Here is a 72,089-nt window from a genome sequence, read left to right as displayed (position 1 = left end):
CAACAATAAAAAAAAATTAAAAAAATAAAAACCTAATCCTAAGAAAGATCATTGTAGTTGACCTCTTAAAGGGCAAAGTCACAAACAATAACAAGAAGTTAAAAGAGAAACAATAGAAGAGAAATGATACCTCAGAGAACTCTTAGCTGTCAGGGATTCAACCTTGAAAAGGAAGCAAAAAGCCTACTTGAACAACTTTCAACTCCTGTATAAAATTAGGATTTCAAATTTTTAAGTTAGGAAAGCAAAATAAATCAAACAAATGAGCAATAAAATACAATCAGATAAGAAAATAAGAATGTGTTTGGATTTCATCTTTTTAAAATAGGGGTTCATCTTTTTCTTTTTCTTTTTCTTTTTCTTTTCTTTTCTTTTCTTTTTTCTTTTTTCTTTTTTCTTTTTTCTTTTTTCTTTTTTCTTTTTTCTTTTTTCTTTTTTACAGTGAAGATACAAGTATATTGATCATTAAAACAAAAAAAAAATAGTGAAGATACAAGTATATTGATCATATAAAATTTAAATTAAAAAAAAAAAAAAAAAACAAACAAACAAACAAACAAAACAAGGAATAAAATAGGGCAAATACAAATCACACTCAAAGCACACTAAAATAATGAATCAAACTAACTATAATGTTTGTCTGTAAAGAGTATACACGAAAATAAACACAAAGCACACTCAGAAAAGTGATAACTTAAGTCTTCGAAAAATGATAACACAAAGAAACATACTCAAATTAGGGGTTCCATCTTTGACAAGTGATAAATCAAGTCTTTGAATAACAAATCAAATAAAATAAAATAAAAATTAGGATTTCATCTTTGAATCCAATCTCTTGGTTAGTGTTGGTCCCTAATCTTTAAGTCTTAAATCATTTGAACAAGATCGCTTAAGTTGCTTCTCATTTGATTCTTATTACTTATCAAAAAAACATTTGAACAAAATGATAAACCCATATCACAAATACAAAATACAGAAAAAGAGGGATGAAAAAGGAAGAAACTTTAACTTATCTGAGACTAGGAAGCCGAGTCTGAGAGGCTGAGAAGACCCATGGTGGAAAGTGGAAACAAAGTGAGGCGGCGGCGGCGTCAAGTGGGGTGTGAGGCGGCGGCAACAACAACCAGCAACTCAGGGGAGTGAAGAAACTAGAAAAATTTTGATGTAAAGGAGTAATGGGCTTTGTTTGTTTCAAAATTAAAAAGAGATATATTGAAATCACTAGAAAGACTAGAGAGCAGAGAGAATGAAGAACACTCAGAAAAGACCTATAAGAGAGAGAGAGAGAGAGAGAGAGATGAGGGTTGAGAGTGTTTCAACCTTGAGTCTGAGCCGAGTAAGGAGGAGTATGGAAAATCTGATTTTGATTTTGATAAGTGTAGCCGAGTAGAGTCTTGAAACCCTAAACCATGATTCATGACCAGAGGCATGGGAAAGTGAAAATCTAAGTTTGATTTGAAGGGTAGTTGACTAGCTATCGTGGTGGGTAGAGAGAGAGAGAGAGTGAAGACTGTAGAGAGGTGTTCTAAATCTTCAGATGAAGATTTTCTTTTGCGTGGAAGTTGTGAAATTTCAGTCATTTTAGCCTTTTAGTCCCATCCCTCTTGTAGTCTTGCGTGTAGCACTAAACAATTTAGCTTTTAGTCCAATTAGGAGTACTCCTCTCTTCAGACTTCACGTGATCTACAGATAACCCCCCCCCCCCACACACACACACACATATATTATCTTAAACCATCGGTCAGGTCGAGTTCTACAGGTTTTTAACCCATTAACCAGCTACCCGAACCAACTATTCGGGTTTTATGAGAGAAGGACCTGAATCCGACCCACCAAGGACTTTGGGTCCACCCGTTGGGCCTCGGGTTGGTCGGACCCGGTCGGTTTGTTCGGGTCTTTTACCCACTAGACAGCCCTAATCTCTGAAAATCTCGTATTGCGATTATGATTGAAAAGAATCGCTACTTTTTTTTTCTTTTTCTTTTTTGCTAAATAGAATCGCTAGTTCATTAACCTCTACATTTGGAATTGGAATTATGGATAAAGAGGGTTTTTTTTTTTTTTGGTGTTGATTTTGAAAGAAAAAATAGCTCGGATTTTAAGGAACTTTGCAGATAAATAGTGATTTGGCTCCATTCTAAATCGTGCCAATCAGGTGATAGATTATTTTTTTCCCTTGTGCAATAGCTCAAATATATCTATAGAAATATCAATAACTCTAGGGCCACAAAATTTTTGTTGAGAAACTATAAATAAATTGATAGACAAAGGAATTTGAGTAGGAAAGGTTACCAAAACCTACCTCAGTTATTAACGCGTAGCAGCTGAAAGAACGAAGCTTTAAAAGTTCAACTAGACTTTCAACAAAAATAAGTTCAACTCAACTATCAACAGCTCATGCAATTTACTATGTTTCTAAGTTCTCACTTCTCACAGCAACCTAACGAAAGCCAGGAAAGTATATATGAAAAAGACTACAACTGTATTCTCATAATTATTACGTCACTATTTCTCATTGGCATTACGTCATATATTTTCTTGTCACAATAATAATTTGTACGTAGATAAACTTCATGGAACACGTTTTGGGTTAAGAAGGTGGAAAGGAATGCAATAAAAAATCTGAGATACTTTTCTTCCGTTGGTTCTGACAGCTTTTGTTTTTATTTTTTTATTTTTGAAGGTTTAACAGCCAGCTGGCATTCACGTTTGTATTATTAGTGGCGGGCCATTTGTTTTTGCATGAAAGGCGCAACGGCCAGATGTCTCTGAAGTGTTAAAAATATCTGTCCAAAGACAAATAGTACAAGACAACGAAAACATTCATTGCCTGAATTTATAGACAAAAAATAATGATTTGCTCGGCCCTACGAAGGGACTCTACTAAAACACAATGTTCTCTCTGAGCTCACAAAGACACACTCATTTCTCTCTCTCTCTCTCTCTCTCTCTCTCTCTCTTCGATTCAAAGTTTCCAACACTAACGCTTTGCAATCACACACTCTCGGAGTATCGGTTCAGAGCTTCAATGGAGTCCGCACAACGTCACTGTAAGTTCAAACCTCATCTTGTGAGCAGCTTTCTCGCAGCTCGTATTGCAGTTTTCGCGTCTCTTTGTTGGTTCAATCAGTTCCAATTGTGGTGTTGTCTTCTCTATCTTGAGCTTTTCGGTTACATGTGTGAGATTCTGAGGAAAATTTAAGGCTCTTATTTCTGTTTGGTTGCCCTGAAAATGGAGGAAAAGGAAAGGAATTGAATTTGAGTATTATGTATTTTGTTTTTCGTTTTTCGTTTTTCGTTTTTGTTTATTAGAAAATGAAACTTATAGTTTTTCCAGGCTTAGTTACACTTTTTGAAAGAGAAGAATGTTGTGTTGGTGGTTTTTCCGGTTCTGAATGTGGTAAAGTTTAGCATTATATTATTTATTTGGCTTTTTGAGGTTCTTTCTCTATGGTATACAATCATTGAATAACCAAATGGAGAAGATGGGTTATTATTTTAGATTTGTTCTGGTGCATACATTTCATATTGGCTTTTGCTTCTGGGTGTAAATTAAACCTGTATTATAAGTGATAGGAAAAATTTTATATAACTGTGAATAAATTTCAACAAGTCCAAAGAAAATGAGATAAAATCTGAATAATTTTATTATATTAAATAGAGATTATAATATTTAAAGATACGACTTAAACAAAGAAAAACTTTATTTTTATTTTCACTCACTGCTCTTTTTTTTACTGTGTATTTTCTCTCCCTCTCTCTATTTTTCTCTTCTCTTTTGGCTTGCTCTTACTCACGTACCAGTCCTCACACTTTGAAACTTCAGTCTTTTTCCCACTACTTCACTGGCCGAATGGCCTTCCTATTTATTTGTTTCACCTTTTCTTCATTTCTTCCTTTCACACTCTTCTCTTCAAATCACAATAAATGCAAGCCACTTCCTTTGACTTTATTTCAACTAAAAGCTCTTTTCTTCCAGTCATAACAGAATCTTTTCTTGCTTTTGCTTCTTTCTTTCTTTTGTCTTCAGCGTGTCCAATACACTTTGGCTCACTTCTCATTAAGAGAAGTCAGACTTCTCACAAGTTATGGAGTGCCATGCTCATTAAATGAGCTCTTGAAAAAAAAAAACATGTGGGCTGGACCCATGGTGCAGTGCACCAACAATCTCCCCTTCCAGCCCACTACGGAGGAGATCTTCAATCTAACTCTTCAGTTAAAATTCATTCCAGCCAAGCTAACACCAGACTCAACCCTCTTCATTATTTTTACTAACACTGAGCAAATTTCATCAAAATTAATACCTTTCTTTCTCAATGAATTTATATCACTTTGGAAATCCTTAATCCAATTTCTTGGCTCCCCCTGCTCAAGACCTTCATGATCTTTCACTTCATCATTCTTCTTAGCATCATGATATTTTTCATCAAATATTACTTTCTCATTTAAATCACTTTCAGGTAGAGAGAATTTTACTCTCTTGGCTGCAACACCATTACTATCAACTCTCAATTGTGGAGTTTTCTCAAAAACTTTGACTACATTGGACTTTTTCTTACAAGCCCTCACATGAGTTCTGTACATGCCACAACAAGCACGCCCTCTAGCAATAACTAATAATCCTTTACAAAGTTTTCATCTTTCATTACCAAGATGGTTACTATAACCCGCTTGATCTAAAGCCAAAGTAGACAACACATTTATCCTTAAATTTGGAACATATCGCACATCCTTCAATATCAACTTGCAACCAACATTGGTCTTGATGCACACATCACCGATTCTCACAATTTTTGAATACTAGAGTTACCCATCTTCACAACACCAAAGTCACCTGTTTTGTATGTGGTGAACAACCTTTTTGTGGGGATAACATGGTGGGAAGCTGCTAAATCAACAACCCACTCAACACCATTCTTAGCATAATGCTTACACTTTTGCTCTTCAAGAAAGAGCATCAGAACATCCTCATAAAACACAACTGCTGCAATATTCTTCTTATCATCATTCTTTTCATCTTTCTCTTCATTTTGTTCTTTATTCCAATGCCAACAATTTTTTTTTACGTGACCCTTTTTCCCACAATGGAAACATTCTTTCATCTTTTTAAACTGAGATCTACCTTTTGACTGTGACCTGTCATTGGATTTGACTCGATCATCAAGCCCTCTGCTTCTATTTCTGCCCCTGTTCTCCATAACAAGAGCTTGATCTTGTGCATTGTTTATACCAGCATCTCTTCTGCGAACCTCCTCACTTAGAATTAAATCTCGAATATCATCATATTTGAGTTTGCTTTTTCCTGCAGAATTGCTCACTGCCATTCTCATGGCCTCCCAAGTGTTTGGCAAAGAAGCTAAAACAATTAATGCACGGATCTCATCGTCAAAATCAATCTCCACGAAGGACAATTGATTTGTGATGGTGTTGAACTCATTCAAATGCTGAGCCATGGGAGTACCTTCCATGATCTTTAGATTGAACAACTTCTTTATCAGATGCACCTTATTGTTTGCTGAAGGTTTTTCATACATACTAGACAAAGCCTTCATCAAATCCACTGTGGTCTTTTCCTTCATAATGTTGTGTGCAACTGATCTTGTCAGAATTAATTGTATAAATCCTAGCACCTATCTATCAAGAAGACTCCATTCTTCTTCTTCCATACTATCTAGTTTCCTTCCCAAAAGAGGAAGATGTAATTTCTTCCCATACAGATAATCTTCGATCTGCATCTTCTAATAGCCAAAGTCTATGTCGTCAAACTTCTCGATTCTTGACGTCTTTCCTTCTTCTCTAGCCATTGCTCCCAATCGAACCTATGCTCTAATACCACTTGTTGGGAAAAATTCTATATAACTGTGAATAAATTTCAACAAGCACAGTGGAAGTACAACCACATAATAACACAAAGATTTACATGGAAACTCTTTCTCCTTGAAAGAAAAAAATTACGGAACAAACTCCAAATAATTTCACTATATTAAATAGAGATTACAACACTTAGAGATACAACTTAAGCAAAGAAAAACTCTCTTTTTCTTTTCACTCACTGCTCTCTTCCTCACTGTGTATTTTCTCTCACTCTCTCTATTTTTCTCTTCTCTTTTTGCTTGCTCTTACTCACGCACCAGTCCTCACACTTTGGGACTTCAGTCTTTTTCCCACTACTTCACTAGCCGAATGGCCTTCCTATTTATTTGTTTCACCTTTTCTTCTTTTCTTCCTTTCACACTCTTCTCTTCAAATCACAATAAATGCAAACCACTTACTTTGACTTTGCTTCAACCAAAAGCTCTTTTCTTCCTGCCATAGCCGAATCTTTTCTTGCTTTTGCTTCTTTCTTTTCTTTTGTCTTCAGCATGTCCAACACTCTTTGGATCACTTCTCATTAAGAGAAGTCAGACTTCTCACAAGTCATGGAGTGCCATGCTCATTAAATGAGCTCTTGAAAAAAAACATGTGGGCTGGACCCATGGTGCAGTGCACCCAACACGTAGGTGTTGTGGGTCTTCTTTGAGGTTGTATACTTTTGTCTTGGAGATGAGAGTCTAGGCTTGCCATGGGCTCAGCCTTAGACTTTCGGTGTGGTTAGTTTAATTTAGATGGACAATGGAAATCTGACGGTTTGTTTATACAGGGTAGTCTTTAACAATGAAATCATGAATATATGTGGGAACTTTAATGTAGAGGAGTTTGCATCTCCAAGCATGGATGACAATTCCATGAGACATTAGAGGTAGTATTTTTGTTGTACAAGTTAGTAATTGAATCAATTATGGTGGGCTTAGGTTATGTTGGAGTGGTCTTGAGAAACTGCAGGAATTTTGAGTAGGCATGGATTGATTCAATTACTAATTAACTTGTAATGTAAGTTTCATTTACTTTATGTATGAATATGCTTGTTTCTGCTAGATAGGATTTTGGTTACTTACTTATTGAGTTACATCAAACTCATCCCCTATTTCCCCTCCAATTTTAGATTACAAAGAATAGTGAGTTTTGGGACTTTTGCTTATGTGATGTGTGCATGAAAGGAGCTTAGTGATTTTGGAATGAGATGGTCTTGTAATAGTCATATTTCTTTTGGCTTATTAGCATTATTGAACATGAGGTTTGGGCTCTGATTCCTATTTATACAGTGGAAATGAATTGAATTATTGGGAATATTTTTTATATTTATTTGATGAAATTTTCTTTGAAGATATATGGTTGTCTCTTGGAAGGCCTTGCACATTTGTAGGATGAAAACTTTATAAGCGTGTAACCATTGTCACGTGCCTAGCTTTTACTTTGGTTGAGGAAAAAATACACCGTGTATTAGATACATGAGTCCTCTCTCTCAAACACTTGTGGGATTCACCCCATGTGAGAGGGAGGACTTATGCACCTGATGCATGGTATACCACCTCCTAGTTGAGGGTGTGACACAAAGGATTGGTACTTTTTTTTCCTTTTCCTTTTTTCCGTTATTTTTCAACAAACAAGGAATTGATATATGCTTTTATCATTTGTTTTCTTTATGACCAATACTTTACTATTATTGCTTTTTTATATATAAAAACAGTTGAATAAGGCAAGGGATTCATGCTTCATGCTCGTAGGAGAAACTCTTATCCAAGCAAGATAGGCATCTAGAAGATCTCAAAACCTGTATGAAGGAAGATGTTAACTACAGGTATGTTACTATAATTTAAAAATAAAAAATAAAAAAATAACATAAGTAATCATATACTTAGCTTAATTTAGAAAAACTTCTTGTACCAAAATTTCATATCAATTAATTTTCATATTTGGTTACCTTGACTAGTCCTATGCTAACTAAATTTTAGTTCGTGGCTTGTCAAAATATAATAACATGCATGTTTTGGTTTAAATCCTGGTAAAGTTTTGAACAGTTGGATTTTCTTGGAGACAAGAAAGCATTTTGAAGTGGTTCCAGAGTCTATGTAGAGATTATGGAATGGGAGATATAAATGCTGGTCCTTGTCAATCTCGCCATGCAACTATTTCCCTTTTTTTCTTTTCATTGGTGACATATTTTGTAAAATGTAGTAAAATTTTTAATATCATTGACATCACTCAATATATAGTGTAGTTAGTTGACATTGTTGTGTGTGTTTTATTTTTAATTTAGCATCTTTATAATTATATCAAAGAGACATGCTAGACATAAATCATTAATATGAACAACAATCGTAATAACAAATTAGTCTTTTAGATTAGCATTTTTTTTTTTTTGTTTATTTGTGATTTTTCCTTACATTTTTTTTTATTACTTTCGATTTTTTATTATTTCGTGTATTCTTTTTACCTAGTAATAATAATTAGTAATAAAAATTAGTATTTTTGTTTGAAGATTATTGGATATATAATGTCGTCAAAACTAAGTTTCGCAATAAAATGGATTTTTTTTTTTTTTTGACCAACTCTTTGATTTTATACATTGAAAGGGAAATTGTCACAACATATAATATGAAAACAATCATAAATGATTTCCAAGATTTAAAAAGTGATCAAGTTCTCTTTTGATACTTGCATTGCAATATATGAAGAAACAGTTTTTTTGTGGCTTTTCATTTGTTGATAATTTGTGAATATTAAATTGACGCTAATTTGAATTTTCATCAATATTTTTTACTTGTTCATACTTTGGCCCCCTCACTCGAACTCTTGGATCTGTCCTTGTTCCAGAGTCTGTGCAAAATTTATGGAATAATTGGGAGATACGAGTTCTGGTCCTTATTAGTCTCACCTTGCAACTCTCTCTTTTTCACTTTGGAAGACAAAGAAGATATAATGTTAAAACGTGGATCCATATCTTCCTCTGGCTTTGCTACCTTGTGGCTGATTCAGTGGCAACTGTTGCGCTGGATGTCATCTCCAGTAAACAAAGAAACTCTGGCAATGATTCTAAAGTCCATAATGTGCTCATGACATTCTGGGCACCATTTATGTTGTTGCACCTTGGTGGCCAGGACACAATCACAGCTTATGCAATGCAAGACAACGAATTGTGGTTAAGGCATTTGCTTGGACTAATTGTTCAATCTAGTGTGGCATTTTACATATTTATCACTTCTTTGAAGGACTCTTTGAAGGACCATTGGCTTTCGCTTCTTACTATTCCCATGCTTGTTGCTGGGTTCATTAAGTATGCAGAAAGGATATTTGTCATGCGATTGGCAAATGACACTGCAGAAAGTACGAATTTTGATTCATACACAACGTATGCAAATCCGACATTTGATGGATTTGATGTATATAGTACCTTTGTAAAAAAATTTCCAAAATTCAGACCTCTCTTTCAAAATCAGAAGATGATGCGTTACGCAGGCGAAGGTAAAGCTTTAAAAAAACTTGATTTTCAAAAGGTATTCAAAACGATTGAGATTTATCTTGGACTTGCATATGATGATTTCTACACAAAGGCACCTTTGTTTTCTAAGGCTTGGGTTTGCATCTTCCGCTGCATCACTTTTTCTTCCACTGTTTTCGTGTTTGTGTTCTTTCATTTCTTTGTCATAAATGAGAGGCACAAACACCTGCAAACCGATTTGATCATTACTTACATACTACTGAGCGGAGCTCTAGTTATAGAGATATATGCTGTGGTTTTACTGATTGCCTCTGATATGGCACATTGGTGGCTATATACGAATGTAAAATTTTTGCGACCAAAAATGACCAGTGATCAATTTTTTGCACAAAAGTGGTCAAACACAATGGGTCAATTCAATATGCTTAGCTTTGGCTCCAAAAATCCTGGAATAGCCCCAAAAATCTTTACTAACTTAAGAGTGTGGTTCTTCATTCGCATATTGGCAAAACTAGAAACAGAGCTAGAGATGCTGTTCTATAAGACCAACAAGCAGATTTCTGATGACCTGAAAAGATTGGTTTGGGACACAATTGTAGAAAAAGCAGACTATGATGAACCAGGGTTTTCTGAAGACTATAACCAGTACTTAACTTTGGATAAAAGCGTAAACGTGGATATTGATGAAAGCATAATCATCTGGCACCTTGCAACGGAAATTTGCTTTCACATTGATAAAGATATCAATCCAGGATCGGATGATAAACGACCTGTGATTAAGGAGATATCACATTATATGATGTACATACTTGCTTTGTGTCCTTCCATGTTTCCAGTGGGAAGTGCAAAGGTCACCTTTCAGAAATCATGTAGCGTCATTCAGACTGATCTCCTAGGTTGGAGTGTCCTCGGATCACCAATGCCCAATGTTGTCGAAACATTAATGTCAAACCTGTCTCACAATGGTGAGCTTGTCATAGACAAAAAGCATTTAATGGGTTTCAGTTTCCTACCATGTGCTTATGCAGTTGCACAAAAGTTAAGAGAAAAGCAAGGGCAAAAGTGGGAGATCTTGATTAAGTTTTGGGTTGAGAACCTAGCTCGTGTGGCAACACTTTGTCAAGGAAATAACCACGCTCAACATCTCCGAAAAGGTGGGGAGTTTCTTTCGCACGTTTGGCTTTTGATAGAGCATATGGACCTCAAAGAAAAATTTCGAGTGCCACTACCAGTTCCACAACAGGGAGAACAGACTCTACCATAGAGGACTCGGGATCTATATACTTTTTGCATTGTAAGTTATTGGCTGATGTAGGGACATCTAACAAGGACGATGCATTCTGCAGTAGCAAACTTGGCGATTTGGCACTTAACGAGAACTAAGGGATTGATGGCATTCCACGGCTGGAATTGGGGAGAAATAATAGGAGGTCAACATATCCAGAAGATTACCTTCCTTATTTAAGGTTAATATGCCAGTCATGCACAAGGATGATGTCTATCTTCAAAAGAAGTTCAAACATAGAAGTTGGAAAGCAGGAAATTTCCAATTTAGTTATTTCCCTTATTAGTCTTTCAGTTGACATGGGAGTCTTATTTGTATTTGAATTTGAATTAGGATTTATATTTATTTGCTTTCCTAGTACTAGTTTATCTTTATCTTTATCTTTATCTTGTTTCCTAGTTTGATTATCATAATGAAACCTGTATGTTTTCTTTAAGAGTTGCTGTAGCACTCTTTAATCTCTTCTCTTCGTCTTAATCATGGCTTGAAAAACCATAGATCGGAGTAAAATTGTATAGCTTTTCTTATTTCCCGTATATTTCCATTGTTTGGTTCCACAGAAGTTGTGGATCTGACCTTTCCCGCATCATTGTCAACTTATAACCACATATTTAAGTTGGCATGCCCTTACAATACAATAACTTCTTTCGTTTTCTTGTTCTCCCCTCTCTAAATCAATGCAAATGAAATAAATTGTAATGGAAGTTAAATTTAATTTATAAGAAATTATTTTCTATTTCTATAATGGATGTTTTAGTGCTTCTTTGCCCCAAAGCTTTAGGATTTTGTTTGCTCTAAGCCAAGGTTTTCTTACTTCGAAAAAAAAAAAAAAAAAAGGGTTTCCTTATCCTTATGTCAGCATCGAACTTTTTTTTTGTTATAATTTTTTTCGATTGTACATAACGAAAAAAAATATATCCATTCTTTTCTTATCTAAAAATGATATTTGATTAATAGAAGGATAAGATAAGATTATAGATACAAACTGTAAAACGGATAAAAGTCATACAGGATAATTGATTAATTATCATGCAAAACTTATTAATTTTCTTATTAAGGGTCTGTTTGAAATCTGCTTATTTTACTAAAACTGAAAACTTTTTACTGAAAGTGTTGTAGCTAAAGGGAAAAGTTAGTTGAAATAGTATAGTAAAACTCATGAATAGTACCAAAAAGTGCAATGAGGCCCATAAATAGTAGCAAAAATAAGCTAAATAGTAAAATAAGTTGGCAAAAAATAAGTTGTCCAAACGCAACCTAAGTGATCCTTAATTATTGTCATAAAAAGATCCAAAGCATATGTATATATTGCACCTCTCGACTATAAAATAATAAAAAATAAAGGAAGAAAAATATGACCTTTATAGTCCTTTGTAAGACTTTTTCTACCATAACTAAATTGATTAACGGAAATTGAGGAAGAAATTGGATTGAATAAACTTTAAAGTTTAGGATTGAATTGAATGAAAGTGAAAGTAGATATTGAATTAAATTTTAGGCAAAATTAAAAAGTACATTTGTAATTGAGCACTTTTTTTCTTTCTTTTTCCTAGTTTCTACTGCTCATTGGTAAAAAAAAAAAAAAAAAAATCCATTACAACTATAAAGTATCCCTAAATTAGCTTATCACCTTAGTTGTTAGGCTATATATGGAACATGTTATGAACATATGTCATTTAGAATTGGCTAATCCTTTGACAAAACGCACTTTACTTGTAATTGGGTAGATCTAAGATATGTTTAATACTTCAAGGAACAAGAGTTCAAGTTTAAGTATTGAATCCATGCAAATCTGTCTCAGAATCAAGTAAAGAAGTTTTGTTAACTAAAGTTCGACAGATATCTTGATAGATGTATCTATCGAGGTTTAATTCTTCGAAACTCGACAAATAGCTCGATAGTTGTATCTATCGAAAATTACAAAATTCAAATTTTCAAATCTGTTTTTCACGCATATCCATGCTATGTATTTAGGTTTTCTTTTCCTTACAACCCTAAACATATATACGGATTATTTTAAGGGTGGTCTTAGTTGATGAAACTTGATGCAAAAGTTTTATGCAAGCATATTATGACTAGAGACATATGCCCTAATTCATTTTTATCTTGAAAAAGCTGTTGCGTTTGTATACCGTAAGGTTTTGTGACCAAGAAGCTTCTTGGTCTTCATCGTGTGAATGAACTAAAGAACTTTGCAGCCAACATCCTTCTAAAGTTGGTGTGTTAGTCATGTATTAGGATCCGTACATCAATTGATTAGTCACGTACTTGGAGTCGTGCATTGAAAAGAGCCATGTATTAAATTGGGTATTAGGGTAAGGGTTCAACTGTAGGTTGGTATAAAGTACTGGGATTTCTTTACTTATAACCGCTTGTTTTGATAATAGTGAATTCTCAGGAATTGTGACTTTAAATTCACCTGGTGGGGTCTTACTTCAGTAATTTTCCCCATTCGAAAACAAATCACCTATGTCAAATTTATTTTCCGCTGCATTTAACTTAGTTAGTAATTTGTTTGTGCTACCATATTTATTGCATGTAATTAAATCTAATTAATTAACTTCGCTAATTAATTGATTAATTTACTAAATGGGTCAATACATTCTTGGCTTATCATTAGTTATCAAAACGACATGTAGTTTCTGGTTGTAAAGCAATGAAGCTACAAGTCGTATATGTTGCTCTTAATTAATTTGCAAAACTATAATATTGGTCCCTCAAGTTTATCCTACACAATTAATCCTTCAAGTTTGAAGCGAGCACAATTGGTCCCTCAAGTTTTAAAATTGAGTTGTATTAGTCCTTTTACTAACTACCATTAGAAGCAAGCACAATTGGTCCTTCAAGTTTAAAGCGAGTACAATTAGTCCTTTAAGTTTGAAGCGAGTACAATTAGTCCCTTAAGTTTTAAAATTGAGTTGTATTAATCATTTTACTAACTACCATTAGTAGTGTTATTTACGTGACTAACGGAACAATAACTTAACATTTTTTTAATGATGTGACATCTTTTTTAATTAAAAATCACAAACTAAATTTCTCTAAACGCATGTGCAAGTGTAAGATTTAGTCGGCACAAAAAAAAAAATGTAGAAGATACAAAACCCCCTCTCAACATTCTATGTTTGTTTCTTCATAGCCAAAACCCAAAAGAATCCACCTCTCTCTGCTTGACCTGCTTGCTTCTCTTCTCTTAGATTTGTCCTCTTTCACACCTCTCTCTCTCTCTCTCTCTCTCTCTCTCTAAAAAAAATAAAGGTTTTTTTTTTAGGGACTTAAAAATATAAAGGTTGAATTGGACAACCACACAAGGATAACGTTACATCACAGCCGCACCACCACTTCCACAATGACCACAACCACCACTTCCACTTCCACTTCCATGTCCTGTCTTTGCCTCTTCCACATTTTCCCCTTCTTTCATTGTCGTCCTCTGCTAATGAAATCACACAAGAAACCTAGAAAATCACCCACAAAATCTCACTGCAAGACTCATAAAAATCATAGCCATGAAACCTCAAATCACACAAATTACAACCACAAAATCACAGGCCATAGCAATCGCAACCCATACCCACAACAACTCCTCTATAAACCCATTCTCGCAACAACCCAAACCACCGCACCAAATGCAACCCCCGACCTACGACAGGACCCACTAACCCAACCACCGTAACCCACAACCTAGAGAGAGGCTAAGATAAGAGAGATGGAATAACATATATATATATATATATATATTATAAAGCAAGTAGCAACTTGCTACGTACAACGTACAATGGACTATTGGTAACAGTTCACTGCAGCAAGTTGTCACTTTTTTTTTTCCAAATATGACAGCTCCACAACTACACCCGCAGCTTCTCTTATATGGCGAGAGAATCTGCACACCTACTTCCCCATAGTTATCTCTAATAATCCACACCTTTGTTTGGCATGAATTCTCTAACAAAGAGCCATCAGTAACTTAATTACTGTTCAAATACACTTTAACTCAGACGCTAGCTGTTAAAAGAAAAACAATGTGTATACGCTCTTCTCCTCTCTTGAGTAGGACATACATCATCACTAAGAAAAATAAGTTGAATATTCTTAATAAAGGATTTTAGAAAGACTTTGGTTTACAATTCTGCTCTAAATAGAGCCTACCAAAACTTGGGTTTCCCTTGAATCATTCCGACAATGAATCAGATCCATAGCAGTACACACTTTTCTTTTTTTCTTTTTTCTTTTTTTTTGAGTAAATAGCAGTACACACTAGTAAAATATCATGAACAAATAAAAGACACAGAAAATTAGAGACAAAAAAGAAACCTCCACACCAATCTTATAGAGTCGAACACAAAAGCTCACAAATAAAACACAAACTAATTACAATCTTCGATGATATCAATATGGAACCAACACCCACCCCCACCCCCCTCCAAAAAAAAATCCCAACAGCATTGGTGTGTGTGTCCGACACGTGCCGACAGGCGTTATACACTACAGAAATGGATTGAGCCAAAGGAATGTAGCCATTAGAAGGATCGCATTTCATCACTACTTATGGATCTCCAAAATATTTACAGCCTATATTGGACACCCCCTTCAAAATATCACTGTTTTATTTTATTTTTCATCCCAACGCACTAAACCCACCACCTTTCATCATTTGCTTAAACTCCTTATAATTAACCATACCATCTCCATCCACATCCACCTTCATTATCATCTTCTTGCAATCCTCTACAGTCCTCCCTTGTTTAAGACCAAGAGATGCCAAAACCGATCTTAATTCATTAACAGTGATGAACCCATCACCATTTTGATCAAACACGTTAAATGCCTCCTTCATGTCCTCCTCCTCGTCACGCTCGTCCATTATCGACTGGTATAACTCCCCGAATTCATCAATATCCACGCAACCATCTCCGTTAATGTCAATCTTTTCAATCATTTGGATTAGCTCTTTATCCGGGATAAAGATACCCAAATTCTCCAGTGAATCATTCAATTCTTTCTTCGTAATACGCCCATCCCCATTTCGATCAAACAATTGGAACACGCGCTTTAACTCCATGGGGTCCATTCTTTTTCGGGCACGAGACAATTATGACAATGGTAGCGGTGGTGGTGGTGGTGATGGTGATGGGAGGAAGAGGATTAGGATTATGGAGACTGAACCAAAGGAAGGAGGTTGTATTGTAAACAAGGAAAATTGTTAACAAAAATAGTTGGCATATATGGAAAGAGTGAGTGAGTGAGTGAGTGAGAGAGAGAGAGAGATTGTGTGGCCGGTGTTGTTTGCATAATATTGTTGAGAAAAACTTGGAGAGAAAATTGGCTACTTAAATAGAAGAACTAAGGTGAGCATTGGATCCACCATGATAGAGAGAGTTGATGAAGGTGGTGAAAGCTTTTAAGAGCTGTCATAGTGACACTTTTACGCGGTATTAGATGACACAAATTATTATCATTTACAATTTTCAAATACAAAGACGCGTTGCTATAATTTTCTCAACAAAAAAAAAAAAAGACGCGTTGCTATAATTGTTGTTGTTTAGTGTGTGTGACCGACCTAAACAATTATAGAAAGTTGTTGTCGTGGCTTTGAAAATTTTTAAATGGTGTAAATGAAAGGGAGAGAAATGTGACCGTTGATAACGGATCTGAAATTAAAGAGACAAAGAGACGTTGGGGACTGGTACGCGCTAAATAATAAAGGCAGGCCGGCAGATTTTTGACCGTTGGATGTACTTCAATGGCTACTTGTGCTTGATTGGTGGGGGTGGTGACACGTGGCAGTAGTAGGAGAGGTATTAGTTTTTTTTTTTTTTTTTTTTTAACAGAGAAGTAAGGATTAGCCACTATAGTGCCAATATAGTAAGAAAAATGTTAGTGACACAAAAAGTTTCACAACTCATAACGTGGTAAATATTAGTAAATCCATAGATAACTTAGCATATGATTATAACAAAAATTGTAAGACTTTTTGTGGTACTAGCATTTCTCATAAAGTAATAATAATGGTTTCTCAGTCAAAAAAAAATAATGGGTTTCTTTTTTAGGTGAGGTTTGGTAATTGATGTGGATATTGGACTGGCTTGAAAATGACCAATGTTCCAAAGAATTAGAATACCTTGAAATTGAATTAGGGTTGTTTGTATATAATGAGTTTTATTTAGCCTTTTAGGTGAATTGTAGTTGCATAGGTATAGCCGTACAATCAGAGCAACCTATTATTGTCTTCCCATAATTAAGGTAGTTCATCTAATAATAAAAAATTTAAGAGTCTTTTTTTCATACGCTTCGGTCAATGTATATCCTTAGGACATACATTAATCATTCATTTTAAAAAACTTTTTGTGAAAAGTTGAAAAAGCTGATAAAATTTTTTATCACTTTTTCATTTTCTCATAAAAATTTTTCTAAAATGATTTACTAATATATGCCATAAGGGTACATGTTAGTAAAACCCTTTGATATTAGGAAAACTGTTCTTCTTTGGCCACAAATTTTGCTACAATTTGATGAATTGGTCGATTATGATTGGTAGATAATCATTTTTTCATAAACCTTATACTTTTTTCTTACCACTTACAATCGACCATTTTAAAGTTATGTAAAAGTTACGGTAAAAAATTGTGTTTATATTTTTTTTGTTAAGTAAATGCATTTTTGCTTACATGAAATCAGTTGATGTACTTGTGTATTACACATTCTTTTATACAAAGGTAGATCTCATATATGTGTCTCGCACATTAGACTTATATTTTCTACAATTACAGGAAGTGACAAGTTGTAATTGATGAAAAATAAAAGTAGTGTTAATGGTAAATCCATGTAAAAGTAATTGTACAATACTCTTATAGTCTGTCACGTCAACCTATTATGTTAAAAGTTGTGGAAAAAATTGTGTGCCTCCAAATTTAGTTGATAGGGAGGGACTTTAAAGTGCAAAATTGTGTGTGTTTAGCTTACTAGCATCATATTCATATATTGGTAACTATAATTAGTATGAATAAATTAAAAGAAGTGACAAATCCTTTAAGATAATTCTTTTTTCTTTTTTGAGAAACCCTTTGAGATAATTCTTGGCTTCTTTGTTTGTCACAATCTCAGGATTGCACCTCAACTCACGCTAACATATATAATCTGCATTTGTTATTATAGGATAAATAGACCCCGCATATAAATACATGGTTTTCGGTTTAACCTTTTAACCTATTAGAATGAGGAACATCATAGTGAGCGAGTGATTATTCACAATACATGAACCCTACTAAGCAAATAGGTCCAGTGCAAAAGTAAAAGTTGAGGGGCTGCACTATAGAGTATAGAGACTATAGTCCACTCGACAAGATTGCCAGTTGGCTTACAAATTAAGATTTCAAGCATCTAAGTGCCTCCAGCTACGCTTCTTTTGAAGTTTTAGTTCACTTTGTACAATCCTTTTCCTGGTCAAGAGTCAAGACTCTAAACTATACCCCAATCTTCATGGATTTTCGATAATTAATTTGGTTTGTTGATTGTGACCAAGTTCATTGATTTTGGAACTTTAGCAACAGAACCTAATTTGATTTTCTTATTTATGTATTAATTATTAGAATTCTATCTAAAATATATATATATATATATATATTAGAAAGTCTCACTTAGGTGTAACAGAACCTAATTTGATTTTCTTATTTATGTATTAATTATTAGAATTCTATCTAAAAATATATATATATATATATATATTAGAAAGTCTCACTTAGGTGGAGCCAACGGATAATTAATCCCTAACTAACAATGGCCTCATGCGATGCATGGATAATGCTGTAAACTGTTATGCGAAAAACTTATATAGAATGTTCAAAAAAATTTTAAGTAATAATATGAAGTAATGTTGCGATGATATGAAGATGTTTTTGTTAAATTAATGATGTAATGCAAAATTAAGTGGATAAAGAATTTAGGCTATAGAGAAAATGTTACATAAGTTAGAAATTAATTATTATGTGGTGTAATATCTTCTTAAAACAAATGTGGTGTAATAAGTTGATTGTTTGTTTAATAATTTTTTTTCTAAAATTTTTAACCATAATTTTTGTTTCTTCATTGGCTTGGAGTAAGCATAAAAAATTTGTAATTTCATGTTAATGTTTAGTTGGCTTATGTAAATATCATCCAAAATTTATAATGTCACGTTTATGTTATTGAAGTATTAATTTATGATAGTAGTAGGTTAAACACTCAGTAAAAATAGTAATATTCTATTAATATAATTTTATCATAATCCAAAATATGTAAAGAAGTTGAGGTGGAAAACTAAATGAAAAGTTATCCAAACAAAATGCCACATGACAAAACCGCGTGTTCTCCCACGTGAGGTTTTTATTTTTACTTTCTTAAGGTATATTTGCTCCATTGACACGTTTAATAAACTAAAAGTTTTACATAAATGCAAATTTTGATAATGTGGAAATGAGAGAGTCTCAAGGGATGTGCCACTTAATAGAATCTCATGATTTCCCACATGAAGTCTTTGCTTTTATATATATATATATATATTGATTGATTAGCTGTAAATATCTTATGCATCTTCTCCATGAAGCATGCCACTCACAATTTGTGGACCTTATAAGTAAATGGGATCCACAGTTAGTTGTGAGTGGCTTGTTCCATGGAGTGGGTTAGTGCTGACTTGATAAAGTTTGAGGCCTAAAGCTAAAGCAACGTTTTTAAGTAAAGTATTCTCTTATATTTAGATATTCAATAAATAATGTTTATTTAAATTTATATATTATAATTATTTACTCAACATTCATTACTTTCAAATTTTTTTAGATGCAAAATTAGTAATTAAATATTTGTATTTAAGATTTGTAAAACATCTCATTTTTAAATGATAAATGGTTGATTCTCTTAATCTTTCTTGTGACAATAAATTTTAGGCATGCAGGAGAGTAAGTTTAGGGGTAAGATAGAAAAAGAGTGGTTAAGATAAAAAATAAAAATAAATAAAAACAAAAGAGAGGAGAAGTTTGACCGTGATTGATTATCAAAAAAAATGCTTTTAGAGAGAAGGAAATTCTATATAGTTTGATGATGACTAGTTACAAAATTATATTTTGAATGAAGAAGGGATAAGAGACGTTTGATTGAAAGACTTTTTTAGGTGAGGTAGAGAAAAACAAATTTATATGGATCCCTTCAATTTCTAGCTAGGCATTGACACTTTCAAATAAAAAATTAAATAAGAATGTGATATATTTTATTTTAAATTAATACATAAATATAATTGTACTGTGTGACCACAATTATCGCGCCTTATTTTTTTATGGGAGCCTTACGCTATGTTTGAAAGTTTGGAGGGAGAGGAGAGTAAAGTGGAGTAGGGGGGAGGAGAGTAGAGGAGAATAGTTATCCTTCACTTTGTTTGGATGTTTTTAAAATTAAGTAAGAGAGGGGGGAATAATTAGTTTTTTCATAGTTTGTAATTTTGTTAATATGGTAATGATAAATTTGGTAATTCATTTGGTCAAGCGTTTCTATACTCTACTCTTCCTCCAAATCTCTCCAATTTGGGGGAATTAAAAATGAGGAGCTAGAAGTAGTTAAAACCCCTCCAAATCCTTCCCCCTCCTCCCTTAAAAAACATCCAAACAAGGTAATTTAACTTACTCTCCCTCCCTCTACTCTACTCTACTCTCCTCTCCTCTATCCCCCCTCCATCCAAACAAGCTATTAGTTAAGGTGGGAGGATGGTCTCCTTTGGTCTGAACAGGGCTCCATCCTTGCAACAGGTAGTTATGGAAAACCTTTTTTGAGCTAATGCAACCTCCAATTGCAATGTTCCAGTGAAAGACATTAGGACATATATTGATGTTTCATTAGTCATCACCAAGGTCAATGACATTTAAACTAATTATTTCCCTGCAGCCAATAAATATTCAATGATTTGCAGTTTGCTGTTGTCCTACAATTAAGTGTATTGCTTTTGTATTATTTACTATATATACTGCACACCAAGATTTGGAACATAAGGCTTCAATGATTTGGGATATGAGAATGCTAATAAACAATTTCAATTCAAACATAATAGATCACAAACAATTCAAATCACATTTAACGGATCACAACCAATTCAAAGCAGAACCAGATCACAACCAATTCAAATTAACAGCAAGATAACAATTTCAGTTGTATTAGACTCGGATTTAGGTGTAATATCTCTAATCATAAACAAAAAGTTGTACTAACTAAACAGATCACAACCACAAGCAAACTCCAAATTAAAAAGAAACTGATTACCCAAATTGCTCACCTCAGCTTATACTCCCAAAAAGCTAAGCAAAGCAAACTCAACCCTAGACAAACGAAAATAAAACACAGAGTAAGTAGTAAGAAATCAATAAATAGAGGGAAAATAGATGAGTGGAATATACCTATTACATTGTTAAGATGGATAACCCATTGGTTGATTTTCGGGTTCTTTGGGCGCAGAGTAAGAAGGGGAAATCAAACACAACAAAGGCCTAGAGTTGAAAAGAAAAGGACAAACCTGTGGCTGTTGCTGTAGTGGGTACGATTGGCCTTTGGGACATGGAGAAAGGGGTTTGATGGAGATGGGTTTTAACCTAAATTTGGGGATTTAGGGGTTCTTTAGGGACAGAGGAAGAAGAGCAAACCAGGTGACCATAGTCGATAAAATAGAGAAAGAAAAAGAACTCGCCCTGTTTCCAAGCAATGGGTCTTCAGGATATGGAGGCAGAAGTATAGAGAAGAAAAGGAAAAGAAAAAACCACAAACTTTCTCTTACATTCGGTGTGACAGTGTCTATGGAGATAGGAAGACAAAAGTGTTTTGGGTGAAATGAGAGAAAAGAGGACACGCATGAGAGAAAACCAATCTTCTAACCTGTGCAGGCTATGGGCTCCACCAAAAAGTAAAAAAATAGGGTACTAAGATGTGGGTTACGGTTTTGAGTATTGGAGCCAAACAATTTTTTTCAGTTTTGGGTCTTGAGTGAGATAGAGTTTTGAGAATTGAGTTATGTTTCTGAGTTATGTGTTTTGAGTTTTGAGTTTTGAGATATTTCCGATCCAAACACCCTTTTAATATCTGATACCTAAAATTTAAAGAGAACAATTTCATCGGTCAATGGGATTGGTTTAATTTTGGTCCCTTAAATATGAAGTTAGTTTGATTTTGGTCCCTTGGATATGTAATTGATTTGATTTGGTCCCTCAAAAAAGGGGTACTTCAGTATTTCGTTTGGCATGCAAAATTGCAAACCAAAACAAATGAAAAGAAACCAAAATTCTCAATTTTTGAAATATGAGGGACCAAGTATGATCTTTTCAAATTTAAAGGTGTTTAATCAAAAACAATTTTAAATTAAGTTTAATTTCTTATTAAAGTGTGTAGGTACTTGAAGTGAAAACCCAATTCAAAGTAAAATTTGATTTTGCAGATTAGGGTTCGCAGTTTTAAATACCGCACTTAAGAAGACTTTTTGTTGCAATGCAAGTATAATGATAGATAAGAAACTAAAGTGATTACAATTCTCAAGAGACTAATTTTCAATTTCTAAGTCTGACTCATATTCCAATGTTACTGATTAGAAATAACTTGATTCAAAACAAAATGACTCGAAGTGAACCATTCCTAAACAGACTAATTCAAAGTGCACTTAATCAAAGTAAACTACATCGAAGTGAACTAATTTGAAGTGAACAAAAGCAAATAAGATCCTAAGTCATGATTCTAACATCAAATTGATTGAAAGCAAGCATAAGTGCAAACCAACCATAGACTGACAACTAAATCTTGCATCAAACTTAAATAAATTTGATTTGATCAGAAAAGATCACAAATTGCAAGGAAAAGCACTTACAACTTACAAGTATAAATTCTTCGCAAATACTAAAAACTAGAAGATCTCCTAAGAATCGAAGAACAAATTATCTTAGAATACTTCTAAAAAAAATTATCTTAAAAAGATCTCAATAGGTTCTCTAGTATTTTCGTGGTATCCTTTTTTCTATAGAATGAATATTTATTTTAACTTGAGACTGTAGTGGTAACTTCTTATTATGCTTTCCACACGTTGCTCCTTTGTTGAATCTCACTACCACTTGACATGCAATTATTGGGAGCAGCAGGCATTTGACACATGCCCGGAGAGCAAGAAGTTCTTTTCCCATTTTAGTGTGGAGGAATTCTGTCCCTCCTGACATTTATAAGTTTTATGTTTCTGATATTGCAGCAATAAAATAGTCTGGCCTGCTTTCTGGGCCGGTTTCTCAAAAAAAAAAAAACTTGCTTAAGGCAACTATCCTCATGTTGACTATGTAAATGCTATATATGTCCACTCTTGTAACAGCTCGAGGTGACTACTTCTAACTTACTCAAGATATATAACTGGCCATTTCTCTTGTAACCACTTCAAAGAAAGTTGCGTCATTCCTTGCTCTAGTTTTTCTCACTTGGGTCGCCTCATCATCCCTTCTTTTTCTAGCTATCTATCTTCTAGTATGCCATATGTTCTCTCTAAATTATTATTTCTGGCCCTAAAAAAAGGATCAAAATGAAACCTATGGGTACTTGACTCCACACAAAGGATTTTGTTCGCTTTGGGGAGTCAAGCCCTCACGAATTTGTCCCCCGACCGAGTGCAGGCGTTCACCCCTTTGAGGCAACTTAGTCCCACATCAGAAGGAGAACCCTCCCACTAGCGCTTTATATGCTTATGGAGCTTGCACTAGTGCACCACTACTACACATACAAAGGATTTTGTTCGCTTTGGGGAGCCAGCCCCTAGTTGTACACTAGTGGGAGGGTTCTCCTTCCGATGTGGGACTAAGTTGCCTCAAAGGGGTGAAGTGTAGTAGTGGTACACTAGTGCAAGCTCCAGAAGCATATAAAGCGCTAGTGGGAGGGTTCTCCTTCCGATGTGGGACTAAGTTGCCTCAAAGGGGTGAACGCCTGCACTCGGTTGGGGGACAAATTCGTGAGGGGCTGGCTCCCCAAAGCAAACAATATCTTTTGTGTGGAGTCAAGTACCCACAAAACCCGTACCAAAAATTTTTTGGCACAAAATTATAATTTACTCTTCTTTTTCTAGTACTTATAGTCATAATTGACACCATAGACAAGTTGTCTAGGGTCATAAACAAGCCAAGTCGAGTATTAAAAATTCATAATAGTTCATTTTGTTAAACAAGTTCTAATTTGTTCATGATCTACTTGATTAATTTATTCTTTTACATATATAGTAAACATCATGACTAAAATTTGTTATCCCTTCTTTACAAATCTATACTAATAATTAATACATAAATTAAAGTTAAAATGATTTTCGTTTATTAACATATAAAAATTAGATTTACTATCCTTGCATTGTTAAAAATTAATAGTATATATAATTTTTGTTACAAAATGGATTATTAATATTATCACAAATTACAAATAATATATATATATATATATATATATATTTTATTTTATTTTTTTGGTTTCCCATAGTGTTTTAGACTAATTACTGTTCATGACAGGTGGACCCATAACGAGGTAAATCGCTGACCAAAAGAGTTTTTGCAAAGTGCTAGTGCCTGGACTAATTTGATATCTTAGGAATTTATTTACGAACTTACAAGACTTAATATAAAGTTTATATAAGCATATTTTTATATATGTATACATATAAACATAAAATATTTTATATATATATATATATATAAATTAATCGAGCATTATGTTTATAAGTTTGTTCACATATACATTATTATGTTTGAACTTGACACATTTAATAATCGAGCTAGCTTATATTCAAGTTTGAACTTAACTTTTGGTTTACTAAATAATCAAATATGACTTCTTTATCAAATCGAACCCGAATTATAATTCATTTGCTGCCAATCAATCTGCAGAGGCAAGGTCCTCCAATGAAAGTTCTCCGAAAATTTATTAATACAGACGTGCCATCACTGCGACAAAGCCCTGCAATTTCTCAAGTCTACACTGTATATTATATAATTTATATGCAACTTGCCTAAGAGTGTAAAGACAAGGGTTCACTTGATTGTTTGACTCTCAGTTTAATTGGACTAGATGCTGTTTAATGACACAAATGGGAAGTCTTAATTTTCTGCAACTCGTTCTTTTTTATTCTGCAACGCGTGTTTCGATGTAGCAGGTTTAAACTTTTAGTACTTTTATAATGATTGGTTGACTTAGAAGTAACTAAAACACAAGAGAGTGAGAGACAAGTATGGTTGTTGTTATCCATTTTAATTACAACTGGCTACAGATTTAAAATTAGGAAACATTTCTGTCACCATCAGCACATGAGCTGCTCTCTCTAAAGTCGCACATATTACAAGAGGCATGTATCCCTTTAATCACGCAGGCACCCACGCCAAAGAAGCAATAGAAATATCAAGCGCCAGCTTTCAATGCTTTCTCTACTCTTTTTAGAAGGTATCACATGTAGGAGAAACTATTTCCCTACACCTCTCTTAAGTTTGATATACTGAATCTATAGATGAATTATTGCATTTGTAGTGTTTGATCCGACAACCAAACTGAATACAAATTTTTCAAGGGCCTAACAAAAAGGCCTAATAATTCTTGCAAAATAACAAAGGCCTAATACAAAGGTTGAATAAAATGGCTGAACACAATGATTGGAACAAAATGGCCCAACACAAAGGTCTAAAGCAAAGGCCGAACAAAATGAGAGTCATCAAATATCCCATTGCTGCCCACAGCTTGACCCAGTAACCTGACGGCCCATTGGGCTAATGAGCAGCTCAACTTATTGTTATTAAGGCCCATGGATGGTCTACTAGCCTAGTGGGTCAGGCCGTGAACTAGTTTTTACGTTCATAGATGCCCAATAGGCTAACCTAGTAGCCTAGCTTGTTAGCCCAACCCAATAACTCAGAATTCATAACAAAAATATATAGGCCGAATACAAAGGCCAAACACAATGACTAAGGGTCACCACATAGTCCATTGCCCACAAACCGTCCCAATGGCCTAATGGCCCACCAAGCTAATGGGCAACCAAGCCCGTTGTTATTGAGGCTTATGGATAGCCCACTAGCCTAATGGGTCAAGCCGTGGGCTAGTTTTTATGCCATTGGGCGCCCAATGAGCTAGCCCAGTAACCCAGCACGTTGGCTCAACCCAATAACTCAGAATTCATAACAAAAATATATGGGAGGTAAAAAGGATTGATTTTGAGACATTATAAAGCAATTTCTTGAAAGAACTTCTCCAACCACTAAGATACTTAAAGTAATTATATTAAACTTAGTTTACTAAATATATATTTTACTGGTAGAGTCTAGCAACTTTGAATTAACTGTAGGGTCTATTTTTGTAGCCCTAGCCCAAGCCCAAGAAGGATGGATTACGAGCCCAATGAACCCAAGACAATGAATTTGTAGAGAGTGGGCGAAAGAGCTGAGCTGGTTGCGAATTAAACAGTGATTAATTATGGTGTTTAAGGATCCATTGGCACAAAATCATGCTCACCTCACTGGACAAATGTATGTCCGAAGAGGTGTGTTATTGAATGAAAGGTGATTACAACTCTTAGAGCTACAGTAAAATTATCTCCTACTTCTCTCCCTGTTTCCCTCGATCCCTATTATTAGAGACATCTTCTCCTTATATAGCATCCTCCCCCATCATCTTCATCGTCCACTTGTTATTCATCTAAGCATCCACTTGAGTGCATGTCTCACCAGGTATCCTCTTTACCCCTCCGTGAGTGGTGGTAGCTAAGATTACACTATTCAGGAGTCTTCTCCACATTAATGCAACCAGAAAAGCAGCTGCAGTGCATTTAATGTGGTGGCGGCAGCTTTTCCTTGAGATATTTCCTCGTCCTTATCATCCCCAAGTATGCCCAGAGCTTCTCTTTGTCGTTGGGATTGCCAGAAAGGTCATTCGGACCTTCCATTTGTTGGCTTGGTCAAGACTATTCGTATCCGAGGAATAAAACCTCTTCGGAAAAAAGGTGACCTCTTCAGATGGTACTCTTCCTACATTTCTGGGTCGGTTGCATTCAGATGAATTCTACCCCAACCCGTTATTCCTCTTCAGACATACAATAATCCTCAAGACAGGGCCCACGGCCCAATAGGTATGTCTGGGCTTTTATCCCCCCCCCCCCCCCCCCCCCCCACAATAGCCCCTTAAAATCTTAATTTTTCCCTCGCATCCGAAGAGAAAAAATAGGATTTTGACTTGCCATGAAGTAAAAAGCTTGAGAATACACAAATATCTGAACTTGCACGTGTGTACGCATAGATATAAGCGCTTCATCATTGTCGCAGTTGTTTCTGTATTCCCAAAGTGCTGTATTAATTACTCCAGACGGTGTTTTATCCTTTGTATCCAACGGTGAGTTGTTGGTCTAACGGGCGTGGTTCTTCCTCGAGATTTGGGCGAGATAACTTCTGCCTCTTTGCTTGACCCCGTATAAAGTCTCAGAAGAAGTTATTTCTTCCTTACTTTGCAAATTCTCAGACCACCCAGCAAGAACAAGCACACGACTTCACCAAGCTCTTCCAATCACCAATCCTAGTCTTTCCCAGAGTCTTTAAGAATCCTTCTGCGAGTTCGAAGATCATTCTTCGATTTAGTTCCTGTAAGTTCTCATCTATTCGATCCTTTAGTCTTCTCTTCGGCCAGCTTTTTCGGCCTTCGAACAGTCACTCCCTAGTTCCTATGTTTAGTACTTCCATCTTTCTGTTTAATTGTAATGGGTAAATTCTAGTATATGGTGGATAGTCCTGCCCAGTTGGAGGAATTTAGGGCCACATATCGCATACCCCCAAATGTGGGTGTGAGGTATTGCCCTCTAGAAAAAATACTAACAGATCGAAAAACGGGCGAAGTTGTAATCCCCATCATCGCTTTTCTAGAAGAGGGGATGACTATCCCCATGGGCCCCATCACCAGTAATTACGTCCGAAACCATAGGCTTAGTCCCGAACAGTGTGCGCCTAATGTCTTTAGGATCTTAGGAGCAGTTGATGATCTTAACCGCCACCTAGGATTGGGACTCACCTGGCTCGATGTGGTACACATGTACGAGTGTCATAGCTAGCAAGGGGCAGGATATTATCTTAAATCCCAGTCCGACGTTGTTAGGCTCCTCTCCTGCCTTCCCAAATCCAACAAAGGGATGAAAGACGACTATGTGATCGTCTCAGGCGCATGGCATGACGGTCCTCGTTGCCCAACCAAGCTAGGAGAGCCAGGTGGGACATGCTAGATTTAGGTTCACTAACAGTAGGTTTAGGATCTCCACCTTTTAACAATTTTTAATTCTCTTTGTATTACTATTTTCAAGTTTCTAACTAAGTTCTGCTGTGATTTTTAACAGATAAAGACCACGTTTCTCCTCGGCTCAGCCTCACAAATACTGCCGCGCTTAATTATCTATTAAGATCAGAAATCTTTGTAAGTGAGGACGGGTAGCTCTGGTCGGTTCCTCTTATTCTTGGGTACACGGCGAAACTGAAGGATTTTCAGCCGATCGGCAACGCGATAACACAGGGAGATTATCGTCTCAATCGCATAGACGTTGCTCGGAAAGGCTTTTTAGCACCGTACGATCTTGCACCCGTGCCACATCCCAATCCACAGCGTGTACCCTTACTCCTCTAGTCAATTCAGCAGGTTCCCCACGGACCAGAAGCGACAGGTGAAAGAATTTCTTCTTCAACCCCCTCGCTCGACAAGCAGATTGATAGGTTCAAGTTTGAAGGAGAAGCTTCAGGAGGGGATTAGGTGATAGAGGTTTCAGACGCCGAAGGGGAAGCCGACAGGTAGTCTGGTGTCCATCCTGTTCTGATAACTGCTCTTCCCGAAGACTCTTCGGACGAAGAAGATATGGTGGACTTGAAGAGCCTAATGAAAAATAGGGGCAAAAGGGCTGAGCCCAAAGGGACCGGTACGTCCCAACCAGCTGCGAACCTTCCACCGCCACCTCCTCAAATTCCTCTAGATCTCAGCGCCAAGCAAATACCAGATCCGAAGAAGAAGAGACCCCTCATTGACACTGAGGAGAGGGAGGTGGTTCCTCCAAGAGGGGCCAAGCAGCAAAAGGTGGCGAAAGACCACCGAAGCAAGAGGGCCTCTTCTACTGAGAGCTGAGAGGACCTTCATGTTGCCGATGTGCACCGAGGGCCTCGTACTTGGTCCCCAAGGCTAGAGCTGGATGGCGCTCCAATCCCTTGGGAGACCTCCCTCAAAAATTACGATGGGGGGAGGGCAGGTGTTGTTGCTGAGGCTTTGGAGCAGCCACTTCTCCTTCCAAAGGATATGGACTCATATTGGTGCTTCAACCAATATGAGCTCTTCTTATCCCTTAAGAGGGATATAGCCATGGTAAGTGAACTGGTTCGCTTAATTAAGGTGCTGATTTTTACTTACCCCTTTTCTTTACTCTATGTTGAAAATCCTTGTCATGTAGATTACTCAGCAAATATATGTGGCCGAGGATTGGAATAAGAAGTCCTATCTTGAAGCCCAAGCAGCAGCCTAATCTCAATCGGAGGTAGAAAAATCTCTGGGCAGCCTAAAGGAGGATTATTCTCTGTTGTCTGAGCAGTTGAAAGAAATGACCAACCATAGGAATAGCCTTGATGCTGGCCTCAAAAACACTGAGAAGCAGGCCGAAGAGCAATGTAAACTATTGAACATGACCGAGATTAACTTGGCGATAGAGAGGGAGTTGCTGAAAGGACTCAAGGCCGAACTTCAAAAAGCCAACGAGAATGCTTGAATAGCCGAACAGAACGCTCAACTGGCCAAGGAGGCAATCGAGGCTGAAAGAAAAGCAGCATATCAGCTGGGGGTGGATGAGACCGAGATCCAGCTTAATGAGCAATTTGCCTCGGTTAGTCGAGACTATTGTGATGTAACCTGGAAAAAGGCATTGAACGCTGCTGGAGTCCCCCTGGAATCTGACTTAAGATTACTTGGGAGTGTATACTACAACCCTGATATCCGAGAGCTCCCAGGGTCTGATCTCCCTCCTCCCACACAGCTCCAAGAGGCTTCGGAGCAATCCTTGGTCAGCCAACTTCCTCCAGTCAACCTTGAGGCCTCCGAGGAATCTGGTTGGCTTGATGATCAGAGCAAGCCAACTGAGGCTTCTAAGGTATCTGGTCAGCCTGGTGATTGGAGCAAGCCAGTTGAGGCTCCCAAGGACAAGGGCAAAAACCTGGGAGAAAAGAAAACCCTTCCAGACTCTAAGGACCGAGCCCCAGAAGCGGTTGCAGCTCAGTCCAGTCAGGCTGCTGATCCTTTGGTCCCCCAGAAGAAGGCTTAGACATTTAGGGGTTGCTATTTTGTACCTGTAATAATTTCTTCTGTTATGTAAGGATTTGTAAACTCTTTTCTTTTAGTCAATGAAACTGTTTCCCTTTTATTTCTGGTGTCTTTATTATAGATCTTATGATTTATTATTGCTGCGAGTAACTATTCCTTGTAATTATGGTAACAATGTAGGTAAACTTATCCACCGTATCATGCAGATGACGTAAGTAACTGAAATTGGTACTAAAAAGAACAGTTAGTATAAGAATTATTAATAAGCAATGAAAGCAGCGAATGATTATGGAAGTTTCACAGGTCTTTTCAAATATATGCAGAGAGTGTTATTACCCCTTGGCTTTGAATTAAACATGACTAAGGAATCCTATCATAAGTTAGAGTTAACTTAAATACATTCGAGAATTTCAAGCGTGGCTCATTATAAAGTTATATTTCAATAATAATAATTGTATGGGGGTGTTGACTAACCCATATCATCTGGTCCGAGGACTACAGACACGAATGGATTTAAGTTTAAACACTTGAAGAACTGTAACAGAGTGTTAACTAACCCAAATCATCTAGTCCGAGGACTACAGGCATGATTGGATTTAAGTTTAAACACTTAAGAGAACCATAACTGAGTGTTAACTAACTCAAATCATCTGGTCCGAAGACTACAGGCATGATTGGATTTAAGTTTAAACACTTAAGAGAACCGTAACTGAGTGTTAACTAACCCAAATCATCTGGTCCGAGGACTACAGGCATGATTGGATTTAAGTTTAAACACTTAAGAGAACTGTAACGGAGTGTTAACTAACCCAAATCATCTAGTCCGAGGATTACAGGCATGATTGGATTTAAGTTTAAACACTTAAGAGACTACTTCATATAACGAATTGGCATGTTGATTGAAGAAAAGATTCGATTAATAATAGTACCTTTTGAGGTTATTTACATTCCATGGGCATGGTATCATATGGCTATCTAGGTCTTCTAGGAAATACGCCCCAATGCCAACCTCTGAAGTAATACGATATGGCCCTTCCCAATTGGGTCCTAACTTTTCCTAAGTTGGGTTCTTTGCAGTCCCAACAACTTTCCTCAGCACCAAGTCACCAGGTTCCAGAGGCCTCAGCTTTACGTTGGCGTCGTAGCCCTGCCTGAGCTTTTGTTGGTAATATACTAGTCGAACCATTGCATTTTCCCTCCTTTCATCAATCAGGTCCAAACTCCTCTCTAGCTGCTCATTGTTGCTGGTCGGACTGAATGAACTAGTCCTCAGTGTTGGGAATCCAGTTTCCAAAGGTATGACAGTTTCAGCCCTATAGGTCATTGAGAAGGGGGTCTCTCTAGTAGATCTGCGAGACGTAGTTCTGTAAGCTCAAAGTATGTGTGGTAATTCTTCCACCCATTTACCCTTCGTGTCGTCTAGCCTCTTCTTTAAGCCATTTACTATGACCTTGTTGACAGCTTCTGCCTGCCCATTACCTTGGGGATACGCAGGAGTGGAGTATCTGTTTATGACTCCTAGTTCACTACAATAATTCATGAATGCTTTGCTATCAAATTGTAGGCCATTGTCTGAGATGAGAGTATGAGGAACCCCAAACCGAGTGACAATATTCTTCCACACAAATTTCTATACATCCACGTCTCTGATGTCGGCCAGAGGTTCAGCTTCGACCCATTTGGTGAAATAGTCTGTGCCGACCAGAAGATATTTCCTGTTTCCTGCAGCCTTAAGGAATGGTCCCACGATATCTAAGCCCCATTGGGCGAAAGGCCATGGGCTGGATAACGGATTAAGAGTTCCCCCTGGTTGATGTATGTTTAGGGAAAATCGCTGACATTGATCACATTTTTTAACATAGTCGTGGGCTTCTTTTTGCATGTTTAGCCACCAATAACCTTGAGTAATTGCTCGGTGAGCCAAGGACCTACCTGTAGTGTGGCTTCCATAGATTCTTTCATGCAATTCCTCTAGCAGCAACTCAGTCGCTTCAAGATGCATGCATAACAAGTACGGTCCTGAGTAGGAGCGTGTGTATAGTTTCTGGTCCTCGGATAACNAGCTAGCTTATATTCAAGTTTGAACTTAACTTTTGGTTTACTAAATAATCAAATATGACTTCTTTATCAAATCGAACCCGAATTATAATTCATTTGCTGCCAATCAATCTGCAGAGGCAAGGTCCTCCAATGAAAGTTCTCCGAAAATTTATTAATACAGACGTGCCATCACTGCGACAAAGCCCTGCAATTTCTCAAGTCTACACTGTATATTATATAATTTATATGCAACTTGCCTAAGAGTGTAAAGACAAGGGTTCACTTGATTGTTTGACTCTCAGTTTAATTGGACTAGATGCTGTTTAATGACACAAATGGGAAGTCTTAATTTTCTGCAACTCGTTCTTTTTTATTCTGCAACGCGTGTTTCGATGTAGCAGGTTTAAACTTTTAGTACTTTTATAATGATTGGTTGACTTAGAAGTAACTAAAACACAAGAGAGTGAGAGACAAGTATGGTTGTTGTTATCCATTTTAATTACAACTGGCTACAGATTTAAAATTAGGAAACATTTCTGTCACCATCAGCACATGAGCTGCTCTCTCTAAAGTCGCACATATTAGAAGAGGCATGTATCCCTTTAATCACGCAGGCACCCACGCCAAAGAAGCAATAGAAATATCAAGCGCCAGCTTTCAATGCTTTCTCTACTCTTTTTAGAAGGTATCACATGTAGGAGAAACTATTTCCCTACACCTCTCTTAAGTTTGATATACTGAATCTATAGATGAATTATTGCATTTGTAGTGTTTGATCCGACAACCAAACTGAATACAAATTTTTCAAGGGCCTAACAAAAAGGCCTAATAATTCTTGCAAAATAACAAAGGCCTAATACAAAGGTTGAATAAAATGGCTTAACACAATGATTGGAACAAAATGGCCCAACACAAAGGTCTAACGCAAAGGCCGAACAAAATGAGAGTCATCAAATATCCCATTGTTGCCCACAGCTTGACCCAGTAACCTGACGGCCCATTGGGCTAATGAGCAGCTCAGCTTATTGTTATTGAGGCCCATGGATGGTCTACTAGCCTAGTGGGTCAGGCCGTGAACTAGTTTTTACGTTCATAGATGCCCAATAGGCTAACCTAGTAGCCTAGCTTGTTAGCCCAACCCAATAACTCAGAATTCATAACAAAAATATATAGGCTGAATACAAAGGCCAAACACAATGACTAAGGGTCACCACATAGTCCATTGCCCACAAACCGTCCCAATGGCCTAATGGCTCACCAAGCTAATGGGCAACCAAGCCCGTTGTTATTGAGGCTTATGGATAGCCCACTAGCCTAATGGGTCAAGTCGTGGGCTAGTTTTTATGCCATTGGGCGCCCAATGAGCTAGCCCAGTAACCCAGCACGTTGGCTCAACCCAATAACTCAGAATTCATAACAAAAATATATGGGAGGTAAAAATGATTGATTTTGAGACATTATAAAGCAATTTCTTGAAAGAACTTCTCCAACCACTAAGATACTTAAAGTAATTATATTAAACTTAGTTTACTAAATATATATTTTACTGGTAGAGTCTAGCAACTTTGAATTAACTGTATGGTCTATTTTTGTAGCCCTAGCCCAAGCCCAAGAAGGATGGATTACGAGCCCAATGAACCCAAGACAATGAATTTGTAGAGAGTGGGCGAAAGAGTTGAGCTGGTTGCGAATTAAACAGTGATTAATTATGGTGTTTAAGGATCCATTGGCACAAAATCATGCTCACTTCACTGGACAAATGTATGTCCGAAGAGGTGTGTTATTGAATGAAAGGTGATTACAGCTCTTGGAGCTACAGTAAAATTATCTCCTACTTCTCTCCCTGTTTCCCTCGATCCCTATTATTAGAGACATCTTCTCCTTATATAGCATCCTCCCCCATCATCTTCATCGTCCACTTGTTATTCATCTAAGCATCCACTTGAGTGCATGTCTCACCAGGTATCCTCTTTACCCCTCCGTGAGTGGTGGTAGCTAAGATTACACTATTCAGGGGTCTTCTCCACATTAATGCGACCAGAAAAGCAGCTGCAGTGCATTTAATGTGGTGGCGGCAGCTTTTCCTTGAGATATTTCCTCGTCCTTATCATCCCCAAGTATGCCCAGAGCTTCTCTTTGTCGTTGGGATTGCCAGAAAGGTCATTCGGACCTTCCATTTGTTGGCTTGGTCAAGACTATTCGTATCCGAGGAATAAAACCTCTTTGGAAAAAAGGTGACCTCTTCGGATGGTACTCTTCCTACATTTCTGGGTCGGTTGCATTCAGATGAATTCTACCCTAACCCGTTATTCCTCTTCAGACATACAATAATCCTTAAGACAGGGCCCCCGGCCCAATAGGTATGTCTGGGCTTTTACCCCCCCCCCCCCCCCAACATAGCCCCTCAAAATCCTAATTTTTCCCTTGAATCCGAAGAGAAAAGTGAGATTTTGACTTGTCACGAGGTGAGAAACTTGAGAACAGACAAATATATGAACTAGCACGTGTGTAGGCCTAAATATAAGCGCTTCATCATTGCCGCTGTTACTTTCGTATTTCCAAGGCGCTGCATTAATTACTCCAGACAGCGCTTTGTCCTTTGTATCCAACGGTGGTTTGTTGATCTAACGGGCGTGGTTCTTCCTCGGGATTTGGGCGAGGTAACTCTTGCCCTTTGTTTGACCTTGTATAAAATCTCAGGAAAAGTTACTCCTTCTTTACTTTGCAAACTATCAGACTTCCCAGCAAGAACAAGCACACGACTCCACCACGCTCTTTCAGTCATTGATCCCAGTCTTCTCCAGAACCTTTGAGAATCCTTTTGCGAGTTTGAAGATCAATCTCCAGTTTAATTCCTGTAAGTTCTCATCTTTTCGATCCTTCAGTTTTCTCTTCGGCCAGTTTTCTCGACTTTTGAACAATCACTCCCTGGTCGCTACGCTTAGTGCTTCCATCTTTCTGTTTAAGTGTGATGGGTAAACTCCAATATCTGGTGGACAGTCCTGCCCAGTTGGAGGAATTTAGGGCCACATATCGCATACCCCCAAATGTGGGTGTAAGGTATTGCCATCCAGAAAAAATACTAACGAATCGGAGAACGGGCGAAGTCGTAATCCCCATCATCACTTTCCTAGAAGGGGGGATGACAATCCCCATGGGCCCCATCACCACTAACTACCTTCAAAACCATAGGCTTAGTCCCGACCAATGTGCGCCCAACATGTTTAGGATCTTAGGAGCAGTTGAGGATCTTAACCGTCACCTAGGATTGGGGCTTACCTGGCTGGACGAGGTATACATGTACGAGTGTCACAACCAACAAGGGGCGGGATATTATCTAAAATCTCGGTCTGATATTGTTAGGCTTGTCTCCTGTCTTCCTAAATCCAACAAAGGGATGAAGGACGACTATGTGATCGTCTCGGGCGCATGGCATGACGGTCATCATTGCCCCACCAAGCCAGGAGAGCCAAGTGGGACATGCTAGACTTAGGTTCACTAACAATAGGCTTAGGGTCTTCGACTTTTAGCAATTTTTAATTCTCTTCGCACTACTATTTTCAAGTCTCTGACTGAATTTTGCTCTGATTTCTAACATATAGAGACCAAGTTACTCCTCGGCTCAGCCTCACAAACACCGCCGCCCTCAATTACCTGCTAAGATCGGAGATCTTTGTAAGCGAGGACGGGCAGCTCCGGTCGGTTCCGCTTATCCTTAGGTATACAATGAAACTGAAGAACTATCAGCCGATCGGCAACGCAATAACGCAGGGAGATTATCGTCTCAATCGTATAGACGTTGCTCGAAAAGGTTTCTTGGCACCGTACGACCTCGCACCCGTTCCACATCCAAACCCTCAGGGTGTACTCTCGCTCGTCCAGCTGATCCAGCAAATTCCCCTTGAACTGACGGTAGTAGGCGAGAGGGTTGGTTCTTCTACCTCCTCACTAGAGGAGCAGATAGATAAATTTGAGTTCGGGGGAGAAGCTTCAGGAGGGGAACGAGTGATAGAGCTTTCGGACGCCGAAGAAGAAGCCAACAGGCAGTCCAGTATCCATCCCGTTTTGATAATTGCCCTTCCCGAAGACTCTTTGGACGAAGATATGGTGGACTTAAAAAGTTTAATGAAAAATAGGGACAAAAAGGCAGAGACTAAAAGGACTGGTACATCCCAACCAGCTGCGAACCTTCCACCGCCACCCCCTCAGATTCCTCTAGATCTTGAAATCAAGCAAGTGCCAGATCTGAAGAAGAAGAGACCCATCGTTGACACTAAGGAGAGGGAGGTGGCTCCCCAAGAGGGACCAAGCAGCAAAAGGTGGCGAAAGGTCACAGGGACAAGAGGGCCTCTTCTACTGAGAGCCAAAAGGATGTCCATGTAGCCGAGGTGCACCGAGGGCCCCGCACTTGGTCCCCAAGGCTGGAGCTAGATGGCGCTCCAATCCCCTGGACACCTCCCTCAGAAACTACGATGGGGGGAGGGCAGGTGTTGTTGCCGAGGCTCTGGAGCAGCTACTTCTCCTCCTAAAGGATATGTATTCGTATCGGCGCTTCAACCAATACGACCTCTTCCTATCCCTCAAGAGGGATATAGCCATGGTGAGTGAACTGATCCTCTTAATTCAGGTGCTACTTTTTATTTTACCTCTTGTCTTTACTCTATGTTGAAAATTCTTGTCATGCAGATTACTCAGCAGATATATGTGGCCGAGGAGTGGAACAAGAAATCCCACCTCGAACCCAAGTTGCAGCCCAATCTCAATCAGAGGCAGAAAGATCTCTGGGCAGCCTGAAGGAGGATTATTCTTGCTCTCCGAGCAATTAAAAGAGATGACCAATCAGAGGAATAGCCTCGACGCTGGACTCAAAAACGCTGAGGCCCAGGCCGAAGATCAGCGTAAAAGATTGCACATGGCAGAGATTAACCTGGCGACTGAGAGGGAGCTGGTGAAGGGTCTCAAGGCCGAACTTTAAAAGGCCAAGGAGAGCGCCCGAATAGCCAAGCAGAATGCTCGAATGGCCCAAGAGGCAGTTGAGGCTGAGAGGAAAGCAGCTTACCAGCTGGGGGTGGATGAGACCGAGACCCAGCTTTCGGAGCAATTTGCCTCGGTTAGTCGAGACTACTACGAATAACTTGGAAAAAGGCATTGGATGCTGCTGGAGTCCCCCCGGAATCTGATTTAAGGTTACCTGGGAATGTATACTACGATCCTGAAATCGAGAGCTCCCAGGGTCTGATCCCCTCCTCCTACACAGCTCTCTAGGCTTCGGAGCAATCCTTGGTCGGCCAACTCCCACCAGTCAACCTTGAGGTTTCCAAGGAATCTAGTCAGTTCGATGATCCGAACAAGCCTATTGAGGCTCCCAAGGGCAAGGACAAAGTTTTGGGGGAGAAGAAGACCCTCCCAAGTCCAAGGACCAAGCTGCTGATCCCTTGATCTCTCAGAAGAAGGCCTAGAAATTTAGGGGTTTCCATTTTGTACTTATAATAGTTTCTTCTGTCATGCAAGGATTTTGTAAACTCTTTTTCTCTCTACTTGATATCTTATGACCTATTATTGTTGCAAGTAACTGTCTTGAAAAAAAAAAAACCATTTAAAGCCTTAATAAAAAAATTAAATAGGTTTTTCATCAACAAAACAAAAAATTAAATAGATTTTACTGTAAAAATTTTTTAATTAAGTACTAAATTCTTTGATTCTTTCCTATAAAAAAAAAAATGATTGATTATTCCCTTATAAAAATTGATTCTTTCCTTATAAAAAATAAAAAATAAGATGCAAACACAAGCTCATGGGTAGCCCATTAAGTCCAACTTGATAACTTAGCCCTCTAAAGACAAAATGGGCATTGCCCATGGGCTAAGGTTTTCTCTTTTGGTCTAGCCTAACCCAGCCCGTTAACTAGTTAATAACCTACTATGACTAGCCCATTGTGCCCATGGGCCAGGTTGGGCCATTGGCGACCCCCAACAATGACCAATGAAACAAGTAACACATTTAATGCTTTTAGACTTGTCCCATCCTCTACATGTTGGAACTACTACCTTGGCACCCGTTTAGCTAACTTGAGGGGGCAACTAATTAAAAGGCTTATTGCTTAGCTTAAGGGTGGTTGGCAATACTGTCCTAATAAACATCATCTCAATTGTGTGATGGAGTAACCAATTAGCAAGTCTATTGCTAGGTCTTAGGTCAATTTCTTGCCAGATCTTCTCTCTCCCTCACTCAACAGGACAAGCTATGCATAACAAGCCTCGTGCACTGTAGTATTTCATTCCTTATTACTCATCTTCTCCACTAATTTTTCTAACTTAACTATTAGAGCCTCCCTGACCAGCCCCTTTCGAGTGGTCTTGATTGGTTTGAGGTCTTCATCTTTAGTATGTAACTGTATTAGGTTAGGAAGGTCCATCACAATTCAATCAAAGCAGAAGTCCTTACTGTAGTTTCATTATGTTGGGAAATAGCTTGTTAGGCATAGCTTGTCCTTACTAATTTATCTTTATGTAAGAAGAACTAGGAATATAATAGGAATTAAAACTACACTCCTCTCAAGCTTAAGCCAAAATGACATTGAACCCGTAAAACAAAATTTGTCTTAACAACAACGCTACCAAGAAGTCTGACTTTTTATGTGCCAACTTGCCTTCGGTTAAATAGAATATTCCTATTTTAGCTTTTGCACTTGGTTTTTTGCACCAAGTAAAAGTACAATTTTTTACCCAAAAAGGCATCAAAATCCTTATATTGTCCTTGTGTAATATGTAAAAATTTCGTATTGCGCCCATTCCATCTCTTTCTTCTCTCAAACCACTAAGAACCACGATGGAAAACACCAATTAACCTGCAAATATCAAAGTCAAACATCACATATCAACCACTAACAAGGCCCACTAATGCAAAAACATAACCAAAAGTAGGAGTGTGCATGGGTCGGATTGAGGGGATTTTTTGACCCAACCCATCACATAAGTCCAACCCAACCCAACCCAACCCACATAGGTCAAGTTGGGTCGGGTTGAACCCATAGATTTGACAAATTTTTATTATTATCATTAAATTTATTAAATATATTATTATTAATATTATATTATATATATATATAATATATTTAATATATAATATATTTTAAATATATATGAAATATGAGTGGGTTGGGTCGGGTTTGGCGGGTTTGTAATTTTATGACCCACACTCAACCTGACCCGCTATAAAAAAAAAATTTTGTGACCCAACCCAACCCACCAAGCCTTAAAAACCGACCCAACCCGGCAGGTCGGGTTGGGTCAGGTCGAGTTTGGCAAATCGGTGGGTTTTCTGCACACCCCTAACCAAAATTTATTTCAATATTTCATTTTAAATTTTCAGTGGATAATTGTAGATGGTAAGGTAGTTATTTGTTTAATTTGGATTGGTATTTGAGTTTGGTCAGGATTAGTTGTTCACCATTATCCTTTGTTTAGGATTATCGGATTAGTATTTGAAATAGTTTAGGATTATCATATTAGTATTTGAAATTGTTTAGGATTTGTTAAGGAAAGTTTATCCTTATCTTTGTGATTCCTAGAAGCTGCATATAAAGCTCCGAATGATTTCTTTTGTAGGTACAGACTACGATTATTATTATTCAGATTATTTGCAAAGATTGCATTGTGTTTGTTTGGTGGTAAATCCAAACACTTTAGTTGGGAAGCCTAAGGTCTACGGTGGGACTAATCTAGGTGAAAAGCCTAGGTTGTCCTGCATTACCACTACCTCCAAGGCTCCAAGTCCAAGCCACTACACCAACAACCAATTGGCCAACAAGTCATTAGTTCACATACGCAAGCGGCAAGCCCATACACCAATCCCATAACAATAACACAACTCAAACACCACATAATATATCCACCAGTTGCTAAGAACCTTATAGTTCAATTGAAAATTTTTTATGTTTTCAATAAAAACATTCAGAATTTGAATTGAAATCCCCTCTCTTTCAATTACCGAATTATAAAATAATAATAAATAAATAACCAATTACCACTTTTGGTCTCAAAAAGAAACAATTTATTCATAATTTGGCAAGTTCTATGAACATTGCAAGCAACTGAAACGACTGTACTTCACTGCTTCTCATTGCAAGCACGCAAGTAGTACAACTGACTGAAATTATTGCATTTTCAGAAATTTTTAGGAAAAATATATTTTAACGTCGCCTGAGAGATTCGAACTCTCGCGGGGAAACCCCATGTACTTAGCAGGCACACGCCTTAACCACTCGGCCAAAGCGACGTTGGTGAACATGTGACGATAATTTGCATAATTCAATATATATCAATCTAGAAACTTAAACCTCCAAAAGTATACAAGGTAATGGTATTTGACTCTTAGTTGATAGGAGGCAGACAAAAACTTTGTTAGTTGTTTCTGTTCGGTCAAAAGGGAGGCAAACTCTATTACTCATGTATTAGCCAAGTTTGTATCCCTTGAAAATTTTAATGTCTTTTTTTAATATATATATATATATATATAGAGAGAGAGAGAGAGAGAGAGAGAGAGATAAGGCCATATAAAGGTAAATAAATATTTAGCTGCTCTTTTATATTTCTTGATTACCTTCTTGCAAATTTTGGTACTTCAGTATTTTAAATATGAAAAAAAAAAATTAACATTCATATTGATTTATATATTGCTTAGGATGGATGTTAGTATATTCTCCGTCTTACTTTAAAATATATGGGAATTTTTTTTCTCTAGAAATATAATGTCATCATAAAGTCAACACCATAAATTAAATTCTATCATATCTAGAATATAAATTGGGAATATTTCATTAATAAAATGAAATTCATAATTGATTTTAATATTATACATACATATGTGTGTATGTATCAGGGGCGGAGCCAGAGGGGGGCGAGAGGGGGCATCTGCCCCCCCTGACTCCACCTAAAATGTCCATTATATATGCTTATGTAAAGTTGATTTAGCTCCTGACAGAATAGAAAAACAAGGAAATAGTTTCCTTAAACCAACTGTACATTATATGAAATAAATAATAAAATAACAAATCTTCCAATTGAGAAAGTCTCTAGACACAACAAAATCTCACAATATTTTCACAATACTCTTATTTTTAGTTGAAATGAATTTCAGAATAATTTAATTTTTTTTATTTTGACCAATGATGTACTAACACCTAAATTTATTGTAAAAATATTGTGAGATTTTATAGTATTACTAAAACAATTCCTCCCACTTTAAACAATCTGACACAAAATAAATGCCACCAAACAAAACTTATTAAAGCTGTTTACACTTTTGACCAATTATAACTATTTTTATCTTTTTCTTTTTTCACTTATCTAATAATAATAATAATAATAATAATGTCTTGTATGGTACTAAAGCGTTAAAATGTCCATTACTTTTTTATCATTCGTCTCTTCCATTTTCATAGCTTCAAAATTTGAGTCTCTACTATAAATCCAAAATTTTAAATAATTAAAAGAATAGAGAAATGTTGAAATTTATTTTCTCAATTTATTTTGAGGAATCAAATTAGATTTCTAAACTTTATGTATATAGATTAACCTCTTTCTTTGATGATTGATTGTCAATTAATAACTATAAATTAGATGTTTTACAATTGTTTATTTATTTTACAATTGTTTAATGTTAATAGGCTATGTATGATAATTATTGTTTGTTTATAATTTTATTATTAATATCAATTAATAATTTTAGGTTATTTTTTTATTATTGTCTTTTGATCTTGCCCCCCCTAAACTAAAATCCTAGCTCTGCCACTGGTATGTATATATATATATATATATATATATATATTATATATATATATATATATATATATGATGTTACACCATTTAAACTACTACATAATAGAAAATATTAATAATAATTGATTTTAATTTATGTGTATCACGCACACCTTTAGATTTATAATTATTAAATCTTCATCATAAAAGATGATTGGTAAATGTAACGCGTCCTGAGGAGGATAGCAATTATTTTTGTAGGTGGGCAGAAAGTTTGGTCTATTCCCAGACCAATCTAGACCCATCCAAAGTTAGTTTGGCCCAAAAGGCCGGCCTTGTCTCAGACCAACCTAGGCCTATCCAGGTTAGTTCAGCCCAAGATAGGCCCACTCTAACTATTTAAGTATTGAGATGTTTTAAACAAAGATCTCCACCTTGGCAATTACATTTGACAAATGTCCACTACAGCTAGGACATAAAGTAGTACTTGGGGAATCCGCCCATTGAACACAAGATTTGGCATCAAGAACAAGTTACCAGAAAATTGTTTTCAACAAACGGTAGTAAGGCCCACTTCTGACATGCGATTAGACACATTAGAATAGTGACAAAGACCCAAAAGACTACCAAAACTTTGCGAGTGAAGGGACCCACGGACATGCAGGATATTTCTCTCATCATGGCAAACACACTAAGGCAAGAGTATAAAGGAGAAAGGAAGGTCAAGAAAGGGTGCTGGAACAAAAAACAATGGAGAGAGAGACACGAGAGAAAAGTGAGAACATAGTTCTAGGGATAGGGAAGTTCGCTTAGACTTTAGAAAGGGAAACTCAGCTATTGGCAGCTTCCTCGGCTAAACTAAATCCCAAGTAGCCCATTATCAAAGTACTTCTTAGCATTGCCCACTACCATACAAATCACTTCTGGACCTCTCATTATGGGCTAAACCTAATCTAGAATACAAATTAACTGAGGTTATGCCCAATCAGCCCAAGGTAGTTAGGAACATACTGCCACAATTTATTTCTACATATTTATATCTTTTTAGAATCTACAGTGTAAAATTATGTAACTTGAACTCATCTCATATATATATAATATATATATATATAGAGAGAGAGAGAGAGAGAGAGAGAGAGAGAGAGAGAATAAATATAACTTAATATAGTCAAACAATAAAAAAAATACAAATTAATAGTATTTTTTTTTTTCATTGATAGTTGGGAGTGAGAGAATTTAAACTTTGAGTTTAGATGTCTCCGTTGAAAGGTATCAACCAATTGAGTTACAAGATTTTTTTTTTTTTTGTTTTTTTTTTTTTGTTCTTTTCATAGGGAGTTACAAGTTCTTGACTCGTAGGATATGATTATGAACCAAAAAAAAAAAAAAAAAAAAAAAAAAAAAAAAAAAAAAAGAAGAAGAAGAAGAAGAAGAAGAAGAAGAAGAAGGTTTCTAGTAGAGTTATGGTCCATGCAGCGTGCCTCCCACCCAACAATTGTGAACTGAGATATATGAAAACCAAAATAACGAAGAATGTGAATGGGCCATGAGTTCAGCCCAATGGACATCATCTACTAATCAAAGGTCACGGATGATTGGATTCATCACCTAATCATACTTATTATTATTATTAAATTACATTTTTTTTCATACTAAATTTTTGTCTCATTTTCAATAGCATGCAAACAATCAATTTACCATCGATATTTTAATTTGATAGGATTTTATCAATATTCTTCATATTGTCTAAATTGGGTGCTAAAAAAATAATAACAATGATTTTTCTTTACAACTAATTAGGGTAATTTTGTCATTACATCCAATTTTTGTCTCATTTAACGCAATTTATATGTAAATACAATTCTTCAATTTGGTGTGTTAATCAAATAAATTGATAGTTTGGGAGATATTATGAATGAGGTGAAAGTTTAAAGTAGAAAAGTGTAACTATTATTATTATTATTATTATTATTAGGAAGCAAATTACTGGAAACTCCCCTACAATTTTCCTAAAAATACGAAACCTTCATCGAGCTATAGAGCATTAGGCCTGCAGTCATGACAATTGGACACTAGGGGACCTCTTAGGTATCATATTGAAAGTCCTTTATCCCATGTAGAAGAAGAAATTAATGTAGAATTCATGCATTAGGGAGGTGCATGAAATCTAAAATCCTTAACCATTACACTACTTGCATGGCATTCCTTTGGCACAATACCACGTCCAACCAAACAAACTAATTTGGCAAAATAGTAATGGACAGAGCAATGTGAAAGAAGCATCCAACTCACATGAAGAAATTCAAATTGATAAAAGTCAATGGAATTGGATATGGAAAACCCATGTCTACAATATATATATATATATATATATATATCAAACTTTTATATGGAAATGCATTCATAATAGAATACACATCCTTTGTTACTCACCACCAACATGGTATTGGCCTTGAGTGTTTTCGATGTCTCAATTTTGAAAGTATTTTACATTCATTCTAGACTGCGCTTGGGCAAAGGAATTCTGGATTGCTCTCCCAAGACAATGAGAAATATTTATTTTTCCATAAATCGCTAGTAGAATGGTTACACAAAAATTTAACTAATATATCTCCTAGCTCTTTTCAAATGAGTCTCAGAATATTCTATTTGATTATGGAATTTGGCAACTTTGGCTATTTAAGAATAATAGGATATTCAATCCTCCTTCTAAAACACTAAACCAGCTAATGCACAAAACTTTACATTTTGCCAGAATTTTATCATCTTGTATATAATAGGAAAAAAAAAAACAAAAAAACAAAAAAAAAAAAAAGGAACAAAAGTCACTAAAATAATATTTGGCGTCCTCCACAACTCTCTTTTGTTACTTTAAAAACAGGTAGTAGTTCTAAAAATAACATTGGTAAAGTAGGAGGTGGAGTTGTATTAAGAGACAACTAGGGAAGAAGAAAAATAGGTTTCTCAATTTGCATGGGCACTACCACAAATAAAATTACAGAAATATGAGTTGCTAGATATGGTTTAAAAATGGCTAGAGGGTTAGGATATAAACATATAAACCTAGACATTGGCTCACAAATTCTCCTCAATTGGCTAACAACATATGGTGTTCTGGCATTGAAACTTTTTTGTTTTGATTTTGGATTGCAGGATGTTGCATGGTCAATAATGGATCATCTTTCCACACCACATCTTTCATGAAGCAAATGGTATGACAGATGAACAAGCAAAAAGGAGACAGGAGTACAAATGCAATTCCAAAAAATATAATGAATGTCCAAATTTTGTTTATGTAAAATATGTATGTGGTATTTTGACACTTCTTGTGAGTGCCCAATAAATAATACTTGTAAAAGTGCTCTTTAGATAATAAATAAATCATCTTTCTTTTAAAAAAAATTCCAACGTTTTGCGTGTTTAAAAATAGGTGAATAAGAGTTCAAGATAGAGAAGTGTTTCATGTCTTTAGGTGACTTTTTCCTTCTTTAGTAGGTGATAGGTGACTTTTTTTTTTTCGTTGATAATCAGGTGATAGGTGACTTTTTCCTTCTTTAGTAGGTGATAGGTGACTTTTTTTTGTTGATAATCAGGTGATAGGTGCCTTTTTCCTTCTAGGTGAGTTAAAAGGTTTGACTATCAAACCAAGTTGGCTTCCTGTGAATGTAGGAATAGTGTAGTTTTTGTTTTTAATTTTTTTTGACATTTACTTTTAGTGGTGGCTTGTAATGCTTTGTTTTCTTGTCTCCTTTGTAATGTCTATATAAGGCTAGCTATGGATTGTATCAAGGCATTTGATAGAGAAGTGTGGTATGCAAGAATAAGTGGTGAGATGGCAAATAAGTAGTGAGTGAAATAGAGTGGTGTTTGTATCAAAGTGTGTGCGATGTTATAAGTATCAATAAAACTTATTTTTATTGATAACTCATTTGTTATTCTATTTGAGTGTAGTAAAATTTATCACGAAATATTTGACAAGTGTGGGGGCCTTTTTTTCTTTTACTGTGTTAGGCTGGGCTGCTCCTTTGCGATTGTAGGCCCAAGTGTTCTAAGTTGCGGGAGTCGAGACCGGTCCAACTAGAACTCAATTTGGCCGGCTTGTGCGCAAACTATGCCTTGTCTGTCAGGAGAGTGCTTGCAACAGACAGATACAATTGATAGAACAGAACCGTGTATTCTGGAATGACCAGATAGTTCTTTTAAGTTCTTTTAATAGGAAATGACCAAATGATCCATAATCATAATGATATTAACAACTTTCACAAATGAAATAGTAAGGGCAAATGGTAATAAAGATTAATCAACAGATAAAGGAAATAAGTTCAATTAGGTCCGCAGGAGCAATGCCAAAGAGGAAGAACGCCTCTTCTCAACACGATTAACTTTCGAGGAAAAAATTCTTGCTGTGGAAATTAATGGGTTTGAGGGAGGCGAACCTGAATGGATAATGCCCAGGACAATTATAGAAGAGAGCAGGGATTTGAGAGGGAGAGAAGGGAAGGGACCTATCAGTGCATGCCACTAACTCTTGCTCTTTTTCTCTTTATCTTTCTCTCTTCTTTTTTTCTTCTCTCTCTTTCTTTTCCCCGAGTTCCCTTTTCTTTTTCTCTCTTCGTCTTTTCTTAGTGATTTCCACGATCGTGGTTTTTAGTATTGTGCTTCTCCTATTTTCCTAAGTATGCCTCAGAGTCCTTGTTACGTTGTGTTGTATTGTGTTGTGTCCCTGTACACGGCAGAGACTTCCTTCTTATAGTGCCTACTGTGACCAGATTTTACTATTTTACCCCTTAACTACCTTTGTCTGGTCTGGGTGTACTTGCCGACCATCACTGTTCCTTCTGCGAGTCCCCCTATTACAGATAAAGACAACTATTTTGTTTGTTAATCTGCCGTGGCACCTTTTCCTGCCGCAGTGATGTTTCTCTCTCTCTATCCTTCATGGCATGCACCTAATGGTTCCAACTCAGCTTTCCCTTTTTTGGGAGGTATGTCATCCCAGCAGGACGTATCCCCCAAAAGAGCTTGAGTAGGAACCTCAAAACAAGTCTTCCCTTCTCCCCACCGCCAAACCATGCCCTCTTACCTCTGACCCATGATCTCACTATGTCCCGTATTGGCTGGGTATAGGCTGGTGGTGCCTGGATCTTGCGCGTGCATATGTCTGAAATCTGCCTGCTGTTCATGCATCTGCCATAGACTGGAGACTTTGCCTGTACTGCCTACCGTCCGTTTCTGGCTTTTCATGAGCTGCTACTCTAATTTCCCGCTTTCTTAGGGTCTGGGCTTTACTCAGTACTAGGCTTTGCGTTCTTTTCAACCCAATTCTTTAATTGCCTTGGCTTCCTACTGCATTACTTGGTATTTCCTGCTGCGGCAGCTTGTTCCTGCTGGGCCTTTTTTCAAACCTGCCATTCCATTCTTTCCCCCAGTGGCTTAATATGGCCACTGGTGTTCTCATTTATGGGCTCTAGTGTCCCTTTCTTTTCCCTTAGGCCTCTCCAGCCCATTTACTTCCTTTGGACTTCCTCGGCCCATTTGCTAACTTCGCATCCCATGGGCTTTTACTAACTTAATTGGGCTTCCTTGGCTCAATTTTCTCATTCTCGTCATTGGGGTTCATGGGCTTGTCATTATCCCCTACTTTTCTTTGTTTACATTGCTTTGGGCCTGCCGCGGCCCATTCTCACTTTTCGATACCATATACTGCCCATGGGTGTTATTTTCTCTCTTTCTAGGCCTTTTAGGCCCACTTACTTCCTCAAGACCTATTTGTTTATATTAAGGGCCTGTGATCCATTATTTCTGTCGCTTTTCTACTGCCGGTATTGTTGGGTTGGGCTATCTTCTGTCTATTTCAAAAAATGACCCCCAACAACAAGATACTTTATTTTTAGTATCAAATTTATTTTGACAAAGTTTCCGCAGTGGCAAATCATAACACCCCCCTTATGTTATAGTTCTATGTTTAATTAATTGTGTAACATTTAAACATTGGAGGTTTTTAAGTATAACACAAAACCCCTTATGGTATTGTTTTATGTGAAAATACATCCCTTAATATGGAAATTATCATCACATGAACAATTCATTATTTATTTTTGTAGATATTTAACGATTTATTCATAAAAATACCACATGAGATTAAGTGTAATGTTCAAAATTTCAAGGGGTTTCATGATTTACAAAGAAACAACAATGAGGTTTTGTGGAGTTTCTTTTATTGTTATTATCATCTACTATACCATAATTTTATTACCTAACTTAAAGTTATATTAATAAGATAAATTAAGTATGCGAAAGTAAATTGAGAAGCAAGGGAAAATGATTTTTCTTAAAAACATAAATAACAAAATTTATCTCACAACACACAAAAGTGTGTTAAAAAAAAAAAAAAGAAGAAGAAGAAGAAGAAGAAGAAGAAGAAGAAGGTTTCTAGTAGAGTTATGGTCCATGCAGCGTGCCTCCCACCCAACAATTGTGAACTGAGATATATGAAAACCAAAATAACGAAGAATGTGAATGGGCCATGAGTTCAGCCCAATGGACATCATCTACTAATCAAAGGTCACGGATGATTAGATTCATCACCTAATCATACTTATTATTATTATTAAATTACATTTTTTTTCATACTAAATTTTTGTCTCATTTTCAATAGCATGCAAACAATCAATTTACCATCGATATTTTAATTTGATAGGATTGTATCAATATTCTTCATATTGTCTAAATTGGGTGCTAAAAAAATAATAACAATGATTTTTCGTTACAACTAATTAGGGTAATTTTGTCATTACATCCAATTTTTGTCTCATTTAACTCAATTTATATGTAAATACAATTCTTCAATTTGGTGTGTTAATCAAATAAATTGATAGTTTGGGAGATATTATGAATGAGGTGAAAGTTTAAAGTATAAAAGTGTAACTATTATTATTATTATTATTATTAGGAAGCAAATTACAGGAAACTCCCCTACAATTTTCCTAAAAACACGAAACCTTCATCGAGCTATAGAGCATTAGGCCTGCAGTCATGACAATTGGACACTAGGGGACCTCTTAGGTATAATATTGAAGGTCCTTTATCCCATGTAGAAGAAGAAATTAATGTAGAATTCATGCATTAGGGAGGTGCATGAAATCTAAAATCCTTTACCATTACACTACTTGCATGGCATTCCTTTGGCACAATACCATGTCCAACCAAACAAACTAATTTGGCAAAATAGTAATGGACAGAGCAATGTGAAAGTAGCATCCAACTCACATGAAGAAATTCAAATTGATAAAAGTCAATGGAATTGGATATGGAAAACCCATGTCTACAATATATATATCAAACTTTTATATGGAAATGCATTCATAATAGAATACACATCCTTTGTTACTCACCACCAACATGGTATTGGCCTTGAGTGTTTTCGATGTCTCAATTTTGAAAGTATTTTACATTCATTCTAGACTGCCCTTGGGCAAAGGAATTCTGGATTGCTCTCCCAAGACAATGAGAAATATTTATTTTTCCATAAATCGCTAGTAGAATGGTTACACAAAAATTTAACTAATATATCTCCTAGCTCTTTTCAAATGAGTCTCGGAATATTCTATTTGATTATCGAATTTGGCAACTTTGGCTATTTAAGAATAATAGGATATTCAATCCTCCTTCTAAAACACTAAACCAGCTAATGCACAAAACTTTACATTTTGCCAGAATTTTATCATCTTGTATATAATAGGAAAAAAAACAAAAAAAAAAGGAACAAAAGTCACTAAAATAATATCTTGGCGTCCTCCACAACTCTCTTTTGTTACTTTAAAAACAGGTAGTAGTTCTAAAAATAACATTGGTAAAGTAGGAGGTGGAGTTGTATTAAGAGACAACTAGGGAAGAGGAAAAATAGGTTTCTCAATTTGCATTGGCACTACCACAAATAAAATTACAGAAATATGAGTTGCTAGATATGGTTTAAAAATGGCTGGAGGGTTAGGATATAAACATATAAACCTAGACATTGGCTCGCAAATTCTCCTCAATTGGCTAACAACATATGGTGTTCTGGCATTGAAACTTTTTTGTTTTGATTTTGGATTGCCAGATGTTGCATGGTCAATAATGGATCATCTTTCCACACCACATCTTTCATGAAGCAAATTGTATGACAGATGAACAAGCAAAAAGGGGACAGGAGCACAAATGCAATTCCAAAAAATATAATGAATGTCCAAATTTTGTTTATGTAAAATATGTATGTGATATTTTGCTACTAGACACTTCTTGTGAGTGCCCAATAAATAATACTTGTAACAATGCTCTTTAGATAATAAATAAATCATCTTTCTTTTAAAAAAAATTCCAACGTTTTGCGTGTTTAACAATAGGTTAATAAGAGTTCAAGATAGAAAAGTGTTTCATGTCTTTAGGTGACTTTTTCCTTCTTTAGTAGGTGATAGATGACTTTTTTTTGTTGATAATCAGGTGATAGGTGCCTTTTTCCTTCTTTAGTAGGTGAGTTAAAAGGTTTGACCATCAAACCAAGTTGGCTTCCTGTGAATGTAGGAATAGTGTAGTTTTTGTTTTTATTTTTTTTTTGACATTTACTTTTAGTGGTGGCATGTAATGCTTTGTTTTCTTGTCTCCTTTGTAATGTCTATATAAGGCTAGCTATGGATTGTATCAAGGCATTTGATAGAGAAGTGTGGTATGCAAGAATAAGTGGTGAGATGGCAAATAAGTAGTGAGTGAAATAGAGTGGTGTTTGTATCAAAGTGTGTGCGATGTTATAAGTATCGATAAAACTTATTTTTATTGATAACTCATTTGTTATTCTATTTGAGTGTAGTAAAATTTATCACGAAATATTTGACAAGTGTGGGGGCCTTTTTTTCTTTTACTGTGTTAGGCTGGGCTGCTCCTTTGCGATTGTAGGCCCAAGTGTTCTGGGTTGCGGGAGTCGAGACCGGTCCAACTAGAACTCAACTTGGCCGGCTTGTGCGCAAACTATGCCTTGTCTGTCAGGAGAGTGCTTGCGGCAGACAGATACAATTGATAAAATAGAACCGTGTATTCTGGAATGACCAGATAGTTCTTTTAAGTTCTTTTAATAGGAAATGACCAAATGATCCATAATCACAATGATATTAACAACTTTCACAAATGAAATAGTAAGAGCAAATGGTAATAAAGATTAATGAACAGATAAAGGAAATAAGTTCAATTAGGTCCGCAGGAGCAATGCCAAAGAGGAAGAACGCCTCTTCTCAACACGATTAACTTTCAAGGAAAAGAATTCCTGCTGTGGAAATTAATGGGTTTGAGGGAGGCGGACCTGAATGGACAGTGCCCAGGACAATTATAGAAGAGAGCAGGGATTTGAGAGGGAGAGAAGGAAAGGGACCTATCGGTGCATGCCACTAACTCTTGCTCTTTTTCTCTTTATCTTTCTCTCTTCTTTTTTTCTTCTCTCTCTTTCTTTTCCCCGAGTTCCCTCTTCTTTTTCTCTCTTCGTCTTTTCTTAGTGATTTCCACGATCATGGTTTTTAGTATTGTGCTTCCCCTATTTTCCTAAGTATGCCTCAGAGTCCTTGTTACGTTGTGTTGTATTGCGTTGTGTCCCTGTACACGGCAGAGGCTTCCTTCTTATAGTGCCTACTGTGACTAGATTTTACTATTTTACCCCTTAACCACCTTTGTCTGGTCTGGGTGTACTTGCCGATCATCACTGTTCCTTCTACGAGTCCCCCTATTACAGACAAAGACAACTATTTTGTTTGTTAATCTGTCGTGGCACCTTTTCCTGCCGCAGTGATGTTTCTCTCTCTCTATCTCTCATGGCATGCACCTAATGCTTCCAACTCAGCTTTCCCTTTTTTGGGAGGTATGTCATCCCAGCAGGACGTATCCCCTAAAAGAGTTTGAGTAGGAACCTCAAAACAGGTCTTCCCCTCTCCCCACCGCTAAACCATGCCCTCTTACCTCTGACCCATGATCTCACTATGTCCCGTATTGGCTGGGTATAGGCTGGTGGTGCCTGGGCCTTGCGCGTGCATATGTCTGAAATCTACCTGCTGTTCATGCATCTGCCATAGACTGGAGACTTTGCCTGTACTGCCTGCCGTCTGTTTCTGGCTTTTCATGAGCTGCTACTCTAATTTCCCGCTTTCTTAGGGTCTGGGCTTTACTCAGTACTAGGCTTTGCGTTCTTTTCAACCCAATTCTTTAATTGCCTTGGCTTCCTACTGCATTACTTGGTATTTCCTGCTGCGGCAGCTTGTTCCTGCTGGGCCTTTTTTCAAGCCTGCCATTCCATTCTTTTCCCCAGTGGCTTAATATGGCCACTGGTGTTCTCATTTATGGGCTCTAGTGTCCCTTTCTTTTCCCTTAGGCCTCTCCGGCCCATTTACTTCCTTTGGACTTCCTCGGTCCATTTGCTAACTTCGCATCCCATGGGCTTTTACTAACTTAATTGGGCTTCCCTGACTCAATTTCCTCATTCTCATCCTTGGGGTTCATGGGCTTGCCATTATCCCCTACTTTTCTTTGTTTACATTGCTTTGGGCCTGCCGCGGCCCATTCTCACTTTTTGATACCATATACTGCCCATGGGTGCTATTTTCTCTCTTTCCGGGCCTTTTAGGCCCACTTACTTCCTCAAGACTTATTTGTTTATATTAAGGGCCTGTGATCCATTATTTCTGTCGCTTTTCTGCTGCCGGTATTGCTGAGTTGGGCTATCTTCTGTCTATTTCAAAAAATGACCCCCAACAACAAAATACTTTATTTTTAGTACCAAATTTATTTTGACAAAGTTTCCGCAGTGGCAAATCATAACACCCCCCTTATGTTATAGTTCTATGTTTAATTAATTGTGTAACATTTAAACATTGGAGGTTTTTAAGTATAACACAAAACCCCTTATGGTATTGTTTTATGTGAAAATACATCCCTTAATATGGAAATTATCATCACATGAACAATTCATTATTTATTTTGTAGATATTTAACGATTTATTCATAAAAATACCACATGAGATTAAGTGTAATGTTCAAAATTTCAAGGGTTTCATGATTTACAAAGAAACAACAATGAGGTTTTGTGGAGTTTCTTTTATTGTTATTATCATCTACTATACCATAATTTTATTACCTAACTTAAAGTTATATTAATAAGATAAATTAAGTATGCGAAAGTAAATTGAGAAGCAAGGGAAAATGATTTTTCTTAAAAACATAAATAACAAAATTTATCTCACAACACACAAAAGTGTGTTTGAAAAAGCTAGTTATTTATACTAATTTTTTTTTAGAGAGAGTTTCAACTTATAGCATCTGCTCTTAATAATAGTTCTTTATCATCAAATCAAGACTAGTTATCTATACTATTTTTAAGAGAATAGAACTCTTTATTATTCATCTTTTATACTTCCAATAATAACCATATTACCTAATTAAGATTTATTTAACGATAACACAAGTTAAGGGTACAAAAGTAAATTGAAAATTTTTAACTATCCATGAAATAATCCCCCCCCCCCCCCCCCAAAATGAGAAAGATAGCGTTTGATTTACTAATAGCGGCTTAAGAACATCAACTATACAATCATTTGCTTCAACCCCACCTCCCATAGACACAGGGGCAGCTTAATTTATTTGGGGGCCTAAGGTAAAAACTAAAATTGAGGCCTTTTATATATTTAAGTATGATTTTTTTTTTTAATTTAAATTCAATTATCTTATTTTAGATGCAAAATTACTACTAATTAACATGAATCATGTAGATTTTTTTTTGAAAGTCTATAGACAAAAAATTTGACAAAACTTTTCACATCTATTGACGTGGCAGATTGATAATTTGATAATGGTAAGTAAAAAAGTGATATTAGTAGTGGACTTAGATAAAAACTAGTAAAAGTTTGTCAACTCAACTTGTGAAAAATGTTGTGATTTTCTTTTTTGTATTGCTCTTTTTTTTTAGAAGCTATATTCATAATATTTTCATAACAAATCTTAAGTGTTAATTTGTTATTGGTTCTAATTTGAACTCACCATTAAAATTAATTTTTTATCATCAATAATACCGTGTAACAACCTATCTCTTAGGATTTATTTTGAAAGTGTTGTGAAAAATGTTGTGAACGTAACATTTTTTTTTTCTTTTATTTTCATTTGATAAAAAAATATTATTTTATTCATTGACTATTATTTGGACTTAATTAATACTATTATAATATTTTTAAAAACCTCTATTGATTAAAATTTGGGGGCCTTTTTTCTATTCGGGGCCTTAGGCGACCGCATCGGTTGCTTTATACATAGAGCCGGCACTGCATAGACACACTACTAGTGAGAAAAAACAGTTTCAAGAAGTTCTTTTCTAAACCTTATTTTTATTTTTTATCATTTCTTTTCTATTTTAGGGCGAAGATAATTTCTTTGTTAATAAATATACTATTTAAAAAAAAAAAAAGTCTCTATAGAATATTCTTATTTTTATTCTTATTCTTATGTGGTACATACATGCGTCATCTAGGATAAAAATTTGTTTATATGTTAAGATATTAATAATTATGCCTTTACCATTTATGGTTTAAGATTAAAAATACATGGGTGAGGTGTTCATCCAATACTTCTACACAAGACATCAAATAAACACCTACTCATTTTAGGACACCGAGTTGTATTCATATCAGCTTTATTGGAGTTAAAACCAAGAAAAAATCTAGAGCAACGACAATATGTTACAACATTTTCACACTATTCTTATTTTGAGTTATAATAAGTCCCCAAATATCCTTACTTTGATTATGATCTACCACGATTTAATGCTCTTTGTTTGTTACAAAAATGTCGCGAGATTTTGTGTCATAAAACTCTAAACCCAAAAAAAGAAAAGAAAATGTGCTTCTGAATCGGATTGCCCAATTGGGGCATCTGGCACCAAATCCTTGAGGTATAGAACCCAAATTGCCATATCCGTATGCTCCCATGTTGTCTTTATCTAAATTTGGATTCCATGCCATCACTTCCACCGTTAAAACTATTGTACCATAGACCGCAGCCAATTAGGCCCAAATACGCAATTTACATCACTCATTAACCAACCAAGATTGATCTCCCTCTGTACAGTACTATTCCTGCACCACACCGTACAAAAACACCGCTTCTAATCCAAACACACATAATTCAAAAATGCCGCTCGAAGTCCTCATTATTACAAATATGCCATTCCGCACACCGTTTTTTTCTATCTGAACGAATAAAAAAAAGAAACAACCAGATTTTGAAGACTCGTCTGCACACACTAAAATTCAAAGTCTTCTTTCTCTCTCTTTGAAAATTTTCTCGCACTTTCTCACCGATTTTCCGGGAAAATTTCTGATCAGGTATGCTCTCTGTTGCTCTCTCTCACTCTTTCTCTTACTTCCTTGTTCGCTTTTATTTGACTCCGTTGAAGTGAAAGATACAAAATCTTGAACGAAACGTTTGAGGTCGCTACGAAAATGTGAGTAAACGAAAGAAAAATCGAGGTTAGGTTTTTGGATTCTTCGTTGTATGAGAGGGCTGAGAAGTGGTTTGGAGCTTTGGTTTTGTGCGTCGATTTGGCTGAAAACGAAGTTGTTTTGGTTTTTTTTTTTCTTTTTTCTCTTTCCTCCTGTTTTCTCAGCTTCCAAACGGAGGGAGTAGGGTTCAAAAAGGTTAAGGGATTAGGGAAATGGATTTATCGTGTTTCTGTTTTCGTGTTTGTGAAGGAAATTGGAACTTACTTTAGGTTAAGAAAAGAAACACTGTTTGAATTTTATATCCTGTGTGTGTGTATGTGTTTGTGAGTGTGTGTGTTATTTGTTGTTTGTTAAACTTATTTTGAGCTGAAATACACTGAAAGAAACCACATTTATAGTTAATTGATAAACTTCAGACAAGCTAGCCCCCAAGTCTTAGAAGCTGCATTGTTGTTTAAATATTTTTGCTCTGTTTTTTTTTTTTTTTTTAATTGGTAGGTTACACGCCGAACCAATGGGTTACTGGTAATCTAATCCTCTACTCATTGTTTGTAATTATATTTCAACTTTGCAATAAAGATAAGCCACATTGCATTTGGCAATTTAATAATTTCATTGGCAAAGGAATGGATGTAGCTACATTTCCAAGATGATGAGTAATTATTGGGTACTCCTGGAGTACGGTGACGCATTGTGCCCCTCTCTCACATTTATAGCGGATTCTACTAATTAAATTCATGGTAGGGTCCACTATGAGTGTGAGAGGAGGTAGCAGCACGTTACTGTGTTCCGGGTGTATCTAATCATTTTATGAAAATGACAGTCAAGCTCCTTCAGTAATTAATTATTGCTTGTTTATTGTCGGGATGAGATCCCCTCACATTTAAAACCTCCAATTCCCTCCATTTTTGGCCGGATGTGAGACGCGTGGCATTTGTTTGATTTTGTGTAGTTTATATGGGTTTTTAAGACATTGAATTTTTTAGATGACACGCGTTTTACATCTGAATTAAAATTGGAGAATTTAAATGGGTGGCGTCTTATACCATTAATACTCACAAGTGCAAAAAGTGTGCTTGGTTGAGAATTTATCACATAAATTGATAAGGGTGTCAGATAACAATTATCACAGCAGATGTGTATAATATAGGGCAATAGTTCTAAAAGAAAAAATGCTTGATGTTAAAATATGTGGGCATTATTTGGAAAAAAAAAAAAAAATCAAAGTTATTGTGCGATTTTACGAGTAAGTTGAAATGTAAGGGTTCAACCTTGTGTTTTACTTGATTTTTTTTTTTCCCCTTCTCTAATACAGTTTTGCATTGCTTGTATATCACTTGTGCAAAGAGTGGGGTTATGTTAAGTAATCTTTCATATAATTTGATAAAGGTAATAAAAATTATCACAACAAATGCATAAAATATAAGGGCCACAGTTTCACAGAAGAAATGCATGATGTAAAAACGTGGGGGCATTATTTGTAAAAGAGTTCAACTTCTTGTGAAATTTACAAGTAAGACGCCATTAATTCCAATGATACTTTATGTTTAGCAATTCATCCATTTATTAACTTGGTTTTCTTTCCTTCTCTAATACAGTTTTACAAGAATAGCCCACCGCAAATCTTTCGTTCTTTAATTAATGATGCGTCCTTGATATAGACCCTTGTTCTTACATGCTGACGCTTTGAGTCCAGATAGATGGCAAATAAGGAAAATGAGGATTTCTATTACAACCTTCCAAGGAAAGAGCTTCAAAGTTTGTGCAAAAAGTATGGATTGCCTGCTAATAGGTCACATTCTGAATTGGCAACACTGCTGATCTCCTACTTAGAGGTACTGTTTACATGCTACTTGTTTTTGTTTGACTAAAATAAATCACATATAAAGGGAAGCCAGAACCTTTTTTTCCCCTTTGTCTGTTGTTACATGTTGATCCTTATTACTGTGTTGTTTCTGTTTGTGCACACCATATTACATATTTGAGCTCATAGTTATAGACTCTTAGTGCGTATGTATTTTACACACATTTTTCTCCCACTTCCCTTCATTTTAACCTTTTGGGATTGATGGTATTCTTTAATAGGGTATTAAGACAGCTTTAATTTGAGAATACCTCCCTCTTTTCCTTTTTTTTTTTTTTTTTTTTTTTTTTTTTTTTTTAACTTATCAAAATGAAAACTATTTGAGGTGTTCTCAAATTACAGCAACATGATCTGTGTAGAACAAGCATGTCATGCTCAAGGGTTAAAAGGAGTCAATATGAACCATGGAGTGGGTTTTTGAGCTAAGCATTAAGGATTTAAAGGCTTATTTCCGATTGGTTTGAGCTAGTGCCAATATGGAGCACTCAGCCCAGGCTTGCTTGGCTTGTTTAATTGGCAAGAGTTGTTGGTTTATATGGAAAGAATGTAATGAGCAATAAACATGGGGATTACCCATTACCAGTTTTTGAGGGGCACTGCTTATTTTACATTTTAGAGTCAGTCTATGATAAATTTTAGTAGGTAAACTAACAGAATGGGCCTAAATTGCCCAAATTTATTTTGTGCAAACTTTGCTAAATTGGAACTTGGGCTCAAGTTTACTTGATTAAGCTTGTTCTTTAAAATGCCAATCAAGTCTTTGGTTAGGTGTGCTTGTGTACATGTATAAAATATATTGTGTGTGGCCTTAGTGGTCATTTACGAAGTGCTTCTTTTTGTAAAAATGAATTATTTCCTTTTGAATTGTTGAAAAGTATTGAAATATATGGTCTTAGTGATCCATATCTATCGACCCATTTATCATCTATGAAGCACGGGTGCGTTTCCCGATTTGGGTGCGGATGTGGGTGTGGGACTCGGCAATTTTTGAAAAAGTAGGGTGCAGGTGTGGCGGGGTGCAGCGATTAAAAAATTATTAAAAATATTTTTATTTATATTTTCTATATATTTTTACTATTAAAATATTCTTAAAAAACACATTACTATGCCTTGATTCACAAAACAAATAAAAAAGAAGGCAAGAAACACAAAACAAACACAAAACACAAAAGAAGCAACAAATATTCCGAATAAAATTGAGGAAGGACAGATTTAGGATGTTTAGGCCTCATTCAAAGCTGATTTCGCTGTTCCGGCATGATTCGAGGCCGATTTCGGCTTGTTTCGGTCGCCAGCCGATACGACCCGATTTGGCCAATACGGCCCGATTCTAGCGGAATCTGCCCAGTTCAGTGCGAATCGAAGCTGAATCGGCACGAATCGAGCCGAGTCGGTGTGAATCCGTGAAAAAAAAAAAAAAAAAAGGCTTAGACACGACACCGACATGCGGGCAGCCGCGTTGGACGCCGCACCCCGTGTTGGGTTGTGTCTGTGCTTCATAGTTTATTATTTTCTTGAATATGTAATTTATATCACAATGCACTAGAAAAATAACTAAAAGATTTTGCCATCATCACATATAAGCATATAACAAATTTACCATAATTCTTTAGAGAGTGGACATTTCCTTGAATTCAATTCAAAGAGACCAGGGATGTACTTAAACTTAAATTTTCATTCCTTGATATAGACTAACTCGTCTATATTATTTTTTACATACTAAAAATGCTCAAATTCTTTGTATCCATTAGATTGTTCATTGTCATGCTTCTCTAAACTTTCTATTTTAATAATATGCTTTGAGTTCACATTTATTTAAGATGAAGTTGAAACTATTGTAGTCAAGTTATACACCCATCATTAATATTTGAGAATTTTCCAGAACAAGAGTTTAAATTCAAAATCATCCGTGGAAAGGGTAGGAGGGATCAATGGGGCTTCACCTCCTACATCATCAATACCGCAACTGCAGCCTGGAGCGCTGTTCAATCCTGCAGAGGATGCCCAAAAAGGTTTCCAGTACTTGCTGATTGCCTTATAAATTTGAGCTTCTAATATGTAAAATTAATCTTGTATTGCCTAATAGGACATTTGTCCTGACTTTGTGATGAGAACATCTTAAATGGATGAACAGCAACTGATTGCTTCTGTCACAGATGGCAATGGATTCATATTGTGTCTCAGAGAGGAAGATAAAAAGGGAAATTGCTCTCAAAATATTAAATACCATGATAAGGTTTGATTCCTTATGACTGAATTTCTTTTAGATAGATATTGAATGGCATACTAAATATATTCCTTTCCAATTATCACCATTCTTTTGGGCTTATTGTATTGGTATGTGAATGACAGTTTGTTTGGGAAAGATTTCTTGACTTAAGATACAGCTTGTGGACCCTATAAGACAGTGCTATTTCCAATTCTTATTAATCGGAGAGGGGTCTAAATAGCTGCATCTGTTTCATGGCTTCTCCTCCTAAGCCATTTTTAAGACCAATGGCCCAATGCTGCAAGAAAGATATTATAAAATTCTCAGATAAGATAGAAAGATAAAGAGCCTGCTGCAGATATTGTCTGACTTCTCTGTATATGCACCCTTGCTTAAAATGTAGAAGTTCAAATTACCCTTCACTAATAAATAACTCTTCTAACCCTCACTGTCAAGTTTGTGGACAGGTGTCTGTCATGGTACGTAATGCCTAACTTTTCAAAAAGATTTGGAACTGGTTCTTACTTAACGTCTATGTAAAAGTATCTCCCAATAGATCACTGAACATATGTTATTTGCTTCCTTATGACCATGTCTCACACAAATTGAAACTAGATTTAGTGTGTTTGGTTCACTCATGACATACTTGGTTATTAGCTATATTAATTGTTAATCAATTAAAAAGAAGTCTTGATGGGCTTGTTATTAAAAAAGTGGATCTCCTCCAAGAGAATCTCACCATTTCATCTCACATGTTGTATAAGCCATAATCAATAAATCTGAACAGACTGACTATTGCTCAGGGAGAATAGAGGAATTTACTGGGGAAAAAATTGGGGGGTTAGCAAGACTTTAAGCATAGACCTCATGGGCAACCAGAGTCTTCTATGATCTTATAAAATTGTTAAACAAGGAAGAAAGATACTGAGAATAGGAGAGAGAATTTACCAAATATAGTGGCTAACTCCTCTTTATAAATAGCATTTTTTATAATATAAAAAGTACAAAATTAACCCTCACTAATACATGGGTCACCTAACAAAAGGATTGTATCGTCTTGCCATTCACCTCTAGGAAAGCGCTGAGTATCAGACATGGGAGAGTTTTATTTGGCTACAACTTTTAGCATGAATAGGTAAGATGGTGAAACAATTTTACACAAAGACTTTAAGCAAAGACCTTATGGGCAACCAGAGTCTTCTTTGATCTTATAAAATTGTTAGAAAAGGAAGAAAAATACTGAGAATGGGAGAGAGAATTTACCAAATATAGCGGCTAACTCCTCTTTATAAATAGCATTTGTTAAAATATAAAAGTACAAAATTAACCCTCACTAATACATGGGTCTCCTAACAAAAGAATTGTACGGTCTTGGCATTCTCCTCTAAAGGAAAGCACTGAGTATCAGATAAGGAAGAGTTTTATTTGGCTACAACTTTTAGCATGAATAGGCAAGATGGTGAAACAATTTTATGCCAATAAGCTCTATCTCAAATGCACCTCATCTTCTTGTAGGAACAAGGTGGAGGGTATGGGTTCAGGATTCACTGGACAGATGTAACCTTCCAATAAAAAAGAAAAAAGATGATGAAAAAACTGTACTAATTCAACTAGGTGCAAGGAGAAGACAAATCTCTTCCTTTTATTTATTTATTTTTTCCTTTCTTTTTTGGTTGTTTGAGTAGCCTGAGAAGCTGTGAATGCTACAGGTTGGGATCCCTTCTTTCTTGTTTGTAAAAACAGTTTTTTATCTGTTAGATTCCTATTGTTGCACCGTTAGTATTCATATGTGGCTTCCTATGCAGGATGCTTTTGGTGGTTCAGTATGTCATCTTAAGGAGATGTCCCACTCTCACATTGTTTTTCAACATGACAAAAGTGGTCTTAATCATGATGAGACCCTAAGAGAATGCCCTAGTAACGCTTTTTTGGGTTTTGCAAGAGATGGCACCGTGGAAGATATGCCCCAGATTAAATATAGTAACACAGATGCTGATGCATGTCCTGTAGAAAATGCTATTGCTGCCTCTATAATAAAATCTCCAAGAGTTCCTTCCGCTTCTTTTGAGTTTTATGTCATGTCAGAAGAGGGGATCAATCTATATGTTGATTTGAATTCAAGCCCATCAGAGTGGACTAAAAGATTTAAGAATGAGGTTTATATTTGCGAGGGTATGCACAGGAACAAGTCAGGAAGTCTTCATCAGGACCTTGGGCACTTTGGAGAGGCTAATAAACAAACAGAAAATTCCTTTATAGGTAATGTAGATTCAGTCCAAATCAATGATGGTCATGTACTAAAAAGATCTTCCCCAAGTTCAAAAATGATAGAAGATGATCATATGGGGTTTGAACGACCAGATAAAGGTGATGCATCTTTACTGTCCTCTGCAATAATGTCTTGCGGCATGGCCTTAGATGAATCAGAGAATTTGAAGAAAGATCAAGTGCTTATCTCATCCGAACCCAGTTCTAATACACAGGACCAGATAAATTCTGCTGCTGAATCTTGTGCAAAAGATCAGTGTACTGTAATCCTTGATTCAGACGTCACTGACACTCTGCAGTTAAAGTCAGCAAGCAATTCTGTGGTCAACTCAGAATCCAATTGTCCACTTAGCCCTCTCGCATCAAAGGATCAAAATTCAAAAGGTGATGAAATTTTTGAGAACTCAACCATGCAAAACAGTTGCAGTCTTGTGAACCCTAGTGTGGTATATCCTGGATGTTCTGCAAGCGGTTCTCTGGAGATGCCAACATCAGACGTTGCAAGTAAAGATGCATCAACTTCAGCTTTTGAAACCGATGGCTTGCTGGATTTGGTTGATCCTAAGCGCAATACAGAACAAGGTGGATTAGCCAACTCAAGTGAGCTTAATCATGACCTTTTGCCAACATGTGTCGAAGAATGGGTATGTTCTGTTCCTCTACCTCTCCACCTGAGTGATACAACACCCCACCCCCCTCCCCACAAAAAAAAAGGAAAAAGGACTATCACTAAAAGTATTCCCCATTTTAAAATTTTGTCTTTTTTGCACTTCTGTTTTTATTTTTATCTATAATTTTATTGCAAAAAACTTGTCTATTTCCTGAAGATCAGGATATGTGTAAATGCTTTATATGGTGGTGTTTTACATGTGCTGCATCATGTACTACCAGTATGAGAGTTATAATTATGCTAATTGTCAAGTCAACACATAAAAAAATGGGCATGATAAAATTATATATGAAATCTGATCTCACCATGACGTGCAAGGGTTTTTTTTCCAATGAATTTCTACTTTGTGTTGTAGGCAATTGTTTGTTCCATGCTTGCCAATATATTTTAGCAGAGGTAGTTGAGAGTGAATGTTTGAGAAGTATATTGTAATTTTTAGTGATCTAATTGTAAAATTTTGGATCACATTTAAACCCAGCCACATGTCTATCAGTTTAAATGATAACAAAATGCCTGCTTTTGCCTCTTTCTAGCTTGTTAGTCAGGTACATATTGGTTAGCAATTGATGGATTCTATTATGAACACTTGGTTTAGTATCATTTCTTATGACTAGTTATTTTGTCTGTGCTTCTTGATGGATATTTTTAAATAAAGTTTGCAAGTATATTGTACCACACATATATGAGACATACCAGTCTAGGAATTTGACTATTCGGTTTTGGGCTTAGTTTTCTATTGGTTATTTTCTTCCTTGGAGAGAGAGAGAGAGGGAGGGAGTTAAATATGTGATGAATAATTAACTCTCTCCATCCCTCCCTCCCTCCCTTCTTCCTTGTATAGAGAGAGAGAGGAGCGGGTGGAGGGAGGGAGTGAGTGAGTTCATATTCATTATGTATGCCTGGAATTTAGGTTGCAAATGTAGATATACGGTTTTCTGCCTGGTAAATTCAACCATGTTGAAATTTTGTGACAATATCCTTTTGTGTACAGGAGAGGAGCAACATTATCAATGGAAGGGAGAGTTCAGAGTAATCTTCCTTCTCGGTCAAATTTCTTGTTATGGCATGTCTAAATTTGCTGTCGTAATCTGAGAATGAATCTATTTTGCTCCTTTCAGATGCTCACAGATCAATAACTCAGTTGAGAGGACTTGTATAAGCTCTAATGATACAGAATCTAAAGAACTTCACAAAAAGAGGAAACATGTGGATGGAGAAGATAGAAGTCCCTATGGTAAACCTGATGCAAAGATTTTAAGAAGCTCAAATCATAGTGCTCGTGGAGCAATTCCTAGAAGATCCATGAGGCTGATTTCTAAGGTTATTTTTTTTTTTTTGATACTTTCCTCTTTAGATTTGCAATTGATTGTGGTTTTGGTTACCAGTAAACGTAAGCCATCCTTCTTTCTTTATTGGTAAGTTATGCATCCATACCCTCCAACCAATTATCATGAGAGAGGAAGTGCCAATTAAGCTATAGCTCATTGGCAATTTCACCCTTCCATATTGTTTCAAATCATTTTTAAATGTGCTTAATCTGTTCTTCTTAGCACTTCAAAGGGTACTTTTGTTTCATGTATAATTTCTTTTGGGTTAAAAGAAACAGTGAATTTAATTTTTGTTCCTGTGTTCTTTTAACCATTGGGAAATATAAAATATTCCCTTTTTTGTTCCCCAATAAATTTGGTAGTACTTTTTCTGTTTTTTTATTTTTTCCCCCTTCATCTTGATACAGTACTTAGGTGCTGTTCTTTAGGTTTCCCTTTTAAGATTTTGCCATGTGGATTTTTTTTTGTCCTTTTTTTTTATTCCTCTGTTCTTTTTTTAGAGGAGAAAAAAGGAGTCATGCTTTTGAGTCTTGGTTGAACTTTCTATGAAAACCAGACGCTAACAGAAATAAAATCTCAATTTTAATTTTTATGAAAATTACAAAAAGATCAAGACAAATTTTCCAATGATGTTCTACGCCAAACCCCTTTACCCAAAAGAACTCATCCTTGAATTAAAGTATGAAATTTCGAAATCTTCCATATTAGAAGAATAGATTTTTTGATTATTCAACCCCTTTTGTATTCTTTTCAGATACGCATTTAACCTGTTGAACCAAACAAGCAACTTGAAATTCAAATAGAGAAGATTTACCAAATTAGAACATCCAAATCAAATCTTTCATTCCTGACAAAATCAAATTGTTGTGAAACTTCATTATTCGCAAAATCAATTAGATCCTCGGGATTGTGGCCTTATATTTTGGAAATTTCCTTATTCAATAGATCTTTGCTTTCGATCTTTTTAACTTCCTCAATCAACTCCATTTTTAGATCCTCGGGATTGTGGCCTTATATGTTGGAAATTTCCTCATTTAATAGATCTTTGCTTTCGATCTTTCTAACTTCCTCAATCAACTCCATTTTTTCCTCTTGATCTCTTCATGATTTTTTCATCAACTTCCAAATATTCAGTTTGATTTGATTTCTTTGGCATAACTGTTGAATGGAACTTTCTTCCTAAATAAAGCAAAGGTTCTGAGTTCTCTAATAATACAAACTTTTGGTTTCATCCTTCTTCAACAAACAGACATGGCTCTTAGAATTATATACTGCTACTTTTTCCTCAATCCATGGCTTACCCAAGAGTATATGATAGCAACATTTTGGATATGTCATAATTACAATGCAGAAACTTCATCATTATAGTTATACAAAATGTAATATGAAATTTAAAATTTATTACCTGACGCATCCGAATCTGCAATTAGTTGAGCAAACTTTTCATTAACATAACTTTTAGGTGAATTACCTTGTATGACAATTTGCACAACTTTTCCAAACCTCCAAGACAATACAAAAAGTTTTAAACTTATGATTCATGAAATTTCATCATTTCCATTGGTGTCGTCCCTATAGAGGTGCCTATGAGAATATCCAAAAATAAGTCTAACGATAGGTTAGTCGTAAAATAGATCTCTAACACAATCCCATTTCCTATCCCTGTTCCTGCCAATGTATAACTCCAAAGCATCAAGCCAATCATTTATCTCTTTGAATTATGCTCTAGCTTATGTGTTCAGCTTGCTGTTTTAGGGTTTGTAATGCCTCCATCTTAACTTATCAAGTAGCTTGAATGGCTTGCACCTTCTTGATCATCATCAACAAAGTGGTTGTTTTAAACTTTGTCACTAGCAACCAGGCTAGTCAAGGCTTTAAAAAGGAATTGCACCTGATGTAGTATGATAGTGGAAGAAATGTTAGAGTAATAATTCCTTGAGTCTACAAGGTTGAATTTCAGCACACCAGATGAGAAAAATAAAAGATTGGAATTCTGTAGATTGTATACTGTAATGATTCAAGATTTACCAATGTGGGATAAAATTAAAGGCTCCAAAGTAGTTATTTTGCAAGGAAAAATGTATTTAAAACAATCTTAATTAATATTAACGTAGTGGCTCTAATTTTACTGAGAAAGCTGGAAACATTTAGAAATTTCAAAAATTACTATTAAAAAAAAAAAAAATCAACAAAAATCTTTCAGGAATGTTCTATGTTAATAGGGTCCTCACCATCCTCTGGCTGCCAGTCCTTGCGATTTCTAGTGGGTTCTTGCTATTACACCAACCGTCAAGTTTACAATGACTATTCATGCTCTCCTTGTCAACACCTAGATTTCACCCATTCATTTCCATTGGTGTCGTCCCTATAGAGGTGCCTATGAGAATATCCAAAAATAAGTCTAACGATAGGTTAGTCGTAAAATAGATCTCTAACACAATCCCATTTCCTATCCCTGTTCCTGCCAATGTATAACTCCAAAGCATCAAGCCAATCATTTATCTCTTTGAATTATGCTCTAGCTTATGTGTTCAGCTTGCTGTTTTAGGGTTTGTAATGCCTCCATCTTAACTTATCAAGTAGCTTGAATGGCTTGCACCTTCTTGATCATCATCAACAAAGTGGTTGTTTTAAACTTTGTCACTAGCAACCAGGCTAGTCAAGGCTTTAAAAAGGAATTGCACCTGATGTAGTATGATAGTGGAAGAAATGTTAGAGTAATAATTCCTTGAGTCTACAAGGTTGAATTTCAGCACACCAGATGAGAAAAATAAAAGATTGGAATTCTGTAGATTGTATACTGTAATGATTCAAGATTTACCAATGTGAGATAAAATTAAAGGCTCCAAAGTAGTTATTTTGCAAGGAAAAATGTATTTAAAACAATCTTAATTAATATTAACGTAGTGGCTCTAATTTTACTGAGAAAGCTGGAAACATTTAGAAATTTCAAAAATTACTATTAAAAAAAAAAAAAAAATCAACAAAAATCTTTCAGGAATGTTCTATGTTAATAGGGTCCTCACCATCCTCTGGCTGCCAGTCCTTGCGATTTCTAGTGGGTTCTTGCTATTACACCAACCGTCAAGTTTACAATGACTATTCATGCTCTCCTTGTCAACACCTAGATTTCACCCATTCCATGGAGACCTGAGCATGCTATTAAAGATGCCCTTGAACCATGTAGTTAGTTATATATTATTTTTAGCAACTCAAATCAAATTAGTTGTGACAAAAGTACTAACCATATCTCCAGGTGCAATAATTTTTTCTGTTAGTTATTTTATATAAGTGATGAGATTTTATATGAATGGAACAGATACCTCATGTACACAAAATTCCCATAAAAAAAAATTACCTTAGTGAAATTAGTAGTACCAGATTTTGTTATTCCAGATGCAAACTCATATATGAAAATTCAAACAAAAGTTGCTTACTGGCTTCCCTTGCATTATAAAACCTTTCTTATCATATCCATGTTCCTTTTCCCTTTTCTGTTTTGGAGCCTTCAGTTTGTGTTAAGGCACTTTTAATTGGGTTCATCACCTTTATTTTTGTACCCAAGGAACAATATTGATGACAAGTGAGGTACTTAGAAGAAAAACTTTAGTTTGTTTCCGTCGCTGCTTAGAGACTGCTTTGATGGAAAATATGCTTCTTTTTATATAATCTATATGTTAGCTTATTTCCATCACAGTTATTCTAAATATGTTTGGTTTTCTTTTGCAGTGAGTTCAGGCCATTTAGATCACAAAAGAAGCATTGGCTCAAATGAAAATATATTTCAGTTTTTCTGTAGTGGGAGTACAGTCTATAGTAAGTATGAAATATTCCTCCACCCCTGTTTTGAAAGCAATAGGGTCAAGTTAGATGTCAAATGGAATTGATCCTATCCATCGTATTCTGTTTGGCATATGAAACAAATCTTTGCATTCTTCATGTGGATTCATTCTTTATTTTAACAAAGCCTTAACTTCAATTTCATGGGTTCTATTTTAGGATAATATATATAATGAAAACAATCTACTTTTCTGCATGGTATATATTGACAATGATTTAAAAAGAAAACAAATAAAATCTGGACACCAGGAAATAATTTAAAAAGTGTAAGAAGAGTGATTGAATGATTCCAGTTTCATGGATTGTTCAAATTCACCCTTACTATACTCTTAATGTCTTTTTCTGACCTCATTCTTTAAGAGTTTAGTAGATTCTGAGGTGGTGATCTTTGAATTTTGGACTAATAATGTCAATGTGTTGCAGATCTCTACATTCTTCAGGGAACATTATACTGATATCCGTAACAAAACTACAAGGTAGTCATAAAACTTATTTTCTTTTCTTCTCTTAAAGTAGTAACAAAGTCAATCATTACTCTTTCAATAGAAAAATTCATTGTTGCGGTGGTGTTGTATCAGAATTTTGAAAACTGGACTCTATTAATATTTTCATCCTGGTGTCATAATTACATTAATTTATTTTATTTGTTGACATGAAACCGTCTTTTTGCTACATGAATATAGAAAAAGAGAACTTGGGTAGAGTGTCTTGACCCTAATTTTATTTTGTTTAGAAGTGAGTGTCAAGCTTCAGGTCAGCTTGACTCATGGACGGAGCCAACCTTGACTGATCTTGCTTGTCCAGAAAATTTTCAGCCTAAAGTGATGTTTGTATTCTTATCAAGATTCTAAATCTTTGGTATATTAGCCCAACTTACACCCATCCATAAGCAGTATTAAATTCTCATATACTTGTGTATTTCATTGTGCCTCCCTGCTTCCTTGCAAGTCCATTTATTAATTAATTCTGTTGGGTTTCGGTTAGTTTCACTGGTATCTATGTTCAGCTACATATTATGACCTGCAGGACAACCACTGCAATACTTTGCGAGCTTGGTTGGATTAGGCTAGCATATTTCGAGCCTTTCGTGTTATGTTATTCAGCTTGAAAATCATGCTTGGGCTTGACTTATAATTGTTGGTGAAGCGGTTTGAATGAAAAAAGCTTGAGTACAAGTGAAAAGAGAGGGCAGTGGGGATATAACAAGGTGTCAATAGTTTGTTCTTTTAATTCTTCCCCTTTTTTCGTCCTCTTCTTTTCAGTCGTGCTATTTGCAATAAATGTCAGAAATGCATTTATATAAAAGCATCATGCAAATACATGATTATCTGATACGATACAGATGAGCAAAAAAGTTAGGTGTCATGATGCTTGTTGATTTATTTTATAGTTTCTTCTAGCAGAACAGCATTTTAAACCTGCAATTTAGTGGTTGGAGGCTTAAGATAAACTGTAGACCCAGACATCCTGGGTTTGATCCCTACGAGTTTCCCAGAATTACTTGATACACAGTTTCTGGCAGGTGGGGCATATATGGTTTACTCCCTAGGGGTGGGTCCAACAGGCCCTACCTAGGTGAAGTTTTATGTTGTCAAAAAAGAAAAAAAAAAAAGAGCATTTGAGTGGGCGGTGGGCCTCAAGATTTACAGCTGTGGAGGTAGAAACGTGCTTATCAGATAAAGCTTGAAACATTTGTCATGAACAAATGTTGCTAACTATGCACCATAAGCTACCCATGTTGCTTCTGCTCGTCCTGAGATTTTCTTCAAGCATCATTACAAAACATTATGATGCCATATTTGGCAGGTTCCGTATCAGTTTTGAAGTGAAAAACAATAGTCCTGACCAACTATCTATATGCTATATTGGCAGTAGAGTAAATGAGATCAAACTATCCCTTTGGGCTTTAGCATTAAGGCGGTCCAGTTAGTGTGGTTCCGCAGCTAGGACGGATTTAAAGCACGTTAATTGCTCGGGTTGAACTCCAATTTTGTGGCTCTGAAGTACAAATTGGCCAGAAAATAAAGATTGCACAACAATGGATGGGAACCCGGCCTTCTTTAATTAATCATGAAGGGAGAATAGTGTTTTTAGAAAGAAACTTGGATTCTGATTGGGGCCGTCAACATTCAATGATATGGGTGGATTGGAGAGTTTTTAAACCCAATATAACGAGGACCAGTTGAGAAATTTCCAATCCAATTTCACCCAAATGGGTTGGATCAATAGATTGTGCTCGAATGTTTTATGCCTTTTGAGAAAATTGAGTTTTCATGAACTATTTGAGTTTTTTCTAATAAATCAGAGAAATTCACATGATATTTCTAAATTCATCAAAACTAATTTTCAAAATATAAAAATAAATTAGACTAAAAGATTAAAATAAGGTAATAATATAAACTTATATATATATATATATATATATGGTAGATCAAGTAGGATTAGATGGGTTGAAAAACTATCAACTCAAATTGTTTGAGTTGAGTCAAACCTGACCCAAGCGAAGGTTTAAAATAAAATTGCAACCCCCAAATGGGTTTAGCGCTCCTCCAACTAAAAATCCTCCTATTCCCTCCCATTTCATTTGGCAAATTGCAACTTTGGTTCAATCCTAATCACCTTGGTATCAACACTGCCTCTTTAAATCCCAACAACCTCTTCACATAGCAACAACAACAATCAAGCCAACCAATTCCACTGCCATTCACCTCTCCTTAAAAAACCCAAAAGCTAACAGATGGAACCTGAGCCCAGAAATCTTGAATCCCAATCTTGTTTTATAAGCTTTGCTTTCCTGGGCTTTTTGGGAATTCCATTAATGTTTGTTTTATAAGTTTTGCTTTTCTGGGCTTTTTGGGAATTCCATTAATTTTTGGTTTTTGCGTAATTTGAAATGAAATTGGTTTTTGTTCTTAATAGATTTGACATTCTTGAATCATTAAAAATTTATATATATACTAGTCTCCTCACATATGCTCTGCACGTGCGATGAAACTTTTTTTTTTATATTTTGAGTTTAATGTAATTTTTCAATTTAAATTTATCTATTAGTGAGGTTTTACAGGAAGAGATTTTTAAGAAACTAAAATTTAGGATTTTTTTTTTTTGAGAAAAAAATAACTGCTAAACACACACACACATACTTAATTACACTTAATTTAATATTTGAAATAGAGCAAACTACTGGGTTTAGTGTTTGTTAGTTTTTAGGAAAAAAAATATATCAAATGTGCACGAAATATATTTAAATAAAAAATGTGCTAATTTTTAGGAAAATTTTTTCTCTTGTAGCTTTTTTATTTTTTTTTTGTTGAATTACAATTTTAACCCTATTTTTTATTTTTTAAGAATAAAGATTATCTAATTAGATTAGAGATATTTTTGACATTTTTTAAAGGCATAACTAACTTTTTGAATCTTCTTAATATATATATATATATATATATATGAGAGAGAGAGAGAGAGAGAGAGTGTGGACCTGTGCCTTCGCCATCAGTCCAAACCTTTTCTCCTTCCACTACGTGTTCTACTCCACTTATATATACATATATTATATTACAATATTAATTAATAATGAGCATGCACATCGCACTGGACAACCGCAAGTTGTAATATAATTGATAGTAATGGTATCAGTTGTCCATCTTGGCGAGGGTTGGAAATGACTTAGTCATGACTTTTATTGAGGGGACGTTTCCATCCAGATAAGTACATTAGTTTTCTGGCTTCTTCTAGAAGGGGGGAGCTTGTGTCTAGTGGCCAGTTGTCACTGGACTTGTGGGCAGTGCCACTGGACACGTTGTGATATGGACATGTGTCTACTCTTGGACACGTGTTTGTATCCTAATGTGTCCAGTGACAACTGGCCACTAGACACAAGCTACTCCCCTTATAGAAAACCCAGCTTCTACGGAGCATAGACAGAGATAGGACGTTGGATATTTCATATTGGGGATTCTCACGAGGTTGGAAATGATTTTGAATTTTGATTAGTCTCTCAAATTCAACTCCGCCCTTCATTTCTTCTCAAGGCCAACTTTGTGCAGAGTTTATGACCATCCCTAACCTCATCTAGACCTCATGTCAATATCATCAATTAAGTTTTCAATTTTCTTTAGAATTTTCTCTTCAAAAGTATGGCCCATTTGGTTCACTGATTTTGCCAATAAAAAAAAACACATTTGCAATTTCAAATCAGGATACTTTCATTATTTTTTTCCCAAAAAAACAAGTTTGCGATATCAAAACGGGTAATTTATCAATTTTGGATGTTTGTTAAGATTTTCAAATCATGAGATTTTCAAATTGCGCATGTTCAAATCGCAGACCACCAAAAAGCTTATTTCAATATTGGACCATTTGAGGTGCATTTCCAAAACACACGGTTGCTTTCTATGTTACCATTGATTATTTCGCATATTGTCCTTACATTATCCTTAGCCTAAGGTGGCGTTTGGGCGTCTATCTTGAAGAAGATGAAAGAAAGAAGAAGAAGAGGAAGAAGATTCAACGGATGACAGAGCAGAGAGACTTACCACGGAGAGGGCAGAGCAGAGAGAAGAGATGAGAGGCGTGAGAGTGAGCTTCAGGGCAAAGGGAGAGCAGAGAGATGAGATGAGAAGAGATGTGTGAGAGTGAGCTTCAGCGTGAGAACTGAGGACTTTTATCAAGGGTAATTTG

General features: G+C 36.0%; 3 protein-coding genes, 2 long non-coding RNA genes and 1 other non-coding gene across 11 annotated transcripts in view; 2 read left to right on the top strand and 4 right to left on the bottom strand.

Annotated features, from left to right (window-relative positions):
* Window positions 1-208, bottom strand: part of LOC136069342 (uncharacterized) — a 2,967-nt gene extending 2,759 nt beyond the window's left edge. Inside the window, exon 1 of the long non-coding RNA XR_010630585.1 lies at window positions 131-208. This is a non-coding gene — a long non-coding RNA (uncharacterized LOC136069342). The remainder of the gene's footprint in view (window positions 1-130) is intronic.
* A 2,642-nt stretch (window positions 209-2,850) lies between these two features.
* LOC112002937 (uncharacterized) lies at window positions 2,851-11,020 on the top strand. 2 transcript variants are annotated; one of them, XM_065777786.1, is made up of 3 exons: window positions 2,851-3,050; window positions 7,605-7,678; window positions 8,695-11,020. In XM_065777786.1, exons 2-3 carry the CDS (start codon window positions 7,666-7,668, stop codon window positions 10,581-10,583), a joined length of 1,902 nt encoding a protein of 633 aa, XP_065633858.1. In that variant the 5' UTR covers window positions 2,851-3,050; window positions 7,605-7,665; the 3' UTR covers window positions 10,584-11,020. The 2 variants fall into 2 exon arrangements, with proteins under 2 accessions (XP_065633858.1, XP_023890866.2); XM_024035098.2 differs by having other exon boundaries at window positions 7,568-7,678.
* A 3,879-nt stretch (window positions 11,021-14,899) lies between these two features.
* LOC112002913 (calmodulin-like protein 3) lies at window positions 14,900-16,036 on the bottom strand. The gene has a single exon (XM_024035065.2). The coding sequence runs from the start codon at window positions 15,673-15,675 to the stop codon at window positions 15,223-15,225; it is 453 nt and encodes a 150-aa protein (XP_023890833.2). The 5' UTR covers window positions 15,676-16,036; the 3' UTR covers window positions 14,900-15,222.
* Window positions 16,037-20,643: 4,607 nt separating this feature from the next.
* On the bottom strand, window positions 20,644-21,664 carry LOC136069356 (uncharacterized). Its single transcript, XR_010630591.1, has 2 exons — window positions 21,020-21,664; window positions 20,644-20,941 (listed from the first exon to the last, which is right to left on the bottom strand). It is a non-coding gene; the product is annotated as an uncharacterized LOC136069356 (long non-coding RNA).
* An 18,501-nt stretch (window positions 21,665-40,165) lies between these two features.
* On the bottom strand, window positions 40,166-40,247 carry TRNAS-GCU (transfer RNA serine (anticodon GCU)). The gene has a single exon. It is a non-coding gene; the product is annotated as a tRNA-Ser (tRNA).
* Window positions 40,248-54,985: 14,738 nt separating this feature from the next.
* On the top strand, window positions 54,986-68,774 carry LOC112002945 (uncharacterized). 5 transcript variants are annotated; one of them, XM_024035110.2, is made up of 10 exons: window positions 54,986-55,113; window positions 56,829-57,065; window positions 58,977-59,106; window positions 59,251-59,330; window positions 61,109-62,215; window positions 63,233-63,270; window positions 63,360-63,561; window positions 67,299-67,385; window positions 67,833-67,885; window positions 68,436-68,774. In XM_024035110.2, exons 2-8 carry the CDS (start codon window positions 56,931-56,933, stop codon window positions 67,299-67,301), a joined length of 1,695 nt encoding a protein of 564 aa, XP_023890878.2. In that variant the 5' UTR covers window positions 54,986-55,113; window positions 56,829-56,930; the 3' UTR covers window positions 67,302-67,385; window positions 67,833-67,885; window positions 68,436-68,774. The 5 variants fall into 5 exon arrangements, with proteins under 5 accessions (XP_023890878.2, XP_023890877.2, XP_023890876.2 ...); XM_024035109.2 differs by lacking the exon at window positions 68,436-68,774 and adding an exon at window positions 68,146-68,327; XM_024035108.2 differs by lacking the exon at window positions 68,436-68,774 and adding an exon at window positions 68,143-68,327.
* Window positions 68,775-72,089: the final 3,315 nt, after the last annotated feature.

This window comes from Quercus suber, unplaced genomic scaffold (genome assembly GCF_002906115.3).
Source record: "Quercus suber isolate HL8 unplaced genomic scaffold, Cork oak 2.0 scaffold_164, whole genome shotgun sequence".
NCBI lineage: Eukaryota > Viridiplantae > Streptophyta > Magnoliopsida > Fagales > Fagaceae > Quercus > Quercus suber.
Note: the sequence above shows the minus strand (reverse complement) of the source record. Positions and strands in the feature narration are given on the sequence as shown.

What these genes read in the sequence shown, in the direction of transcription:
- LOC112002913 (XM_024035065.2), bottom strand. Translation starts at nt 15,675, where the DNA reads ATGGACCCCATGGAGTTAAAGCGCGTGTTCCAATTGTTTGATCGAAAT.
- LOC112002945 (XM_024035110.2), top strand. Translation starts at nt 56,931, where the DNA reads ATGGCAAATAAGGAAAATGAGGATTTCTATTACAACCTTCCAAGGAAA. An exon ending in ATATTAAATACCATGATAAG is followed by an intron (nt 59,331 to 61,108) that starts GTTTGATTCCTT and finishes CTTCCTATGCAG; the next exon opens with GATGCTTTTGGTGGTTCAGT. An exon ending in AATGGAAGGGAGAGTTCAGA is followed by an intron (nt 63,271 to 63,359) that starts GTAATCTTCCTT and finishes TGCTCCTTTCAG; the next exon opens with ATGCTCACAGATCAATAACT.